Raw genomic sequence first — 67,651 nt, 5'->3', positions numbered from 1 at the left:
TTCTCCAGCTCATTTAACAGATGAGGAACCTGAGCCAAACAGGATTAAATGATTTACCCAAGGTTACAGAGATAGTGTCAGAGGTCAGATTTGAACTCAGGAAGATGACTCCAGGCTCAGCAAGTCATCCATTCTGCTACTTAGCTGCTTAATATAAATGCTTTGATTTTTATTATTAGGGCTAAAGTAGTTTATATTAAGATGATTTAGTTTCCAAGAATAAATAATAAAACTCATTTAATAATTTAAAGAAATCAGACATGGTTTCTATCAGCTTCAGAGACTGTTTTGAGAGCCTGAAGAAGGCATTTGCCTCATTTCATTCCTGTTCCTCAAATATATTTATTGAAGTCCTTCTATATATAACAGGACACTGTTGGACTCTGGGTCAGGAGAGGGAGTGGTTGTTATCAAGCATATAAATTAATCTAAGATATTGCACCTGTCCTCATGGAGCTTACATTCAAGTTGGAGAAGAAACGAAAAAAAAAATTACAGTCGTTTTAAGGTATTAAGAGCACAGTAAGTACCATAAAAAGGAACTGAGAGAAGGAAGCTACAAAAAGAGGAAAGATCTTTAAGAAAAAGATAAATTTGGGGCGGCTAGGTGGCGCAGTGAATAAAGGACTGGCCCTGGAGTCAGGAGTACCTGGGTTCAAATCCGGTCTCAGACACTTAGTAATTACCTAGCTGTGTGGCCTTGGGCAAGCCACTTGACCCCATTTGCCTTGTCAAAAACCCAAAAAACAAATAAATAAATAAATAAATTTGAGTCTGAAAAGTGTATCTCAAGGATGGAAATTAGAATCTCATTTTGACTTCATTAGAAAATAATTCCCAGAGAGAAATAAATAATGGAAAGGCAGAGAGGGTTTTCTTGTAAACTGACCTTGAATCTCAGGCTAAATGTAATGAAGGGACTTTGATGAATTATAAAAATGATCTATTAAAACCTAATGAAAATAAAATCAAATTGAATTCTTCAAATAGAAATTTATGTCTATATTTACATGTAAGAATTAATGAGTGAATATATGTGCAAATATACTTGGATGAAAGGAGAACTTAAACATTCACGTTATTACTACTATGTGGACCTTGAAAAGGTCATTTAACCTGTTCTCCTCAGGTGACTCTCCAAGAATATAAATTACAGAGCAAGGTGTTGTTCTGCATTGATAAATGTCTTCTATGTTAATGAAATCATAGGTCCTGTTCCCTTCTATATCCCATCTCAAAAAATTAAAGTTATCAATTTCAACATATATAAATATTATACTCACATGTACAGATGTATATGTTAGACATATGAAATTTGTACTGCATTGGGAGTCTAAAGACCTCCAGTAAGATATGACTCTGCCACCTATGTGACCTGGTGTCAATAATCATTTGCCTATCAAGAAATATTTATTAAGGAGCAACTAGGTGGTGCAGTGGATAGAGCACCAGTCCTGGATTCAGGAGAACCTGAGTTAAAATCTGGCCTTGGATACTCACTAGCTGTGTGACCTTGTGCAAGTTATTTAGTCCTGATTGCCTCATATCCTAGGCCATCTCCAGTCATCCTGATTCCTTTCGGGTCACTGAACCCAGAAGTCTCCAGTGGAGAAAGTGAGACTGGTGACTTAGCACAACCTCCCCAACACCGCCCCCCCCACTGAAATCTAATTCACATGCATGTCAAGGCATTACTTCCCTGATGTCATGATCTTCTTTGAGAAGGACAAACATCACATCATGTTTTTTGCCAAGAATTAGGCTAAGTATAGAGAATATCAAGGAAAAAAAACAGTCCCTGACATTTCCGAGTTTACGTTCTAATGGGGAGAGAATTATGTAAATAACAAGGTTCATACAAGATGAAGTAATCTGTGAAGGAAAAAGCTGTATCAGCTAGAGGAGGGAGGGAAGGAGGAGGGTGTAGGAGGAGAGACTTAGAAAGACCTCTGCTGAAGGTGACCTTTAAACTGAGTCTTAAAGGATGTTAGGGATTCTAAGCAGCATAGGTGAGGTCAAGGTATTGCTAGTGTAGGGGACAGTCAGGGCAAAGACATGGAGACTGGAGATAGTGAAAAATTAACTTCTCTAATTTTCTCATTTATAAAATGAGGTTAAAAAATTTCTAAGGTTTTCTTCTATCTCTATAATTTTACAACTCTAATTCTCTCATCAAACTTATTTATGAAGCAAAAAGTTCTTTTTCCATGGCAATGGGAAGAGAAAAATCATATGACTAGAGCTAACATTTAATATGATTGTAACATCATAGGCAATTTTAATTTACAAAATTTTTCGTTTTTATTTTTCTTTCCTGATTGAAAAAGCTATTATTCAATTTGAATGTTTTAAGATCAGGCCTATGCTTGGAAGAGCAACCATTAAGATGTCTATGAATTTTATCTGCTTTTATCATATCTTTTCCTAACATTAAGACTGGCACTGAAATGAAATGGATTTTAATCATTACCAACCACTTCAACATTTGAAAATAATTTAGGACACCTATTTCTTTCCTCCCATTTTTTCTATAATACAATAGTCAAACAGTTCTGGGATCTATCTCAGTGGTTGAAAAGTTGCTTCCAAGAATGACTCTTTTCCATAGTCTCCCCTAGGCCAAAGGCAGGGGTTTTGGTCAATTTCTCTTGACATGAAAGGATGAGCACTCTGGCTGGCCACCCTCCATCCCTTACCATTCAGTGATGACATATTTACTCTTGTTCTTCCAGAGTTCCTTATTCTATGTTGCATCTCATTCACAGCTATGGTTCACAAGCATTCACATATGTGGTCATGCTCCTCCATCATCCCTTGGGTGATAACCATTTTCAGTATTTCAAAGATGATTGTATTTTATATCATGGTCCAAAGAAACCTTAATAGGATGTCAGTATTAAAAAAAGAACAGACTTTGCCTTCATGGGAATTTTTTTTGGGGGGGCAGTTAAACACCCTTGTTTGTCCACTCTCTCCTGTTAAAGTCTGGTCCACAACTAGTTGTTCATCTGTTAAGTATTATCTGTCAAAATAAATATATATTGGGCAGAGTTCTATAGGATGTCCACTGAAATTTATGATACAACTGGGTACTGAACATTTTTCTTTCTTTTTTATTTTAAAGGATGCATTAATTTATTCCTTGACAAGCACTTTTTTTAAAGCTTTTGCAAGGCAATGGGGTTAAGTGATTTGCCCAAGGTCACACAGGTAAGTGTCTGAGGCTGGATTTGAACTCAGGTCTTCCTTATTCCAGGGCCAGGCCTCTATTCACTGTGCCACCTAGCTGCCCCATACTGGACATTTTTCAAGCTCTCAGTCTTTCTTGTGTGGGTAGGTGATGCATCCAGAACCATCTCTAGTCATCCTGATCCATATCTTGCCACTGGACCTAGATGATTCCAGAGGAGAGAGTGAAGCTGGTGACTTTACATCTCCCCTCTGCCCCACTTAAATCCAATTCACTTGCAAGTCATATATCACCTTCCTGATGAGATGGTCCTCTTCAAAAATGAAGGACAAAGAAAAACATACAATTAGGACCATCCAGAGAACCTCTCCATCCACAGGGAATCCTGCTCTGGAGATCCTTTAGTTCAGGGATGAACTTTTTGGCAATTGCACATTTATTTCCTTGTTCTGTGCTTGTCTAATGTTTGTGAGCAGAGGGTCATTGAATAGAGTCACTTTTAGTTTTATGTGTTTGAAGTAATCGAATGATTTTAAAATGTAATTTAAATGAGATTGATGTGTGAATGGGAGATTATCTCATAACTTTTTTCATTATCAAAAACCATAAATTCGGTGGGATTCAATATTCTCATCATTATTCAGAAAATTGGGAAATTTTGAGACTACATGATATGAAAGGCCTTTTCTTGAATTATCACACATTGATTTTCTATATATATTTATACATGTTGACCCAACTAGAATGTAAGCTCTTTGAGAACAGGCAGTTTCACTTTTGGTATTTTACATCAAGTAATAAATCAGAATTTGTAAAGTATGTATAATGTATCAGAAACTGTGCAAAGCCCAGTGGATATAAGTTCACACACATACACACACACACACACAATCTCTCTCTCTCTCTCTCTCCTAGCCCTCTAGGAGCTTATATCCCAGTGGAGACTTTAATAACATGTACATCAGAGACACACCAACTAGATGGAAGATAATCATAAAGGAATAAGATCTAGTATCTGTGGGAGGGCTTTGGGGAGTTTTCCTGTAGAAGTTGGCTTTCTAAGAGGTAAAGTGAGCACATATGCAAAGGCCTGGAGATGGGAGAACTGTGATGTGTGTGGGCTGGAGCCAGTTCCAACCTGTTCCCTAGAACCAACTTTTAAATTTCAGCACGAGCAAGCACACCCCAAGAATCAGCAAAGGCTACAAATCAGTGCTTTAATTATTGTTTTGTTGATGTTCAGCCTTAAAAAAAAAAGTGATGTGGAGGAAATGTTAATGATACAGATTAAAGTATGTTCTCTTTTCTGGAGAGTCAGATCTCAAACATTTACCAGAACACTCCTTGCAAGGAGGCCAGTATGGTTGGACGGAGGAATGCATGCAAAGATGAGAGTAGAAGACTGGGAAGGTAGGAAGGAGACTTGGTTGCGAAGAGCTTTAGAAGTGCAGCAAGGGAGTTGACACATCATAGGGTGTCACTGGGAATTATTCAGTAAAATCATTTTTCAGGATGGGGGATGTATTGGAGTGCAAGACGCTCAAAGACTAATTATGATAGTGGAATCATCCAGGAAAGAGATGACAAGAACATGAAGTGGGGTTAAGTGGAGAGAAGGGGACATATGGGAGAAATATCTGGTAGAAACAAGATCTGCAACGGATTAAAGTCCAAAGTTGGTGATGTTGAGATTTTGAGGTTAGATGTCTGAAAAGAGCTGAGCCCTTAGGTTTAGAGGTTTTAGAGGAAACATCTGGATTGTTTTGGCAATGTCCCATTAGAGATATCCTGGGAAAATCCAATCCAAAATACCCAATGTGCTGTTGATGTGGAAATGGAATTGAGAGGGACTTGAAGATTCTACCTTTAAAATATCTCACAACCATTCCCTTAAATCACATTTCTTTTGTCATCGTCCAGGAAGTGATGTTCTCTACCTTATTTTTCCCTCCTCCAATCCATCCCCAACAGTTACCAAACTTAATATCCCTAAAGTTCTGCTCTAAGTGTGTTATTCCCTTACTCAAGAAAGGATTAAAACTCAAGAAACAAATGGAAATTCCTGTTTAGGGTATTTACAACCAGGCACCCAAATTACCTTCCAGACTTATTCTTACATTATTCCCCCAACAAGAACTCTTTGGTCCAAACTGCCCTTCATTCGATAGTCCATTTTGTGCTATCTTTTCAGATTGCCCTGTCAAGCCTGATATGCACTACTGCGGGTTGCTACCTCTTAAAAAATCCCATTGTCTGCCTTGATATCTGATTCCCTGGGTTGCTAGCCCTTGCCTCCCACATCCCTCAAGATTATTCTATACTCATCTTGCATGTATGCATGGTCCCTCCAGAAGAATTTTAGCTTTTTAGAACAAGGGACCATATCATTTTTGTCTTTATATTCCCAGTGCTTAGTCCAGTTCTGCTAACTGGAAGTGAACATACAGGAAACATGAAGTGAAATAAAAAATAATTTAGCCCCAAGATACTATTCTTCTTGTAAGCTAATTATATGCTGATTTCAAGGAAAATTCATTGGGAGTTTCTTTAATGACATCTGATCAAAGTGAAACAAGACTAAAATACAGTCCAGATTTTTACAGAAAATCCTTCTCACCTTTTATAATTCCTGTTCATTTGGTTAAGCCTGAAAGCACTACTTCAGCTCCTATTTCAATCAATAAAGGATTCCACTTCATCCCTCTGTTGGAAATTACAGATAACACTTTTTAAAAGTTAGCCAATCTATAAACACTCCAGATTGCTCTGATAAGAATTTCCTTTTTCTTTGGCTGTAATCCCCTACCTGCCAAAGATCATAGTTAATAAGTGGCAGAGAGAAGCCTAAACTTCCTACTTTTTAGTGTTCAATCAAGTATATTTGATTTTATAAATTGGATCCTTGAGTTCACTTTTTTATCTTCTTTGGTAATAACTGCATCTAGCCACGATCTGCTCCTGATGGGTACAAGAGATAATTGAAACAGAATTTGTCCAAGCAGTTAACTCCTGAAGGGAACTATTGCTAAAACCAACCACATCTTCACAAGGAGCTTAAAGAACTCACACATAACAAACACTGGCTAGGCCAAGTGAGCACAAAAGTTGGATATAATCCATATTATAACAAAGAATATCTGAAGTTTCTGTTTAAAGATCCCATGGCCCTGGAGAAAATTGAGTACACCAAATTCTTTTAATACAGGTTTTCAAAGCCTGTTACAATGAATTCCATTACAGTGAAAATCTTCATACAGTGAGAAATATTTCCAAACCTACTCAACCACTTTATTTTGAGGTGTATTATATACAACCAAGTGCATACAATGAAATAATGTGGTTATCCCCTTGAAATTTGTTACAACTAAAAATTAGAAAACGAGATGCTGATAATCTCAAACTAATTTTGTATTGTGGACTGGCATCTTCAGCTAGAATACAGAATACAGTGGGCGGGGGAAGAGAGAAGAGAAATAGGAGGGAAGGTATGTTTCCATAGATGAAGACAAGTGAGTGAAAGGGAGACACATTCTATATGGGGAAAGCATTTAAACAATTTTAAAAGCACACTGTACATGTATTACTACTACACACTTTCCATCTTATTCCTTACATCTATTCCAAAGATTGCAAGAACAGTAATGTTTCTTTTAATCTAAACTGCATAATACAAAGCATTTTATCATCTAATAACTAGACATTTAAATGAGGTCATTTAACAAAAGCATCAAGTTGAGGGCATTTATTTTTAATGGGGACAAACCAATCAAAATCACAATTTTCATTTAACCAAACATGCATAAACTGCTTACTATAAAATGCAGAAGGTGGGTATATTACACGTGTAAATACAAAGGGAACAATTTTTTTTAACAGATATGAAATGACCAATTTGTACACCAATTTAACAGTCAATTTAGTCAAGAAGACACTGTAAACAGAAAATACTTTTTTGAAGCCAACTGTCGGTACTGAAAGCATGAAAAAAATTTGCTATGGAATGGTTTGACTCAAAACAAAATTAAGGCACCTGCTTCAAATTTAGAGCAAAATTTTGCATTTTTAAAGTTATAGTATAGTAGAATCTGTTAACCAAGACATTTATCTTTAATGACAAACAGGGACCTGGTTATGATAACTCGAGTGGCAAAAATACAACGAGGGAGCTAGAACCCTACTTCCCTTAGCTAAATGCCAGTACTAGCAGCTTTTGCATTCTTTTATAATTTACAGGAGTAGTTTACTTACCTCTATTAAACCTTCGCTACCAGTGCCATTGCTACTTTAACAGTCTCTGGTTAAACAGATTGGAAGCTAGTTAAGAGAATCCTGTCAACTGTTTTTCATGATGTTATCAAAACGAGGGTGTGGGAAGCAGTAAAAGTCACTTCCCTATTTACCACATAGACCATTTTCATTAGTACACAAACCAAGCTTTGTCCACTGCCTGCCTGTAAGTACAGTCAAGGAGAAAAAGCCATTAGTGGCCAGCTGGGTTGTTTTCCAACAGTTTCTTAAACTCAAAACCTAGCTCTCTCTTCTATCCTCACTATAACAAGAAATGTTAGCTGATAGCAACTTAAAAGTCAAATATCACACCCCCTAACTTTTAAGGTTTACTTTGTAACCAGATGTCAATACAACTTCACATAAAAGTTATCTTCACAGGGGAAATTCTCATCCTCAATCTAAAAAGAGTAGAATTAAAGTTGACCTTAATTTAGCCGGTGTGCCTTTTTTCTTTTTTTGGTATTGAAAGTGCTATCAACATGCTTTGAGGTCTAAGGCACAGCTGGACTCAACAGCATGTCACAACCTGATAAATGAGTAGTGGAATTTCTAGAATACCTATTTTCTAAGCCATGCTATATAGTGAACTCTGTATGGGCTAACTTGCAAATGTTAACCTGTGGCCAATACCCTTGATATTTGACACAAACGACTCAGGTGACATTTATAGTACATGTATTAGCAATTGTCAACAAGTTCTACCCTATCCTCATCTCAAAGAAACTGCAGTAACTAAAGGAGGTGACAGAATGTTTCGTCAGCTTTTGTTTTATGGCCTCTTAGTTTATTCAACCATGTGAAATGCAAGGTAGAGTTATAATCTTATTAAAATAAATTTTCTGGATCTAAGAATCTCCCTCTATAGTAGTATTTTGAAAGCCTTTTCATTTTCAGGTGCCAAAGGCTGCAGGGGGAAATTAGGCTAACTACATCTAGGTGTTCCTTTAATAAGCACCATAATACAGCACTGCTAAGTTTACCTAATGAAGTGTGCTTTTGATTCACAAGACAGCAATAAAGTGCCTAGCTGCTATATAAAAATCAGTTTCCAAATTTTAAATTAAGACTAACTGCGTTTATACATTAAAGGGCAAACGAGAATCAAAGACTTTTTGTCTATACAGATTTAGTCTAGGTATCTATACCGCATACAGTTTACAGAATCACATCAAATGAGAATTTATACTCGACTGAATAAGTCGGGTCCACCATCGTAGATAGATCAACAATCAAATTTTATTGCTTTATACATGTGGTGCTTTTCAAGGCACTGTGGTATGAACTAGAAAAATTGGAATGACTTGTGAAGAAACCTTGGAATGACACATGAAGGATGACATGAAGAGTCATTCTGAGGCAGGATGCTTTACTGAACTGTTTTTAAACCAAGGTATCAAACATCAGGAATGAGTTCAAGTGATAATTCACAGGAGAATGAAAACATCTTTAAGGTCAGTCCTTCACATGCCCATCCTGATACTCTGAATAATCTGGAAGATGGCTGTAAGGAGAAGAGGCAGACGTTAAAATGACGCTTTCAAACTGGTGTGCGTTCGAGGCCACCTAATTTCTCCCAAAGCGCCCCGATTTCATTTACAGAATGCAAAGCTGGGTGCATTTTGATGGCACTCTTTCACTCGAGCAAGGGGTCTGGGTGTCTGTAAGGAGGAGCCCCGGGGCCCTCTGGCCCGGCGTCCGCACCCGAGCGGGGCCGAGTCGGAGCTCGGGCGGAGCGGGCGCGGCGGGCACGGGGGGCACAGCGGGCACGGGGGGCGCGGCGGGCACGGGGGCGACACTTACCCGAGCCGCAGACCACGAAGATGAAGAGCGCCAGCAGCCAGGGCCCCACGGACGCCTTCTCCTCGGGGGCGTTCCTCTGGGGGGACAAGCTCGGCGTTAGGGGCGCCCCGGCCCCCGCCGCCCCCCGCCCGCCGCCCCCGGCCCGCCCGCCCGCCCGCCTCACCGACGTCTTGGCCACGTTGCCGCGCTGGGTGATGTTCTTGCTGTGCTTCTCGTTGGCCATCCGGATGCGCTGCTTGGCCACCATCTTGCAGGCCGGGGCCGCCGCGCTCGCCGGCCGGGGCCCCGGGTCTGCGCCTGCGCGCCGCCTGTCCCCGCGAGGCCCGCGCCTTGGCCGAGGAGGCCGCCGAGCTCCGGAGCGGGCGGACGGGGAGAGCCGGGGGCCGAAAGGGGAAGCCGGGAGCCACGGGCGGAATTTGTAGCGTCGGCGCCGCGCCGCTCCGCCGCGTCCGGCTGCCAACGTCAGCACCCGGGGAGCCCCGCCCCCCGGAAGTGCGCCCCTCCCCTGGCCTATCAGGGGCCGCCCCGCCCCCTCGCGCCGGAAGGACCACGTCGTCGCCTCCGCGGCAGCGAGGACGTGTAGCTCCCGCAGGGGCCGGCCCGGCGCGCTGAACTCTGACCCGGCCCGCCGGACGACGGGGATCTCCTTCCGGGACAAGATGGCGCCCTCCGCCCCGCTGCTGGCAGGTGGGTCTGGGGCGGCGGCGGCGCCCTCCGGGGTCCCCCCGCCCGCGTGGGCGCCGCCGCCGGGGCTCGGAAGCGAAGCTGCGGGGGGCGCCGCCGCCGGGGCCGGAGCCGGGCGGAGCGGGGAGGGAGGGCCGCGGGGACACGTGGCCGCCCGGGACCCAGACACGGGGGAGGGGCGGGGAGACCCGGAGTCCGGGGGACCCGAGTTCAAGTGCGGCCTTGGGCGAGCCTTGCAAAAAGTCAAAAAAGAGAGATTTGCATTCTACTCTACGTCCCCTTCCCCGTTCCTAGTGTCCCCCTGTTTACACATGAGTCGCAAGCCCGGGGCCAGACGAGACGCCTTCTGTACGGCATGCCACAGCCCTGGCCCCGGGCTGCCCGGAGTGGGGGTGCCACCCCCAGCCCCTGGAAGTTCCCGGAAGGGCACCCCCATGTCGCAGCTTCGTTTTCATCCGGTGTGAAACGAGAGGAACGGCGCCAGCCTGCTGTGAGACCCGCGTGAGGTGCCGCAGGGCGGTGTGCAGTTGTTAATGTAGGACGTTCACGCCGTGTTGGGGGAGCCCAGAGCAGAAAACAGTGAGCGCGGGTGAGCCTGGGGGTGTAGAGGCAGAATTTGTGGCCTTCGGAGACCAGAACAGGGGCCAGAACCAAAGGGGCCACCTTCTTCCCATATTTGCTCAGGGTCACCCGGCTGTCTGGTCCCTGAGGTCTTGGACTCCTGATCATTCTACTGACTCTGGATCACGAACTCTTTTTAGACTGAACATTTTAAGGGGTTGCAGAATGTTTATAATGCTGCCCTGCTTTAACTTGGAGGCCCGTGGGTCTAGGACTCGGTCTAAGGGCCCTTTGTTCATCCCCAGTGCCCGACTGGAAAGTTAAGAATTAAAAGATGGATCTGTGATTGTATCAGTATTGAGGAAACTCCATCTGCTGATGACTGTAGCATATGGTAGTGAGTTGTCTGAGACATTGGCCTCAAACTCAAGTACAATAGCTCCCTGCAGCCCTAAGCTGACTTAGAAGATCACAAATTAACCTGATATTGTTCTGGATATTCATTTTGTGAAACACTTCCCAGTTAGAATTCATCTGGTAGGGGGAGATCACTGCTTTCATTGGGTCCCTCTGATCTAGAACACTTGAGAGGGAGACTTTGCTCAAGGTTCTGAGGCTTCACCCAGGTCCCCCCGGCTTCCAGACCAGCTTTCAAGACTCGCTGTGGCACTCTGCCTCCAGAGATGCCACCTGCTCAGTATGCAGTAAAGGTTCGTTTTTAGAAAATAAATTCCTCTAATTTTTTTTTTTAAGTGAGAGAGTGTTTGTCAACTCTTAACTGGGTTGGGGGCCTCGTTAGCATACAAATAGTAAGTAAATGGGCATTTGGATGTATTTTCCTGAAGGGAGGCCTGCAGAAGGCAAAGAAATAAGATTTAGAAGGAAATAAGTGGAGACCCTCAGAAATGGGGTCAGGACTATTGATCATGAAGAAGCAAAAGTCAACAAACACCACCTGGAACACAGTCCTCTTAAAGGAGGTTACCTTTTCTCACTGCCATTTCAGTACTCAATGTTGTACTTTAAGGTCCAGAATGGTCTAAGGAACTCGGAGTTATATGTGACCTGGCTTTGAATCCTGCTTCAAAAATTCACCACCAGCATGACCATAGAGAAGTCAGAACCTCTCTATGCCTCAATTTTATTATCTGTAAAATGAGAATAATATACTTGTTCAAAGGGTTGTTATAGGGAATAAACAAGATAAAGTTATTTGCAGGCTTTCAAGCAGCAACATAAATATCAACAACAAAAGTTAAGCTGGAGTGTTTATTCACTAACAAGTCTGTTAGAAAAAATAAAGGGATTTTTGTAAGATGATGTATGTGTTTATAAAATGCCATGGAAGCACCCACTAATGTGGGGGAAGGCACAGGGACAGTTTAGATGAATCTGAGGACTCAAATTTGTGTTCTAGCTCTACAGGCCACTTAAGCTCATTATTTACTTCTCTAAAATTCATTTTCTTGATTAAAAAGAAAATAATGTTTGTTCCCAGTGAAGGTTGTCTTCATCAAAGGGGAGCGCACACACACACACACACACACACACTCTTTACCTTTAGTTAGTTTCTCCCCCAGAAATGATCCTTCCCTCTTTACAAGTAAGATCACAGGATGCAGTTCCTATCTCTATCCATATATATGGATAAAATCTTGACAGACCCATTGTGAGCTATTATCATGGAGAAGGTGTTTAAGTTTGACCTTTAAATTGAGAGATATTTGGCAAGATTTTGACAGGTGGAAAAGCAAAGCAGTACAGATAATCCAATATGTGCAAAAAGCAAGAAAACCAAAGAATAAATCATCTAAATTAGTAGAATTTAGAGTACTTGAAAGGAGAATAGTTGAAGATAATAGCCTTGAATACCAGGGGAAAAATTTTGGACTTTATTCTGTATTTAATGGGGAGCCAGTGGAGGTTTGGGTAATGTGACCAGAACCAAATTGTAGAGGATAACTTGGAATTGGAGAAACTGGAGCACTCATTAGGAGCCACTTTAATTAGTTTAGATTGACAAGTAGTGGAAACCAGAATTATGTTAGTAGGAATAAAAAGGCAACAACAGTTGTGCCAGTTGGACATGACCAATGGATGTAAGGATGACGGTGTCTTATGATCTAAAATCGTCATTCATATCTCAAGCAGTTGAGTGATGTGCTTAATATCTGTTATTGATTTGAGAGAACAAAGTTGACAGACACTCCAGTTTTCAGTTTCAAGCCTTAGTAAACGATAGACCAAGGAAAGCCATTAAAAATGAGAAAGAAGACCATAGGTCATTTGGGGGGGGACGACTAAGTTTTTTAATATTTTATTTGCTTTTCCAACTACGTGCAGTGGTAGTTTTTACCAATCTCCGCCCCCCCCCCCATAGTTTTACGTTTTAGTTTTCCTCCCTCTCCCTGACAGAAAGCAATCTAATATAGGCTCTACATTTATAACCATGCTGAAAACATAGATATTGAACATATTGTGAAAGCAGAGTCAGATCCAAATGGAAGAACTAAAACCTTAGAGAGAGAAAAATGACCTAATAATAAGAAATCTTTTAAAAATTGAAGTTCATAAGCTTTGGTCTTCTTCATTTAAACTCCACAGTTCCTTCTCTGGATGTGAACACTATTTTCCATCACAAGTCTTTTAAAAATTGTCTTTGATTCTTGTACTGCTGAAATGAAAAAGTCCACCATGATTGATCATCACCCCATATTTTTAACGTGTATAATGTTCTGATTTTGCTCATTTCACTCAGCATCAGTACAGAGCTTTTTAAATTTTAAAATGTTCAGGTGGGCATGACTAGTAGGTCCTATTGAAGTCGAGAATACAAAAAGATAGAGAATTTAGCAAAGGAAGCAGAGGCAAAGAACATAGATGCCTTTTTCTTTTGCAAAGCAAATGGGGTTAAGTGGCTTGCCCAAGGCCACACAGCTAGGTAATTATTAAGTGTCAGATTTGAACTCACATGCTCCAGACTCCAGGGCCAGCGAGTTATCCATTGTGCCATAGATGCCTCTTAAATTTGGTGGCCTTCTGGTTCTAGTCTCCCTCTCACTTTCATACATTTGCCATATTCATTTTTGTTCACACTGTGAGTCCTCACCAGCCTTAAGTGGTTCTTTATGGCCCAAAGGATACAATTAAAAAACCTCTTGGTCTGGCCCTGTTCTATTTTTCCAGTCTTGTATTTCACTGCCTCCTTTTCTGTATTCTCCTTCCTTTTCTGCGAGCTCTTGCCTTCTTCATCTTAGAACAACACACTCCTGTCTCATATCTACTTACTGAAATCCTTTCTTCAAGACTCACTTCAGGTACTAAGGTACATTGCCTTCTCTACTCTGACTCTTCAGATTTTCCTAGAGCATTTTATCTGGATCTTTTCTTACCACATTATTTTAACCCTGTTTCATGGATAGAAAAACTGAGACACTGAATTTGGTTAGTGACTTTAATACTTTTAGAAACTTGGGATACAGGGACTAGAAAATCTGGTCTTGAAATGAGTAGGTGGCCAAAGTAAACCTGATCTGCCCCCAGCCAGAAAGGAAGTGGAAGCTTATATATTGTTGCCAGCATTGAATAGAAAATAAATATGGGGGAAGCTTGTTTTGTTTAGCAACTTGTTTGAATATAGTAGTTGCCTATTTTTAGGACAGGTTGAAATAATTTCCTATATAAAACAGAGGTACTCCACAGCTGCAGTATATAATGTAATAATTGTGTGAGAATTGTGAATTCTGTTTTATAAAACATAATAAATCTACACTAATGTATCACTTGCTGATACAATTAAAAATACTTTGTGTATTTTGGAATCTTTCTCATCTCTAAAATGATATTAAATGTGCATGTTTATTTTTGTCTAAGGAAAATGCCTCCTAAATCTTTGAAAACATAGTTAGCTAATCATATGGAATAAGCATTATGCAAATAAGTTTCAGTTACATCTAGTCCAGCTGGATGTATTAGCAACATAAACATATGTTAATATGTTAATACATATGTTAATACATATGTTAATATGTATTGCTATTAAAGTTGCTTTTGAAATAGATTTTTTTCTGTTTCTGTCAACATAAAATAAGATTTTTATTAAAACTATCTTAATAAAAACAAATATGGATTCTCTTGCATCATGTGGGAAATGGTCAATGTGTTTTAGAAACTGATTAGGAATCACTCAAGTTTTAGATAATCTCGAATAGAAATTAGGTCGTATTCAGACGACATTGTGAAAGCATGTTCTTATAATGAGCTTTTATTTAGAGAGGTACAGAACAAAATAATTACTTTTAATAGTATAAATGTGGGGGGAACTGATGAATTCCTTAACTCCGGGTTCTAGCTATATGTTTTGGTTTCTGGAGAAAAAGAACCTTATAAGGTACAATAATAAACCAGCAGTTTATTAACCTTCAAAATATTCTTGTACAGTTTTTCTCATCTGAATAATAAAGAACTAATGATTGGCATGGTCCTTCCAGCACTTTTTTCTGTGACACTACTTTGATTTCTTAGAGGAAACCCTTGGGGGAAAAAAAAGTTCTGTCCTTCTGACTTCATACCAGTTGCAAGTTTGAGAGTTACCTTATGCCTTTCCTGTAGTATTTTCTAGGTAAAACTAGACCTATGAAACTATAGAAAATATAATTGTTAACTTGCTATTTCCAAAAACAAGAATTGTAGTGGGGGTTTTTTTAGGGTTTTTTTTTTTTTTGCAAGGCAAATGGGGTTAAGTGGCTTGCCCAAGGCCACACAGCTAGGTAATTATTAAGTGTCTGAGACTGGATTTGAACCCAGGTACTCCTGACTCCAAGGCCGGTGCTTTATCCACTACACCACCTAGCCGCCCCAGAATTGTAGTTTTGATGAAAAAATCTGTACCTTTGCCTGGGTTTAGATGGAAACAATACTATATCTCCATGTTGAACAAGTGTCACTGTATATTTTAAAGATTTGAGTTCATACTTGTGGACCAAAAAGTAATTTTACTAGAAATAGGAAATAGAATCAGAGTCTGGTCTTGAACCTTTGAACTTCAGCCTAGTAGGAAGGGAAATCCTCACCCAGGTTGTTTCTTCCATAGGTTGAGAGCTAGGATTTCTGGGCAATTCCTGCCCCCACAATGAATGGTATGAGAGATCAGGAGCAAAAGTTGTTTTTCCATTTATCTCTTAATTCACACATATTCTCTTGGTGGGGTTATACTTCTATACCCAATAATTTTGTCTGCTTTTTTCCATTTGTTTCCTGGGACACAGCAAGGAATATACATAAGCAACAGCTAGATAAATGAATTATAGAGCTTGGAGGACCAAGCTGGTTGTATTCATGGGTATCAGAAGCAATAGTAATAATATTCACATTTTATTAATACTTTGAGGTTGGTAAAGTGTTTTTCTCAGGAAAAAAAAGCAACTCTAAAAATTTTTATTTTTATTTCAATTATATTTAAAGATAGATTTCAGCATTCATTTCTGTAAAGTTTCTCCCTCCCCCCCTTGCAAGTAATCTGATATAGGTTATGTATATTTCCATGTTTGTCATGCTGTGAAAGAAAAATCAGAATAAAGGCGGGGCAACTATGAGAATGAAAAAAGCAAAAACAAATTTTAAAAAGTGAAAATAGTATGCTTTGGTTTGCATTCAGATTCCATAGTTCTTTCTCTGGTTGTGGATGACATTTTCCATCACAGGTCTTCTAGAATTGTCTTTGATTGCTTTGTCTTGATTGATGATTGATGATCACACAGTATTGCTGTTAAGGTGTACACTGTTCTGGAAAAACAACTTCCTTGAGAAATAATGCAACCCCATTTTGTAGATGAGAAAATTGAGACTCAGAAACAAATTATAGTTACTCACACTCTCACAGCTAATAAGTGTCAGAGTCAGGACTCAGTGGCAGGTTTCCTGATTCCCAAGATAGTGTTATTTCCACTGTAACAAATTGTTTCTGAAAAAAAAGTGAAACTGGACAAAGGCTATTTTTATCTATTATTATACCCTACCTACACTGAGAAAGTAGGTTAGTATTTTAGAATATAACTTTATTGTGTTATTAGGATTCAATCTTCTCTTTCCTTGTAATTTGAAAATATTGTTATGTTCATATAATAGTCATTTTAAATTTCCTGTTATGTAGAAACCTATAATCTGATTCATTCTCTGCTCTGGCATGACCCTTACTACCTTTCTGTTTCCCCTTTTTAAAATTTTATTTGATTTTTCATTAATGGAATAAAACAAGCATTTGTAACAGTGCAATGAAAAGATGATTTTGAAACTGCAGGGTTACTATGTAAACTTGCTGTTCCTTTCAAATATACAACAAAATTATGTAAATTTCTTTTTTTTCCTGTTTTTTTGCTCTCCCCTCCTTCCCCCCCCCCATGGCTACCATCAGACACAAATAGGTGTATACATACATAGTATATGCATATATATATTATATATATAAAATTATCTTATGTAGCTTTTTATCTGTTCTTTCTCTGGGTATAGACAGAAGATGGAATGCCTATTATGTTATTATGCCCCCTATGGACCAACCTACTTGGTATTCTTACCACGTGGCACTCCATCTCCTTTCTACATGCCTTTGTGATGACTTATTCTCCTCTCTTCCCCCTCCCTAACCCCCCCCCCCCCCCCCATTTAGACTACTCTTTCTCTGACCTTCAGCTCTAAAATTCTTGGCTTTCATTAGGACTTAGTGCTTCCTTCTATAAAAGCTTCCATCTCCCCCTCAGTCCTTCACCTCTAAAGTTACTGTATCTTCTCTATATGTATAAGTATCTGTTTATACATTTTTCTCATTAGAATGTAACAGCAAGTTTCTGAGCATCAGTATCCGATGAAACAAAATAAGGTGATGTGTTTTTTTCCAAGGGTATTAGCTGTCATTGTTGAGGAGGTATTTCTCATTGATGGAACCATATTTTCTACATGTAGAAATATTTGCAGATAAGATTGTACTTCTATATAAAACTATTCTAACTATCACGGCAGAAAAGCCTGATGAGGACATTGAACAGACCACTTGTAGTGCTTTTCTACTAGCATGTCTTGGGCAGACACCACACATGGGCAGTGAATTGGACTCAATTGAACAGAGGGAGGAAAGGTTGCTGAACTGCTCAGGGAAATTATCACCTTAAGGACCCTAAGTTTGGCTTGAAACAAAGTCTCATCTTTTTAATAGCTTTGTTCTCAGTATTGCTAATTTACCTTTAATTCCTAGAAAACAAGCATCTCTCTAGGGTTGAAACAGATGAGTTACACAAAGGGTCATGGAGAACTACCTGGTGAATGTGAACCGACCTCTTGCAGCAGTGTTACTAGCCCGGGGTTATGAGTAGAAAAGCAAGTCCAAAGATAATGTGTGGCAAGAGGCATCATCAGTAGACCATCTATGAGCTGCATTATTGTTGCTGAGCAGTCAAAAGAAGTGAGAGGATCTTCCCAGCGTAGCGTGTTGGATAACTGGTGGTTAATTTTGATATGATATAGACAAGTATTTATTGTACTCAAGGGGGCAGGTATTAATATGTTGCTCTTTTGCATCTTTGTAAGAAATAAGGGTTATTTGATGATCTATTTGAGTACAGCTTTAGAAAACTTGATTAGCTCTTATCTCAAATATAAAACTGTTCATATTGTATTAAGATATTTGTGATTAAAACATTTTTATTGCATATTTGCTGATAAAGTGATACAGATAATAGTGATTTAAACTGAATTTCTTTTTTAAATGTTTTATTAATATAGCCAGGTCCCAATTAACCCAATAATGCAATCTCATATATTTGACTTTAGACTATTCAAAGTTGCAATTATATAACATGGTCATTGGTTCCCATTTAGAGGAATATGTAATATGAATTTGAATATTGAAAATACTTTAAGGTTTGTTATTTACATTTATCAGAACTTAGTTGTATCATTATTACTTCCTATTAATATCCTCTTCCCAGAATCTTACTTTTGAAATGTTAACATTTCCACAGCCAATCAAAACCAGTATACCTATTGGTCAATTTTAACTGTGTGCCCTGTTCCAGACTTGTAGTCAGTCCATGACCTCTAGCAGACTTCACCATTGGTCCTCTGAAGTATTGATCAAATTCTCAAGTTTTTATATTATTTTCCATTACCTTTTTGTTTATCCTAGGATTCTCATCAGTTTCTTTTCTTTTCATTTTTTTGGTACTGCTGACATTTAGGACAGGGATTGTTCCATTTTTGTTTTTGTATCTCTTTTGAAAGTCCCCTTTTAGAGTAAGGGCTGGTAGAAAAATCTGTGGGTAGTCACTTTATACTTGAAAAGTAGAAAAATGTTTACTTTAGGGCCCTTAACTACAGTTAACTGAATGCCTTTAAGGTTTGAGGAATTAGAACATGGTTTCTTAACCCAGGGTCCAGAATCTCTTTAAAAATGATTTGATAACTGTATTCCAATGTAACTTCCTTTATATTCCTCCATATTTTATATGTTTAAAAAATTTATGAGAAGGGGTTAATTAACTTCCAACTGCTGAAAATAGTGTATGAAAATAAAGTGGGAAAAGCATGGATGAAGTGTGTAGAAATACTTGTGCAAATTCCAAATGTCCTTTGTTATTTTCAACTTAACATGTAGAAATATTAATGTGAAATATCTATTAGAGTAATCAATATGGTGTCACATTATGCATAAGTATAAAGATAGATTTAGTCAAGTGTTTTATCATTTCATTAATAATAGTTAATATTTCTTAGCACTTTAAAGTGCCTTTTTTGAACCTCAAAATTCTATTCATGTTATTTGATTCTATCTTCACAATAACTCCAGGAGGTTAAGTTACCTTACTAGTTTTATATCAGTGAGGAAACCGAGGCTGTGAGAGATGACATGATCAGATACTGGTTCTAGGGCAGCCTTTTTGACTTTGACTTGGTCCTATAAATTGTTCAAACATAATAGAATAACCATCTTTTCTTTTTTCTTTAGTTCGAGGATCCGAGGGGCTCTACATGGTGAATGGGCCTCCTAATTTTACAGAAAATACTGTATTTCTAAGGTATGAGTTATATTCTTGAAAATCTGTGTTATTTAGGGGGCAATGTTATGTATATTTATTGTTTTCAGTTTTAAAATTCAGTATTGTATTTTGTTTAGTTTTTTTAGTTTTTTTTTTGCAAGGCAAATGGGGTTAAGTGGCTTACCCAAGGCCACACAGCTAAGTAATTATTAAGTGTCTGAGACCAGATTTGAACCCAGGTACTCCTGACTCCAGGGCCGGTGCTTTATCCACTGCACCTAAAATTCAGTATTTTATTTGAGAAAATGAAGACAGCTGTTTGTGTAGTGGAAATAGAGCTAAAGTCAGGAAGAGACCTGGATTTGAATTCTGATTCTGACCCATAGTAGGCTATGTAACCCTAGGTAGGTCACATGGCCTTTCAGGGCTCTTGGCAGTTCTCTTAAGCTGTAAGTACAGAGAAAGAGCCAGCCTGCATTAATAGAGAGAATTTCTTCATCTAGGAATTAACGGTGAAATTACAAGTCTCTGTTCACTTGTAAGAAAATAGAAATCCATATTTCTTGATAAAATAATTTTAAAACCTACATGTGTCTGGTTTGCCCAATCGCCACTTTGAGAAATAATGAATTTTCCTGGAAACATGCAACCAAAATATTTATTGAGTAACATGAACTATAATACATTTTATTAAAGGGCTTTTAAAGCAGTGGTTAGAGCAGAAAGAACACCAAGGAAGTAATATACTCAGAGGCCTAAGGTCAATGAAACATCAAAGCAGAAGGAAGGCAGAGTCAGTCAACAATTGCCTTTACCAAAGAGGAGGCATCTTCAGACTGGAAAATGTAAGATATAAACATGGTTAAGAAGGAGCTAGATTCCAAGATAGGTGAAGAAAAAGAAAAAGCCCAGCAATTTAATTGAGTGCAAGTTTCCAGGTCCAGATGAATGATATCAGAGCATCAAAAAAACTTATAGAACTACTTTTTGGAAATCCTTGAGAAATCATGGAACTTGGAAAAGATTCCTGAGTATTGTATACATATAAATACAGGAGAAAAAATCTTGGCTCTGGAGACCACAGATAATAAGTTTGTCATCAGTCCTAGGAAAATATTTCTAATGGTTTGTTAAGTAGAAAGTTTTAAAAGATCTACTTAGGGAGCAGTAATCCCCAAGAGACAGAATCAAAAATAATGAGGGAAAGACAACAGGCATATCTAAAGGTGTGTGCAGAATAATTGAAAAGTATTAACAAGGTAGTATGGGAGGGGATCAGGGCATGCTTCCTATCAGTGGTACTTGAGCTGTGTCATGAAAGAAGTGGAGAGTGATTTGTGGAGGCAGAGGAAGGGAAGGAGTGAATTTCAGACTTGGAAGATGGCCATTCCAAAGACATTGAGCTGGGAAGAGAGAACAGGGGGAGAAAGTGACAGTCTATAAACCTAGAAAGATGGGTGGGAGGGCAGCCTCAGAGAAGAGGCAGTAGGGAGCCACTGGAGATGATTGAGTAGAGCCGAGTGAAATGATAGAATTTGAATTGAATCAAAGTTGCTTTGGAAGCAGAATGGAGGGTCAACTAGAGAAGCAGAGGAGTTCAAGTAGGAGAATTGGTGAAGGCCTCAACTAAGATGATCGCTGGGAGGGGTCAGATATGAAAGACGTTGGCGAGGTAGGAATGGAAAGATTTGGCAACTGGAATGGATATGGAGCAATGAGGGAAGGAGTGTAGAAAGGTGGAGCCAGTGCCAAGGTTACAGACCTGGAGAAGGTCAGAAGAAGGGCAGGTATGAAGGGAGAGAGGAATCCAGTTTGAATTTGTTAAGTTTGAGGCATGCAACAGGACCTAAATGAGGCTGAAACTGGAAAGGGAGCCTAAGCCCAGGTGGGTCAATCTCTGAACCCTCTGCACAGAAAAATGGGAGTAAGGGGTGCAGTGGGGGGGGGGGGGATTAGTCAAGCCACAGGCATTTACTAAACACCTAGGATATGTGAGTGAAAGGCAGAAACAGGTTCCCTGATCTCCCAGCACACATCTTCTAAGGAAGGAGCCACAGGCAGAGAACTGTATGCATGGAGAGACCCATGGAGAAGTGAAGGTTGCGGAACTGAAAGGGTTGTGGTGTGGAGGGCTCTGTGTGTCTTGTGTCTGTACGTGTGTACATACATACAGATAGTTGTGTGTATGTGAGGTAGAGAATAGGAACTATGGGAATAGCCATTCTAAGGTGATGACCACCAAAATGAAGTAGAGAGATGCAATCTCTAAAAAGTAAGTACTTCCATTTGTCTCTGTAAGTCACAATCACCCACTCAGATAAACACACACACGTCTGTCTGTAAGTTGTGATTTCTACATTGACTAAGGAGAGTCACATGAAAGATCATGCAGAAAGAGTCCAGGCTCTTTACTCTTCTCCTGGCTGATAGAGACCAGCTGGGTGGCTTTGGGCTAGTCTTTCATTCTTTCTAGTTCTGTTTCTTCATTTGTAAATTAGTAGTCCTGTGCTTTTATAATTCTGAATTGTACTTAAAATATAGACCTTTTAATTCCTATATGATGTAGCACCCAATAGTTTTCAAAAGTTTAATAAATCGTTTGGGTATTCAATTAGCTTGGATTAACTTTTCATTAAGATTGTTTATTATAAAGGATGACTCCTTATTACCTACTAACTTTGTGTTGATTTTCTCTTCAGGGAATCAGGGAAAAATTGCAAAGTCTATGCCTTTAGCAAAGATGGAAGCCTGTTTGCTTGGTGTAATGGAGAAAAGTAAGTGCATGTTGTAGTTAATGTTTTCATCTTCCTGTTTGTTGTGAATATGAGATGTTAACTTCTTTGTGTTTCAGGTATTTTTTGGACAGTGGTAATCTGTAAAGAAGTTGGAGCAGTCATTGGGGGAAAGAATCCATTCTAAAGCCTTCCTACAAGACTTCAAAGCTATTGTAGTCATTGTATTTATTTTTATGCTTTTAAAAAAGTTAACAGTTCAAATATTGAATTAATAGTGTAGGGAGGGCTCTTAGATAAATTATTTTCCTGTAAAGAAATTGAGAAAAAAATTGTCTTAAATTAAGTTACTGCTTTCTATTTATAAAAAGATACACACTGGAACATAAAACCTTTACTTTTTCTTTTTATATGCCTTGATTTTATACCTAATGATTTAAATTAATTTTTTTAATATGTCATTATTATTGTCAGTTATATAATTTGTAATGGTGTACTTTCTAAATTTGTTTTTAAGTGATTTTTGAGGATAGTATTAAAGTATTATTACATAAAATAGGGTCTTAAGAAACTGATATGGCATCAGAAATGTTTTTGTTAGAAAAAAGACTGCACCTCAATTCATTTTAATAATTCTCCCTTTAAGAAAATCAATACTCATTTTCTGAGTTATGTTGTCTTTCACTTCCCAGACCCCAGGATAGATTCTTATTGTTTATTTTTAACTTTGCTGCACTTCACTGCCTCTGCCATTGTCACAGTCTTGCCCTTTATCATGCAGCTCCCCACTTTCTTCAGTTTATGTTGCATTTCACAGTGCCTGATTGATTAAAGTAGCCATCCTAAGGTCAGAGACCATAGAGGGCTACAGATGGGGTATGCTGGGCATTCACATCCTGAAGTTGGGGGAAGAATTTGATCCACTAGAATCGATGGGTTGGTGTTTACAGAAGTTAGAGGAGAGAGTGGCATTAAATGGACTTATTATTTCTAGTAAAATTAATAGTTCTAGTGCCTAAAGTTCACAAAATATAATTTGCTCCTTACAGCTACCCTGGAAGCTAGGAACTTTTACAGATAAGGACACTGAGGCACAGAAAATTGATTTGCCAGAGTTCCACAGCCTCTCTGGGTCTGAGGCAGAATTCTAACTCAAGTCTTCCTCATTCCAAGTGCAAGGTTCTGTCCATTGTGCCAGCCAACATCCTGGATGACTGTGATCTCTTGGTGTGCAGTTAAAGGCAAAAGATATGAGGCTTGTGATATTTTCTCTGTGTGTGTGTGTGTGTGTGTGTGTGTGTGTGTGTGTGTGTGCGCGCGCGTGTGCTCATGCATATGCAGTTAGGAAAATAGAAGTGTCTCTATTTTGGCCATATGGAAATTTGAATTTATTCTAGGATGCAGTTGCCATCTATTCTGTCTGAGATGCTGTTTCTTCTTGACCCTTCCAGGAATCTGTATCTCATCAGTGTTTGATAATTTGATAATATTCAGGGGGGAAATTCAAACAAATTTCTAAAACTAATGTAACATGTAAAAAAAAAATCTGGCATGAAATTATAATTTGAGTGTATTTTCTTTCATCTGTTCCATTTTACTTAATGGTTTCAGTCTTGTTCTTTATAATTCTGTAAGGACTTGTGTTTTTTATCCTCTTTAGTCACATCACTGGGTAAGGAATCTGCTACCACCCCATTGCCTCTAACTAGTCTTTGTTCTTTTCTCTCTGCCCAGCTCACCTTCACCCTGATGTCAGGCTGATAATGTTCCTCCTGCACACATATCTCTTGAGCGTATTTCTGTTTCTCCTCCATATACCTTGTGCTTCACCCACAATGAACTATATTTCCTCTCTCACACAGACAGTTTGTTCCCAATGTCTTTGTCCCTATCACCTGCCATTAAAAACCCAACTCAGCTGCTCCCACTCTCTGAGCTTTCCTGCTCTGATCCTCTCTTCCTGTCATTCCCTTTTAAGCCTACATGTAGGCCCTTGTACCCCTCTTATATTCAGAGTATTATTTCGCATTAGATTATAAAGAACCATTATAGCAACTGGAAAGTACTTTAGATTCATTTTGTCCACACAAGGTCACACAAGTAGTGAATGGCTGAATCAGGATTCAAAGTAGAAGAAATCAACCCAGACATAATACCTTAAGAACATTTGAAGAGGAAAAATAGTATTTTTGGAGAACCAAAGAAGGCAGAATGGATAAGAATTCTTAGTAGCTGAGAAGAGGAGGATTCATTCTAGGTGTGGAGACCTAAAAGCCAAGAGGTGGGAAATGACTGGAATTTGAAGTAAGGAACCCATTCTAATTGCAGCAGAAGATTGAATGAACAGAAGTAAAATGAAAAAAAAAATTCAAGAAGATTTTGGAAGTCCTTAAATATGAACTAGACTGGGGAATTGGTATTTTTATCTCAAAGAAAGAAAGGCATAGTAAGAGTTCTTGAGCAGAGACCTCTGCCTTAGGAAACCAACTTTTGACATTTGTGTAAAGATGAATAGAAGAAATGAGAGACAGAGAGATCAATTACGAGACTATTTTAATAATCCAAGTGAATAAGGCATGAACTAGAGTGATGTCATTTTAAGGAAGAGAAGAAGATAGATATGAGAAATACTCTGGAGTTAAAATCTATTTGACTTACTAAATGATAGGCTATAGGGGCTATGACAAAAAAGAAAATGTTTAAGTTGGTCTAGGTTTTTTTATTTTATTTTTTCAATTATATGTTCTGAAAGTTTTTCAACCTTCATCCATATGCATATTTATAAGTTACCCAATTTTCTTCCACCCTACCTTCCCACCCCGCTTCCCTCAGCAGCGAGCAGTCTAGTAAACGATGTTCTTTCCATGCTTCTCTAGAGTCAGACTATGGATGGGTTTCTTATAGAACAATGTAGAACTCCATTACATTCGTATGCCATAACTTGTTCAGTCATTCCCTAATTGATAGGCATCTCTTCAATTTCCGATTCTTTTTTTTTTGGTTTGTTTTTTGCAAGACAATAGGGTTAAGTGACTTGCCCAAGGTCACAGCTAATTAATTATTAAATGTCTGAGGCTGGATTTGAACCTCAGGTCCTCCTGACTCTACAATCGGTGCTCTCTCCACTGTGCTACCTAGCTGCCCCAATTTCCAATTCTTTATGGCTGACAGTCTTAACTTGAGAATATTAGAGAGAATGTTATTGGTACCCTCAACAGAAATACAGGTTTATAGCAGGTACAGATTAAAAGGTAAAGTTAGGTTTTGGACATATTGAATTTAAGGTCCTTTGCTTAGTTTCCACAGACTGCTTCCCTTTCAGGTTGGACCCTTGCTGGTGCTAAACAAAAAGTTATCTATATTCTTTTCTTAGACAGAATTCCGGTTTTAAGGACATTTTTTAGATTGCAATTTTAAGTGCACATTTTTAAGATTATAGATTGTTAACAAAGTTATGAAGATTATTGTTTTAATGAACCATTAGCACTTATCTGCTTGTGCAATATGTCATATTTTTTTATAGTGTTGGCTATTCTAAAGTTCTTATAATGGTTTCTTTTACTACCTAGGGTAAATCTTGTGAATGTTGCTGACAATGAATTGCTGCATTCCTTCAATCTTCCAAAAGCAGTTTGCCTTGAATTTTCACCAAAAAATAATGTCCTAGCAATATGGCAGCCTTATGTAGGTAAGTATTTGTAAAAAATATTTTGATAGGGGGCAGCTAGGTGGCATAGTGGATAATTTGGGAGTCAGGAGGATTTGAATTCAATCCAGCTTCAGACACTTGATACTTACTAACTTTATGAACTTGGACAAGTCACTTAACCAACCATTGCCCCAGAAAAGCAATATTCTTATGACAAGATCAGTGAACTTGTGATTTTAAAACCTTGAAGCTTGTATGCTGTTGAATTATCTAAAACCTTGGAATAATGAAGATATGTATTATAGTAGAATATATATAATGCCTAAGCAGAAATGAAGTAGATATAAAAATCTGAGGACTCAACTTAGGTAGAAGTGAATCCTAGAAACACTGGGAGGAGGTTTTCAGTCACATTTATAGATGTTCAGTGATGCTAATGCACAATGTGAAAGAGCAGGGGTTTTGTTTTCACTAAATAATAAAGTATTAGGGGCTGAGAACAGAAATCTATAAAAAATACTATTTCACTTCAATGTAATATGGTGTTGACCAATTTTTATTTCACTAGTCTATTATTAGACTAAAAGTATCTTGAAAAGGGGATGACTAGGAAAGCACATATGAGATTGTTTGAGGAAGGCAGAACTTCCTTCCTGACCTAAATACCCATCTTTTTAATACTGGTATTCTCCCAGTGAAGTTCTTTTGAACTAAAGAATACTAGGTGCATGTTGACTTGTATTGTTTTATAGGACACACACCACCCCCCCCGAAAGGAATGTGCTTTTATAATCTCCACTCTACAGTTGAAGATATTTTGTGACTTGTCCAGGGTCAGAAAGCTAGGAATTAACTGAGGCAGAATTTGAATTCAAGTCTTCCTAACTCCCAAACCATTGCTGTGATCCATTGTGCTACATAACTAACTGCCCAGTGTCCCACAGTTGTCAAAGAATCAAAGATATTTGATGCAACAGTAAGACATCCTCAGGGAAATGTGAGTCAAGAATTTGTAGGCAGGACTTATGGGAGAACATAGATTGAAAAATTGCACAGGTTGAAAAGATGTGGAGGGGTCATGATTTGCATCCAAGTAGCATCCAGGCCAGTGTGATCTGAGCCATTATAAAGTTTTGAAGAAGGTGAAAGGAAAATTTTAAACTGATTACAATCAAAGAAGTGCAAACTCGTTTTTCTGTGGTTGTAAAATTAAGCTTTCCCAATAAAGAGATGAGAGGTGAGTAGGTGGCAGAGTGGATAGAGCACTGAGCTTGGAGTCAAGAGGACCCAAATTCAAATCCGGCCTCAGACACTTAATAATTACCTAGCTGGGATGTCACTTAATCCCACTGCCTTGCAAAAAATAAACAACCAAAAAGAAAAATATGTGAAAAGATTTCAGGTTGCCTCCTCTTCCTGGGCCTCAGTTTCCTCATCAGTTAAAAAAAGAGTTAAACTTATTAATCCAGAAAATTTTTGTAATATTCCTATCAAAGTATGAAAACAGGACCCACTAGCTCAGAAGTATTTGTCACACCCAAAAGGAGGGAGGGTTTTATAATAACTTTAGTAGTGGACAGCTAATTCCAGGGTTAGATAAAAGCTAAGAGATAAGAGGAAGAATTGAATTCCTTTAGATCAACTTTTTTAATTCATCTGAACAGTAGTAATCAAAGTAAACCTCTTTATAAATTCATTTTGGAACTGGGGTAATAAATTGAGGGAGGGTCATAATTCTCATGACTGAAGTTCATTGTTTTGAAAATATTTTTATTCCAGCTTCTAAAGATGGCACATCAGGAGTCCCTAATCTACAACTTCATGATGTAAAAACTGGAAAATGTTTAAAGTCTTTCATCCAGAAGAAGATGCAGAACTGGTAAAAAAAAAAAAAAGTCTTAATTATTTACAAAGGAATGTGCAAAATGTTATGTTCTTTTTAAATCATATTAACATTATGGTATCTTATGTTATTGACTTCCAAAATAATTCACATATTGCCAAAAGGTAAATTTTTGGAAATTTAGGTTTTGGGAATTGTTTAGTTTATTCAGTCTCATACTTTCTATTACAGTGATTGAATTGAATAGTAACGTAATGTCTACCAAGTAACCATCAATAATAACTGGCTTTTTTTTTGACAAGACAATGTGGGGTTAAGTGACTTGCTCAAGATCACACAGCTAGGCAATTATTAAGTGTCTGAGGCCAAATCTGAACTCAGGTCCTCTTGACTCCAGGGCCCAATGCTCTATTCACTGTGCCACCTAGCTGTCCCAGTACCTGGCTTTTGTTAATTATATCTGTACTTTTTCATTTGCTGAATGTTAAAAAAAAATGTCATTGAAATGTTGTATTTTTTCATATTCTTTTGTTTTGACTTTTATTATTTCTTTTAAATTTAGGTGTCCATCTTGGGCAGATGATGAAAGCATTTGTGCCAGGAATGTTAACAACGAAGTTCACTTCTTTGAAAACAACAACTTCAGTATGGAAAGATTAAATATTTACAATGTGTAATGTGCTTAAAGCTGTTTTCTGTTGCCATATCACTGAAGTCCTCATGAACATAAAATTTTACCATGTCATTCTCTTTATATAAATCATTTTATTATTTAGAATTTTAAATTCAGCAGTTTGAAAGACTACCTTTTGAAAACTGTGCATGAAATATATCAAGGCCTCCAGAAATAGAATCAGGCAGAAATGATTGCACATGTGTGATCTTGTACATGTTTCCTTCCTGCAGTCCCTACTCCCCTCTCCTTCTGAATTAGTCTGGTATTTCAGGGGCACAAATAGGACTCTTCAGTAAAGGTGTAGTTGTGTAATTCTTTGACCATCTTCATGTTAACATGGATGGCAAGCCTTCTTTAGCTTTCCCTTTCTGCCTGGGTTATGGTAAAATACCTGTTTTAGTATTTCAGTGAAGTTAGGGATGGACCTGGGGCCACTTTATTTCTGTTCCCTCTCACACAAAGTGTTGGACTTTATGTAACAGTAGATAGGCTAGTATTGTGCTGATTTGGAATTATGAAGTTAAAAAAAGCCTTTTGATTTTTTTTTTAATTAAAATCTGGAAAAAGCCTGCAATTGTCAGTGCTATGACATGTTCAATTCTTGGTAAGAATTCATTTTAGAAGCATGAAGTAAAGAGCTTTTATATAAGTAGCATTAGCTTTTATAAGGCAGTAATATTTTATTTAAAACTGAGGGTTTGAAGAGTTCATTTTGTCTTTTGTCATTAACCTACTCCCAATTGTGATTTTTCAGGTACAATTGCAAACAAACTCCATTTACAAAAAATTAGTGATTTTGTGTTATCACCAGGACCCCAACCATGCAAGGTGCCTACTCTATTAACAAATACAACTTTCCAATGCCTACTGGTCTATCTGTTGTAAGTTTTAGAATCTAAAACTTAGTCCTTTGTTGACTCAGGTGGCTGTCTATGTTCCTGGCAGCAAGGGAGCACCATCATTTGTGAGGCTGTACCAGTACCCCAGTTTTAGTGGGATTCATGCTGCTCTGGCAAACAAAAGCTTCTTTAAGGCGGATAAGGTGACAATGCTGTGGAATAAAAAAGGTATATCAACATGTTCCATCTCTTCTCATTTGTCAAGCAGTTTTTTTTGTTATCAATTTATCAAATCTGTCAGTTTCTTTTCATTGATCTGTGCTTTCCTAATGCAAAATGAGATATGATCTCTTAACATTGGTTAAGGTTTTACTAATTGCTCCAGATTGGTTTGCATTTTTAAATTTTAATTTCTTAATTTTATAGCCACTGCTGTATTAGTAATTGCTAGTACAGATGTTGACAAGACAGGAGCTTCTTATTATGGAGAACAAACTCTTCACTACATTGCAGCCAATGGAGAAAGTGCTATAGTGCAATTACGTAAGTACTTCATTCATGGCCCTTTGATAGAATGCCATCTACTGGATGTAATTGGAAATTTTTGACTTAATAATGAGAAATTAAATATTTTCCATGGTTTTTTTCTTTTAGGTTTTTGTAAGGCAAATGGGGTTAATTGGCTTGCCCAAGGCCACACAGCTAATGTTTTCCATGTTTTAAGATAGATTCCAATGGTCCACAGCTGCATATTCTCATGTTACCAAAGTAAAGTTCAGTTTGTTGAAGGTCAGCTTAGCTAAGCCTGGAGTTGTTGCTCACCACCACCACCACCACCCCACACCCCACACCCCGCATTGGCTGCAGGGTCTGGCCTCTGTTGGTCTCAGGGCAGCTGACCAAGTTGTTTATAGATGGTTGCCATCTGTTTCAGTGAGGGAGGACCCACACCAATGAAGTCAGGGGTCCTTAAAGTATTGAAGAAATAAACAAAAATTTTAATATTCTTTCATTTAAACAATGGAAAGTTAATCCCCAAGCATTATTTATGTTGGTGTCAGAAATTTGGAACCAAGCTATCCCAACTCTTTGCTAGGGGATCCAAAACTTGTAAGTGATCATTATTTTGCTGCTAAATAAAATAATTATTTGTAGTATGTTACAAAGGCAAGTTAGCCTAGTGAGACTAGAACAACATGGAAAAGTGAATTTTAGGCATTTGCAACATATCCAGCACTGTGCCCAGTTCTGGAAATACAAATAGAAGACAGATATTCCCTGCTCTTCAAGAACTCACATTCTAATTGGAAGAGATAACATGCAGGAAGGGTTGTGGGGCATGGTGTGAGGCATTGGGATCCTTAGTGGGTTTCATTGGAAAGAGAGGATCTGCATTAGCTCAGGGCCTTTGCTTGTCCAGTGGATTTTATTCTTTAGAGCCTAGTGGCAGTTTCAGTGTAGATGCGAATCTGGATGAGCAAAAAGACCAAACTTAACAACCAACCTTCGATACACTGCCATCTTTCATTATGAATAATAATGGTAACTAATAAGGATTTAAGATTTAAAAAAGTACTTTACCTACATTTTCTCACTTGATCCTCAAAACATTAGAGTAGGTAATTAGATTGTTGTTTTGATATACTTCCACTCTGTAGACTTAAATAGAATCTGATTGTATTTTAAATTTGACCAAAAAAACCCAGTTTATCATTCGGCCACCTATTTCAAATTATTTGTGCAAATAGCAAAAGTAACTTTGTATACCAGCTTCTGTGGACCATATTACTAAGAGCTTGAAACTGGCACTTTCTGTCATCTATCCTGGTGCACTGGCCTGCCTACCGTTGTGCTGCTAGAACATATAAGAAATGAGACAGACTGAAGCCCAGTCTCCTGATTCTCAGTCCTGTTCACTAGCTATGCCATTGCATCACCTCTTATTGCTAACAATGTCCATCAGCAATTACAGACTTGAAGTTTGATACAGTTTTGCTCTGAAAAACACTCTGTTGGCACATTCAGTCAGTTAGCTTTACCAACTGACATGTTCTTGAACTTGCTCTTTTGAGTTTTCTATTAATGTTTTCTTTTTATTAATAATATGGGTTTTGCATTCTTCTTTTAGCAAAAAATGGTCCCATATATGATGTAGTATGGAATTCCAGTTCCACTGAGTTTTGTGCCGTTTATGGGTTTATGCCAGCCAAAGCTACAATTTTCAATTTGAAGTGCGATCCCGTGTTTGATTTTGGAACTGGTCCTCGAAATGCAGCCTACTACAGCCCGCATGGACATATATTAGTACTTGCTGGGTTTGGAAATCTCCGGGGACAGATGGAAGTGTGGGACGTTAAAAACTACAAACTTATTTCCAAACCAGTGGCTTCAGATTCAACATACTTTGCCTGGTGCCCAGACGGAGAACATATTGTAACTGCTACATGTGCTCCAAGGTTACGTGTTAGTAATGGATACAAGATTTGGCATTACACTGGTTCAATTCTACACAAGTATGATGTGCCATCAAATGCAGAAATATGGCAGGTGTCTTGGCAGCCCTTTTTGGATGGAGTATTCCCAGCAAAAGCAGTAACTTACCAAGCAGTCCCAAGTGAAGTGCCGGAGGTGGAGTCTAAGGTTGCAAAGGCTTACATACCCCCAGCCTTAAGAAACAAACCCGTAACTAGCTCCAAGCTGGTAAGTTGAGAGATTTGTGTGCTTCATAATGCTTCTTGACTTGATTTGATTAGCTCCAAGAGGCAGAGCTGAAAACAGTATGGAAAAATGACCAAGAAATGACTTTGGGTTTACTAACAATTGAGATGAGCTGCCGTAGAGAAATGAGGGGTTCTCTTGGAAACAGCACTTAGATGACAACTTGTCAGGTGTATCTGAATGCTGATTTCCTTCATGAATAGTTTGGGTTAAAGCCCTTCAAGTATTTCAATTCTAATTTTTTTTCCTGTATCTTTTGCTGTTCAGTTTAAAATATTTTTATTTCCATAAGCCCCCAACCTCGGTAACAGTGGCTGACTATTTAGAGATACTGTTTCCCACTTATCAAATAACTGGTCAGTAACTTAATTGACCTTTTGAACTTCCTGACTTCTTGTAAACAAAGGTAAGACAAAATGTATTATTTTCCTGGGGTGCTGTTGAGTCTAAGAAAGAGCAGATTCTATCTTAGGAGTTGCTGTGTGATAGCATCATCTTTGTTGACATTATTCTCTTGCCTGTGGGGAAAAGCAGAAGCATCAGCAGCCCTATCTTCTGAATCTTGAAGACTCATATGAGGTTGTGAAGGGTAGAAAGTCTTACAGGGGCCTGGTTCCTTGTTTGACCTCTTGTACACAGAAGATAATTAACAAACAGGATGAGCTTGAAGCTCCCTTGGTAACCCTTCCAGAGCAAAGCTCACAGAGCTCTCACTCCAGTTAATCTCTCCTGCTTCTCAGTATGTACTCTCCTAGTCTTCTTTCATTTGGAAGTGTGCTACATTTTTTTGGTGAATGGATCCTGTTTCTCTATTAAATTTTCTGGAGAAGAGGGACATTCTTTTGTATTTTCCATCTCCAGTACCCAGCACCAACAACTTATCCATAGAAGATGTGAAATGAATGATGATTGAATTAATGAAGTCAAGTTGGTAGACTTTTCCCCCCTAGATCATATTTTTTTAAGTATTTAAAAGGCTGAAAATTCAAGCCTTTTCCTTAACTTTGTAATGGGTCTGTCATTTTGAGAGGAGACTTTCCTTGATGGGTGGGAGTTGGCTCAGATCTGCCCCAGTTCAAAGGTGCACTTGTGGTCACCATCTCAGGACCCCAGGCTGCATTACAGGGCTTTACATCAGTCAATTTTTTTTTCCTAAGTTGAAAAATTTTAAATAACTCAGCTAATTGTCAAAAAGTATTATGGAAAGATTCTATAATCTTTTATTATGCAGAAAATTCTCAAGTAATCAAGTATTTAGAACAATGCTCAATGTCCTTGGTATATATATACAAAAGAAATGAAAGAAATAGTCTGTTCCTGCATTATGTAAATCTCATCTATAATTTAACATTCAAGTAATAAATATTTTTTCACATGCTTAAAGAGAGGTATACTCTCAGTTTTGTGCCAGATAGCATTCTGATGACCTGAAAGAGTTAATTAAATCTTACCAAATTTTACCTTCTATAAATAACTTTTTTAATGACTGCTGTTATTCTGACCCCATTCTCAGATTTTTCAACATTCAGCATTTTCTTTCTGAGTTTTATTTGGACTAGAACTGGATTTGCAGAAGCAGCAGAATCAAGTGAATGTAAGGACCTGGAGCCAGGAATTCTGAATTCAGCGCACCCCCCCCCCCCCCCCGACCATTTACTTGCTGGAATCATAAGCCAAATTTTAGTTCCTTCATCTGTGAAATTAGCATAAGAATTCTAACACTTATTTGCCTCACAAAATTATTATGAATAAAGTTCTTTTCAAACCCTGAAAGCAATCTATAAACATGCAAAGTGATTATTATTGTTGTTGCTGAATGTAGTATGAGATAAAAGAAGCTTAAATCTGAACAGACTTGAACTGTGTCAACACTACTCTGGTTGACTAATCCTTAGGATAGGAATAAAAGGGGCTATGGTTATATGTGTAAGAGACTGTGGCATATCTGTGGTGGGAAATCATGGGAAGAAAGGAGAGCATTTTATTGTAGCCACTTCTGACTTAGGTTGCTTATCATATAAGAGACTGTTCCATGACCAGAATGTAGTTGTTCATTGTAGGAATGTAGCATGTATGGTTTGGTGGTAGAAGTGGTCACTTTTCTAGTTTTGTATTGTTGATGTTCAGTCATTTTTCAGTTGTGTCCAACTCTTCATAATGCCATTTGAGGTTTTTCTTAGCAAAGATACTGGAGTAGTTTGCCATTTCCTTTTCCGGCTCATTTTACAGATGAGGAAACTGAGGCAAACAGGGTTAAGTGACTTGCTGAAAGTCACACAATTACCAATAGTGTCTAAGGCCAGATTTGAACTCATTAAGATGATTCTTCCTGACTCTAGGTCTGGTGCTTTATCTTCTATGCCATTCTGGCTGCCCAGTTATCCCAGATTAGAACACATGACTTGGTTTTTAGCTTCATGAAGGAAAGGAAGTATCTCTGCATTTCAGACAACAGTGAATATATTCCATTGAATTAAATCCAGATTAGCAAGTGAGCCTCTGCTTTTACTCCTCCCCTCAGTATGGCTTTATAGCTTTTATTGATAATCCTCTTGCCTCATATTTTAGAAAGAAGGTTCTAATAAATTAACTAACCGTTTATGCAAAGAAAATAAGTGTGCTTTGGATTATGTTTGTCAAAGGTCTTAGCAGAAAAGGCCTCCCAGAAGTTATTTCCATTGTCTGATTTCATAAGAGTTAGATATCAACAGAATTACTAAGAAAAGATCCATTGTTTCACAGAAGGAAGTAGATTCTGCCAACTCTCATATAGCTGAGAGCTATCATATGTTAGCTTGGATGAAAAGCCTAATTAAATCCAGTCTAACATTTGAAATATTTTATTTACCGATAAAAGTTTTTAAATGTTTACTAGTACTTACTGCTTCAGAAAGACCTGGGGCTTTGTCACTGTCAATATATTTTGTATCTGAGATGATTACTTTGACATAGCTCATTCAATTCGAGACGTGGTTTCTGGCCAAGAAAATGACCCCTTGATGGCCAGCCCTGGTGGTACATGAGTCCCTGGAGCCCTTGCCGGACCCTTGCTCGGAGCTTCTCCAAGATGGGAGACCTGCCAGAGTTTTGCTGTTATGGTCTCAGAGGACCTGGGTTGGCTCCAGGGCCACATCACAATTAATAGATGAGCTCTTTTGCAGAGGTCTTTGTATTCTAAGAAATGTGAATACATTTCTTATGGACTGTGTGGAAACATGTAGACTTGGCTGTTCTCTAGGACTGACAGCATGGAGGACCCTTTTCATAATGGTGGTTTTCTGTTTTTTGTAGCATGAGGAGGAACTGCCTCAGAACATGAAGCTACTCTCTAAAACAGCTCTGAAAAATCAAAGAAAACATGAGGCAAAGAAAGCTGCAAAACAGGTACTGGGGTGGGTTACTGCTGCTGCTGCTGCTACTACTGCTATTGCTACTGAGCTCACTCTGATTGGGTTTTTAATTGTTATTTTACCTGAGATGATGTGACATTGAATGTGTTTTTTAATTGAGAAAAAAAATAATGATGCCAATAATAGCATATTCATAAAACACGGGTTTTTCTGTTAAGAAGATAGAAAAAAATATTTTCCAAGTGAAACCATAAAGTGGAAGACACAAGGTCTATTTTAAAGAATATAACTGAAATAAAACCCAGTTTCCCCTGCTTGGGTGAAGAGATATTGATGAATTGGCTCTGAATTATCACAACATCCTATTGTTGCAAGGATTCACATTATCTAGGCTAACCTACTTTTGTCCTCATGAAGCCCCTCACATTTTCTTTAGGAATGCACCTTTTGGCCCACATTGATGAGATGGCTTGCTGAAGTTCATTTTATTTGTAGCCATGAAGTAAAGCAAGGTTGACTCTGACCCCAGAGCAGGCTTGGCCACATGGCCTTGGTTTCATTAACTTACCAGATGTGTTTAGTCTCAGAGCAGCTGCCAACTGACAAGATAAGGAGTCACTTGTTTAATCAGTGCCAGTTTTACAAATACAATCAGTTTGAGTAAGAGGTTTGACCAAAAAGATTTCTTTTTATTAGGCATAGATCTTCCCCAAGTAATTGTCAGATCAGGAACAATGAGATGTAGTTGTTGGCATATGAGCTAATTTACTTACCTTGGTTACTTTAGGATTGAAAATCAAAACATTTACTTAAGTTTAAAGTCACAAAGTATTTTACTATTACTGAATTCTTTATACCTATAGAAGAAAAGTAGCTCCTACTTTTACCAGCCATTTGGAGATTTAAATTACACTCTTCTTCTTTGTCATAGGAAGTTAGACCTCATTTCAATTTTTTTCTCTAAAGCAGTCTTTTACAATTTTGTGATTTCACTTTGAAAAAATACCAAATACTACACCTACTCCACTTTAGACTTTTGCACAAAGGACACCAGCCAACCAGATGTCTTTTATCACCACAGCGGTAGAAAGAACCATGTTATTCGGATTAGTCACTAGAGGAAAGCAGTTATTTCCCAAGAACTTCCTTTTGATGTGCTTGTTATTTATATGACTATGAGCATATAGCTACCCCTGCTGATAATATTTTAACTTTACTCATTCTTCCAGTTCAGACCTTATTTTATATCTGACAGTGTATGAACAATAAAATCACATTTTGATTTCTGCATTTTCTACATTTGGGCTATGGTGGTTGAAAAATTTAGTGTTTCTGTTTCCTTGAAAAATTGTATTTAACAAATAAATTCCTACAGGAAGCAAAAAGTGAAGGCAGTCAAGATTTGGATCTTAACCCAGCTCCACAGCAGAACACTCCACGAAATGTTGTCTCTCTGCCAACATCAGGAGACCCTGAAGTAGACAAAAAAATCAAGAATCTGAGAAAGGTAACAGACCTCTCACTAAAAGATAAGCAGAAACTGAGTAGAAGGAATAGTTGGGAGAATCATCAGTAGATGTAATTTTCCTACAAGCAAACTGACAGAGAAGTAGCTTGTAAGAAGCTTTCAGTTTGCTCATTCTCCCCTCCCATGTTGTGAAATTGTAAGAGAAGAAGGCCCTGGTTCTGGTCTTCTCCCCAGGGACTGACCAGCAATTCCATCTTAGATCAAGTATGTCTGCCTTATGCAACAGTTTTACCTGAGGCACATTGACGCTGGGAGATTGTGAAAGCAGTACTTGGCTCCATTTGAGGATGAGAAAGTGGAAACTGGGAGTTTGGTGATTTGCCCAGGTTGATGCTGAATCTATAAACCAGTTCATTGTGCCTTAGTTCTCCATTGTATTATTTGGAGAATTCACTTGGAGTTCTTTGGTGCTTGGTTTAGTTGGGAAATTGGGTGATGCCGTGAGGCTTGAACTGATGAGGAAAGGTTTGTGAGCAGCATTTCTCAGTCACTGAGTCTATCCAACCCCTCCATGCCTGTAACTCATTACACAGCAGCTGCTCTGCAGTGGATGTGGAGAAGAAAAGGAGGAGTGAGCCATGGGAAAAAAGGCAGTGATTTTGTCTTCCCTTTCTAGTTGTCAGTCTGTTCTCCACTACACATTGTCCTTTGACTTTCTAAATTTATTATAATTAATTATCTTAAAGCTCTTAAGATTTGGGCTAACATTTTAATATAAATTGTCTTTATAGAAATATTTCTAACTAATATTTACTTAAGTCCTTTTATTAAAAGTGTCTGAAAGCTGCTGAAAGTGTTTCCCCATTGATTTTTTCTTTTTTATTTTTGTACAAATGATGAAATATTACTAAAATATTCTTGTTTAAGAGTAAACATAACACCCCTTCCCCCAAAAAAGTATAAACCCTCATGAGAAATAAAGGAAAGAGAAAAAAATTGTGCTTCAGTCTGTGTTCCAACACCACCAGCTCTTATCTTGGATGGATCACATTCTTTAGGATAAGTCCATCACAAAAGTTACTTCCATATTTTTTCCACCATTGCTGTTGCTGATCACAGCTCCCTCCATTCATACCTTCCCACTACCATATACTATATTTTCTCTCTCCTTTCCCTCTGTCCCTCTTCTTAAAATGTGCTGTAGGGTAGTTGACTGGCACAGCAGACTGATCATCGGCCCTGGGTTCAAGAGGCCCCGAGCCCACATGCCACTCCTAAGGCCCAGCAACCACCCAACCCAGTGGTCCCAGACAGGCCACCCAATCCCAACCACTTGTGAGAAGTCAAAAAGAAAATGTGTTATATCTGACCACTCTCCCCCACAATCCATCCTCTCCTCCATCACTCACTTCCCCCCTTCCCCCTGTCCCACTTCTCTCCTTCTTACTCTAGATGTCTATACCCCATTGAGTATACAATGCTGTTTCCTCTCCTAGCCACCTCTGATGAGAGCAAAGGTTCCCTCATTCCCCTTCACCTCCTCCCCTTCCATATCATTGCAATAGCTCATTGTAATAAAAAAAATCTTATTATATGAAATATCTTAGCCTATTCCACCTCTCCTTTCTCTTACTCTCATTACATTTCCCTTTTATCCATTGACTTCATTTTTACAATATATTATATCTTCAAATTCAGCTCTCTCCTGTGCTTCATCTAAAAAGGCTGTTTCTACCTGCTCTATTAAATGAATATTATCAGTATCATTTTTCTATGCAGGAATACATGCAGTTCATCATCATTAAGTCCCTCATATTTTGCCCCTCTCCTCCAATCTCTATGCTTCATCTGAGTCCTGTATTTGAAGGTCAAACTTTCTGTTCAGCTCTGGTTGTTTCAGCAGGAACAATTGAAATTCCCCTGGTTCTTTGAAAGTCCATCTTTTTCCCTGGAAGAGGATGTTCAGTTTTGCTGGGTAGTTGATTCTTGGTTGTATTCCAAGCTCTTTTGCCTTCTGGAATATTATATTCCAAGCCCTACAAGCTTTTAATGTAGTTCCTGCTAAGTCCTGTATGATCCTCACTGCAGCTCCATGGTATTTGAATTGTGTGTGCTTGTAATATTTTCTCTTTGACTTAGGAGTTCTGGAACTTGACTATAATATTCCTGGGTTTTTTTGGTGGGGGGGGATCTCTTTCTGGGGGAGATCGGTGGATTCTTTCAGTTTCTATTTTGCCCTCTGCATCTAGATATCTGGGCAATTTTCCTGTTAGAAATTCTTTAAAAATGAGGTTAAGGCTCTTTTCTTGATTATGACTTTCAGGTATCCCAATGATTTTTTTTTTAGTTTTTTTTTTGCAAGGCAATGGGGTTAAGTGGCATGCCCAAGGCCATACAGCTAAGTAATTATTAAGTGTCTGAAGCCAGATTTGAACACAGGTACTCTGGATTCCAGGGCCGGTGCTCTATCCACTGTACCACCTAGCTGCCCCATATCCCAGTAATTTTTAAATTATCTTTCCTGAATTTGTTTTCCAGATGAGTTGTTTTTTCAATGAGATGTTTCACATTTTCTTCTAATTTTTCATTCTTTTGATGTTGAAGTATTGTGTCTTGACTTCTCACAAAGTCATCTGCTTCCTTTAGTTCCATTCTATATCTGAAGGATTTGTTTTCCTCAGAGAACTTTCTTATCTCTTTTTCCATCTGGCCAATTCTGCTTTTTTTTTTTTTTAGGTTTTTGCAAGGGAATGGGGCTAAGTGACTTGCCCAAGGCCACACAGCTAGGTAATTATTAAGTGTCTGAGGCCGGATTTGAACTCAGGTACTCCTGACTCCAGGGCCGGTGCTCTAGCCACCTCTCAATTCTGCTTTTTTTAAAGCATTCTTCTCCTCAATAACTTTTTGAACTGTCTTATCCATTTGACCTAGGCTGGTTTTTTAACATGTTATTTTCTTCAGTATTTTTTTTTTTTTGGATCTCTTTGACTAAGCTGCTAACTTCTTTTTCATGTTTTTCCTGCATCTCTCAATTCTTTTCCCAATTTTTCTTGGAGTCTTTAGATGGAGGAGCTTGTACTTCCTCATCTTCAGATTGAGTATTTTGATACTTCTTGGGATCATAGACAAAGTATTTCTCAATGGTGTTCTTCTTTTTTCTCTGTTTACTCATTTCTCTAGCCTGTGCCTGGTTTTGGGGTGCTTCTTGAGTTTTTTGAGTATTATTGGGACCCTCCCCACAAGGATCTTCATGTGTGAAGTTCTGTCTTCCCTCCTGGTCTGTGAATGACCATATTCACTCCCCTCTGTCACAGGGCTGAGGTGGGGGGGGGGGCCTGTTCTGTGGTGCCCTAGACTGCAATCAGGATCTGAATGTGGTCAGAGCCCCAGAGTCCTGTTCCAGGGACAAAGGACAGACCTCTGAAGTCTCTCTCCACCTTTGGTGGGCTGAGCTCCCATTGAGGTGTTTTTTTGTTGTTGTTTTTTTTTTTTTTAGATTTTTACAAGGCAAATGGGGTTAAGTGGCTTGCCCAAGGCCACACAGCTAGGTAATTATTAAGTGTCTGAGGTCGGATTTGAACCCAGGTACTCCTGACTCCAAGGCCGGTGCTTTATCCACTACGACACCTAGCCGCCCCTCCCATTGAGTTTTAATCTTTCCAGTTATTTTTAAGTTCATGGGCTCTTTATTTCTCTTTTAACAAAAAATCAGTATCCATTGTATTTAATGTTATTGTTGATGTACTATCCTTACCCCCTGCATTGCTTGAGTGATACTTGGGTGTCCAGGTCAGCTGCAGGTGTGTCCCTGGCAGCCTTCACCAGTGCACTGTGATTCATAGCATGCTTTGCCCCATAGACTTAGTTGGCTCTATGTAGCCAAGAAAGAGACATTCGGTTTATGGTTTTTAAAAACTTACTTTTCCTCACTCAAATTTCAGTAGCTTCTTTAAAACTTTGTAAATAGTATGCTACAGGGGCGGCTAGGTGGCGTAGTGGATAAAGCACCGGCCCTGGAGTCAGGAGTACCTGGGTTCAAATCCGGTCTCAGACACTTAATAATTACCTAGCTGTGTGGCCTTGGGCAAGCCACTTAACCCTGTTTGCCTTAAAAACCTAAGGGAAAAAAAATAGTATGCTACATTTTTTAACATTGCCAATGATACCTAACATTTTTAAAAATGAACTCCATCCTGTTACATCTGCTACAGTATTTTGATTTAATAGGATTTGATTTAAATAGGATGATTGAATTGGCCTTATTCCAATTTCACATCTTTTTAAAAAAATCAGTTTGTATGTAATGACTAAGTCTTCTAAAATTCTATTTTCTTATTTTCCCCCTTAATCAGATTATTTTCTTTTAACAGAAACTGAAAGCAATTGAACAATTGAAAGAACAAGCAGCTAGTGGTAAACAACTGGAGAAAAATCAGGTAATTACCTTCTGTCTTCTTTTGGGGTCATAGTTCCTTTTTAGGCTATTTTTCTGACATAATTATCAGATAAGGCAGCATATAAATTCTTAAAAGTCTTTTTTATTTTAAAATAAATGTATCATTCTAAAATAATTTTACAAGTCAAGTTTCCCTGGAAGTCTTTTTTTAATGCCTTGTGATCTGGAGGTGACCCTGAACAAAACAATTAGTGAATGATCAAGTCTGCCTGACTGTTGAGCTAGAAAGAGTGACAATGTACACATTGCCCCCACAAGCTAGCTGCTGGCAGTAGATTTCTCTCCAGTCCCAAATATACATATAGAGGTAGACATATGTATGCTTATATCCATATAGATATATCATATATCTATATGTATATATGTGAGTGTGTATGAATATACATATGTATTCATTTGTTTAATAAATATACATATAACATATGAGAATTCAGAAAAACCATTTCCTGAAGAAAGTATGGAGAATTTGCCAGAGCCATCAATTCAGGGAGTGATCACACTTAAATCACAGGTTCTTGCTCAATTGCTAGATTTTCACCAAAAAACCAATATAAGATTATATAAATATATGCCACCCTCTGGACAGTCACTGAAAATCATGGCAATTTTCTATTTATTTATTTCACTATTTCCTCTGAACTTGAGGCTCATGGGCTGCCTCCCTTCTTCCACCAATTGCCTTAAGTAGATCCCTGCATAACTGATGCACCCTGGACCTTCTTGTCAACTCTTCTTAGTTGCAGGGTGCAGCCCTGCTCTTATCCCTCCTTTATATAAAGGGCCAAAGAGGAGGCAGATAGGCAGTACCCTTTCTTACTAGTATATTAATAGAATTTGTATGCAAATACTAGTAAGATTAAGTTGGAGTTTTAAAACTTAAGTTTTAGAAATCCCTTTTTCCCAAGAGAATATGGTATCGATCCTTTCTCTTATCATATAGGAAATTCTTTTTCTTTAAATGTGTGGAATTCTTGTTAACAGATTAAAAAGAATTAATGGCTTTCTCTTTCTGTATTTTTTCCACCTTGAATAAGCTCAGTGTAATATTTTAAAATTTTCCAGATGGAGAAGATCCAGAAAGAAACAGCTCTCCTACAGGAACTGGAAGATTTGGAATTGGGTGTTTGAAGTTTTATGAAAAATTAGTTACCTGAAATCAGTGTAAATACATTCTCTGTATTAAACCTACTAGAATAATTAATTTCTTTTATTTCAAATGGCTGAGTCCACACACATGTACATATTTACTGTTCATCTATATTTCTAACCATTTACCTTAAATTTTGTGCATGTCAAAAATTATTTAATAATGTTTATTAAATTTGCTTTTACTAATTTCAAAGATGGGGTAGAAATGCTTATGATACAAATTAGTATTAATAATAATATTAAGTATCAAAATAAGCATGTTAGTTTGGGGGGAAATATAAATCTGATAGCTTGAAGATCCCATGCAAAAAAAAAAAGTTGCAACAGAGCCCAACTGTTCAGTTGTTTTCAGTTTCTACAGAACTATAGAACTTAATAAATAACTTTTTAAATTTAAGAACTTGGGTTTTGTATTAAATCAAAAATAAGAATTCTTTTAATTATTTTACAAAGTATGTCTTAAAGTAATTTTTATAAACACTCAGGATAATTCTTTATAACAAATTATTTTAATATCAGAAATGTAGCTCTCATCTATAATCCTTGCTACTAAGGGAGATCAAGGCTTGTGACTACTTGAATCTAGGAGTTCTGAGCTTGCTGCAGACCTGCAGCAAATCAAGTGCCTTTATTAAATCTGGCATTGTGATGGTAAACCTGCTACTGGATTTAGAGGGTCCCCAGTCTGGTGAAAGGAGGGCTATATAATACCCAGGCCAGAATGAGCAGTGAGACTAGCGCAGTGACTGCACTGCCAGGGCTAGGGAGAGAAGAGTCTCCAAAAGAACATGTAGCACTGTTTCCCATCATTTATACTAAATTCTTCCATGGGGTTAATGTTTACATCTTATCTGAATTCCTTTTTTCTTTCCTCACTTAATCATATTTTATTTTTTCCAAATATATGTGTGTGTGTGTGTGTGTGTGTGTGTGTGTGTGTGTGTGTGTGTAGTTTTCAACATCAATTTTTAAAAGATTTTGAGTTCCAAATTTTTCTCCCTCCCCTTCCCAACATGTTGAGCAATCTGATATAGGTTATATATGTGCAATCACTTAAACATATTTCCATATTAGTCATTATGAAAGAATAGAACAAAAGGGGAGAAAGAAAGAAAATCATGATAATAGTATGCTTTGATCTTCATTTTGACTTCATAGTTCTTTCTCTGGATATGGATGGTATTTTCCATCACAAGTCTTAGAATTGACTCATATTACTGTACTGCTGAGGAGAGCTAAGTCTGTCGTGGTTGATCATCATACAATATTACTTTAATTGTGGACAGTGCTGCTTGCTCACTTCAGTCAGCATCAATTCATTGAAGTCTGTCCAGGCTTTCCTGAAGTCCCTCCTGGTCATGATTTCTTTTAGAACAATAGTATTCCATAACAACCATTCCCCAATTGATGGGCATTCCCTCAATATCCAATCCTTTGCCACTGCAAAAAAAGAACTGCTAGAAATATTTGTGAACATGTGGGTCTTTTTCCCTTTTTATCATCTCTTTGGGACACAGACCCAGTAGTGGTATTGCTGGGTGAAAGAGTCTCCACAGTTCTAATACCCTTGGGGCATAGTTCCAAATTGCTCTCCAGAAAGCTCCACCAACATTGCATCAGGTCCCAGTTTTCCCATATCTTCAGCACTGACCAGTGCTGTCTGTGAGATGTGAGTTGTTTGAATTTGCATTTCTCTAATAAGTGATTCAGAGCATTTTTTCCTATGGTTTTCTTTGAATTTTCAAAACATTTTTTTACCAAGAAACATACTTCTTGTTATCAAGCATCTTTGGTTTCTTCTATGTCACTACTCCCTCCACCAGTGCATATAGACACCTCTTCATAGGGAGAGCTAGAGAAGCTTAGTGGGCAACCTGCAGGTATAACTGAAGTAAATAGACATTCTGTGTTTATAAATAAAAGACAGCATTAAAGAAGAGTCTGTCTTAATCTCAAGTAGTAAATCTGTTGGCTTAAATTATAAAGGATAGATCACTACAAGTAGTACCTTGACCAAATTCTAATTCCTCATGATAGTATAGAGGTGACCCTGCCCCCTTGAAGGTTGTACTGGTGGAGTACGGCTCATATGCATTCTGCCAAGTTGGAAGATTTTATAATATGGATGGGTTCATCCATCAGCTGGGTCTGCTTTTCAAGGATATCTCAAGCTAAATTGAGAGAGAATCATCAAAGTTGTTTTTCTTTTTTCAGCTCCATGATTCATGGAAACAGATCAAAGTACAAAATGGCCTTCAATCTCCTGGACCCCTTCCAACCCCCTTATTAATACTGTTGCTCCAGTAGAAAATGGAAATGAGAATGCTAAGCTTAACCAATTCTTAGATCATCTGTAAACTTGGATGTAGTTGAGACTTATCACCTCTCACCAGGACTCTTGTAAGAACTCTCTTAACTGGTCTTCTGCCTTGACTCTCCCCATTCCAATCCATTTTCTAGGAAGAAAAGTGATTTTCCTAAAGTATAAGTCACCTATTCATCCCCCACCCCTGCACTACCAAACATTAACAGCTTCCTACAATTTCTAAGATCAATGATGAATTCCTTTGCACTTAAAGCTCTTCCCAGTTCACCCTTTCCTACCTTTCGAGTCTTGGGCATTATTTTCCCTCTCACATTGTCCATGCCTTACTGGCTTCTCTGCTGTTCCTCTCACATAGCACCTCATTTGCCATCTGTATGCCTTTCCTTTAATTCCCCCCCCATTATTGAAACTCTGTTCCATCTCTTAGAATGTTTGACTTCCTTCGAGGCTCAGCTCAAAAGCCATCTTCCATAGTACCTATGTTGTTAATATGTTGTCTTTTCTGTTAGAATGTAAGTTCCTTGAGGACAGGGTTTGCTTTTACTTTTTTTTTTTTATCTAGTGTTGAGCACAGTATCTGGCTTACAGGGGATGCTTAATAAATGTTCATTGATTGATACTCTAAATGTGTAGTCTTTGCCTAAAGATAAATTGATACAGTACTGATATTTTGACTGTAATTGAAAGTTAAAAGTTTTGACTGAGTGGCAATGCTAGACCAAAGAACATTCTCAGTTTCATTTTGTTGTAGATATTAAAATGATGCATTAATGTACCTGTTCCCCAGTGATCCTTCTCATCATTTATCAGTTTCCTTGTCACCTTTACCAATCCTGCTAGAACCCCCAAAGCTGCTTCAATATACATTTTTCTTTAAACATTATTTGAAGCATTTTTTCATGTTTTTGTTGCTAGCTTGTATTTCTTCCTTTGTAAAATGGCCTATTTCATATCCTTTTACCTAGGTGAGATCAACGTGTTTTTGAACCTACCAATTAGAAGGTGTTACATGGGAAAGGTGTAGAAAAATAAGAATGAACAAAAATAAAGACTATCTCTAATTCTTAGAAAAGTTTAAATGATGGAAAGTAATATAATAATTATGGAATGTTTATTATGTGCTAGGCACTGCTCTAGTCCCCATTTTACAGATGAGGAAACTGAGGCAAACAAGTTAAATGACTTAAGTAGTAAGTGTCATGAGACCAGATTTGAACGTGAGTTGTCTGGACTCCAGGCCCTGTGCCTGTGACCCACCTCATCTGGTTGCCAAAATCAGGAAAAGTCCAGGAACAATTGAATCTACAAATATTTGATCTTGCTAAGGAGGGAGAAGTGCCAACTTAGTTAACAAAGTGGCGTATAAGTTACCAAATACCAGAGGAGGTGGATGATTTTGAAGAGCATTATCTCACAAAGCAATGGAAGATACATGCTTTATAAGAGGACTTGACACGAGACTCACACAAGCCAGGTTATTCTCCCAATCATTTGTAATAGCTTATATAATGCTTTAAAGTTTGCATGAGGCTTAATCCAAATAGTTGTGAAAAGGAAGAAATATGCCAGCCTCTCTGTGATCTGCTTTTAAAAATCACTGATAGTGGAATTTGTCACACTTGGAATCTCAAGTCAGGAATCAATAAACTAGGCAAACAGCAATAGTAAGTAAGAAAATTATTAGGAAAAAAAAGCCAGAATCAACCAAATAGATTCGAAGGAAATCCATCTTGGAAGTGACACATTTTGAAGGCAGTTGGCAATTGCTTTTCAAATAGGAAGATTACTAAAAAATTTAAAACCATAGATGGTATTATTACTACGGAGAGAGGCCACTTTAAAAAATATCAGAAACTACAGATTCTTATGTTATTTCTCACATTTCTGTTATAGGAGTGATCTCCAAATAGGAATGAAGGTTATACTTGATGAAAGAAGGAAATTGTCCAGCTTCTGTAGGTAGCTTTCTCCAGTAGACCTCATATTCCCTATGATGCAGTTGACTGATATGTAGGGAATAGAAGAACCTATTGGACTTGATAAACTGAGTTTAGCCAACAAAGGTATTTCCTTAAGTGACCACTCAATCATGCTAAGATTATATAAGGGGGGCGGCTAGGTGGCTTAGTGTATAAAACACCGGCCTTGGAGTCAGGAGTACCTGGGTTCAAATCCGGCCTCAGACACTTAATAATTGCCTAGCCGTGTGGCCTTGGGCAAGCCACTTAACCCCATTTGCCTTGCAAAAACCTAAAAAGAAAAATATTATATAAGATCCTAAGACATGCATCCATGGTGATCATTTCTTTCAATGATACACTGAGTATTGACATGAAACAGGAAAATAGTCTTATTGAAAGGGTCCACTAATGTAATGATACATTTTTTTAGGGTTTTTTTTTTTGCAAGGCAATGGGGTTAAATGGCTTGCCCAAGGCCACACATCTAGGCAATTATTAAGTGTCTGAAGCCTGATTTGAACCCAGGTACTCCTGACTCCAGGGCTGGTGCTCTCTCCACTGTGCCACGTAGCTGCCCCAATGATACTTTTTTTTTTTTTTTAGGTTTTTGCAAGGCAAATGGGGTTAAGTGGCTTGCTCAAAGGCCACACGGCTAGGTAATTATTAAGTGTCTGAGGCCGGATTTGAACCCAGGTACTCCTGACTCCAAGGCTGGTGCTTTATCCACCAATGATACATTTCTTGCACAAAACCCAGAAGCAAAATTTCTAGTGATGGAAAGGATTTTTAGATACTCTTATTTGCAGATAACATTGTGCTATATTGTATTTACCCTACAGAAAATTCTCAGTACTTGTTCAAAAGGGATTGACCTAACTATTCATCTTGGGAAAAGTGATGGAAGCAGTGAAGGGAAAATTTATGTTATGTTTCATTGAATAAGAAGCCAATTTAATGAATATATCAGCACATGTATCTAGGATAGAGGCTATGAATGGGTAATGAACAGATCCCCTATTCTCTAGGGATTTACATTCTTTTGGGGGGGTTATGGCATGTACACATATACATCCACATTTATGTACAATATGTATATGCATACATGGACAAATATATGTACATATTATATTCAGAATAAATAGAGCAGTTTCAGTTAGGATCAAGAAAGTTCTCATAAAAAGTGATGTTTGATTTGAGTTGGGGTTTTTTTAGATTTTTCAAGTCAATGGGGTTAAGTGGCTTGCCCAAGGCCACACGGCTAGGTAATTATTAAGTGTCAGACCGAATTTGAACCCAGGTACTCCTGACTCCAAGGCCAGTGCTCTATTCACTGCACCACCTAGCTGCCCCTTGATTTGAGTTTTGAAAGAAATGAGGGACTAATTGAGGCAAAAGTGAGTTCCTTCCACTAGCAGTGGAAAAGCACCAATAGGAGAGATCGGGTTCTGAGGGTGAGGAACAGAGATAAAGACCAGTTTAGCAAGACTGTAGAATACAGGAATGTATAGTGTTCTGAAAGATACATTGCAGTCAAGTTTTAAGATCTTTAAAAATCAAACAAGTTGGTTCTTCATCACTGTAGCTTATGGAGCTGAAGAAAGACAGTCAAACCTGCATTTAAAGAAAATCACTTTGACAGCTATTGAAGGATGAATTAGAAAGGGGAGAGACAAGTCAGGGACACCAATTAAGTCATTTTGATAGTCCAGGTGAGAAAGGGTGAGGATATGACCTCAGTGTGGCTGTAGCAGCAGAGAGAAGGGAACTGATAGGAAAGATATAATCAATTATCTGTCTTTTAATACATGACTACTATGTACAAGCAATGAGTCAAGTACTGGAGATAAAGAATAGCAAAAACAGCAAATCCTCTCAAGGAGTTCACAATCTAATGAGGGAGACATCATACAAACAACTAACAAACAGTGGATTTTATATTTGATCCTGGAAGTAATAAGGGGCTACTAGTGTCTGTTGAATGTAGATGGGGTGTTCTATGGTCACACTTGAATTTTGGGAAGATCAATTGGATAGCAAAGTAGAAGATAGTTTGGAAATGGAGAGGGAGAGATTTGAAGCAGGAAAACAACCAACAAACTATTATTGTAATAGTCCTGATGTGAGGTGATGAGGGACTTGTACCAGAGTAGGTTTAGTGTCAGAGGAGAGAAGGGGTAGATATAAAAGGTATTAAGAAATAACAAGACTTGATTGAATAGGGTGAGGGGATGGGACAAATGAGAAAGAAGAGCCAATGGTGACCCCTTAATCTGTGAGCTTGGATGACTGGAATGATGATGGTAGCCTTAAAAGTAAAAAAAAGTTAGAATGGATAATTTTGAGGGAAAGGTAATGCTTTGGGTTTTGGATATGTTGAGTTTATGACATCTATTGGTAATCCAGTTCAAGATGGCTAGGCAATACTGGAGGTCAGAAGAGAAGTTAGGACTAAACCAATGAATGCAGAGATAGAAATAACATTTGAACACTGACTGGATAAGGGATGAGGGAGAGTAAATAGTATCTCTATCTATCTCTATCTCTACATCTCTATCTCTATCTATATCATCTTTATCTCTCTATATATATATCTAGATATATATATATCTAGATATATATATATCTAGGTATATATATATCTAGGTATATATATATATATATATATATATATACTGATCTTTATAAACCTGGGAGCCTGTAAGAATGGTAGTACCTTTAAAATTAATTGGGAATTTTAGAAAAGGAGTGGATTTGGGAGAAAAGACATTCAATTTTGAACATGTTTAGTTTGAGATATGTATAGGACATCAATCTTGAAAATTTCAACAGATGATAGGTGATTCAGGAGTGAAATTTAAGAGAACAACTACAAACAACCATGTAACTGAGTCAATTGGATAAAGTTGACAAATGCTTGAGAACTTATGAAGTCATCAAATGAGCATAAAGAAATAGAGTGTGTTTGGTCCATTTGGTTCAATTCAGCAAATATAAAAAAAAAACAGGTTCAGAAACATGAAGTTTCTCTCTCATGGTCACATAAATGATAAATATCAGAGGCAAGATCCCACTCCAAAGTCCCTGTGACTCTAAATTCAGGGCTCTTTGCATAAAACTGCCTTCTCATTCTCAATACATGACTAAACCCTTTGTGTTTCAGTTTCCTTATCAGTAAAATATTTCACATTGTATTTCATAGAGTTGTTATGAAGAAAGCACTTTGAAAACTTTGAACTGATAGCGAAGTTGAATTATGATCACTATTGTAAACAGTATCTTGTTGGATCATGTGTTTAGTGTATTTATAAAATGTCTCTCCCATGCAAGGCACTAGGGATGGAAAAAAAATTTTCTCTGCTCTAGAGAAATTTGTAGTCTTCCATGACCCTCTTTATTTTATAGGGCAATTCAGTCTGTTTACATTGCTATAATTGGTGATATTTGATTTATCCTTTGCCAGTATTATCAAAATATTCTTTTTTTCCAGTAAAGAATAAAAAGATAATATACTTTACTATAGGTTACTAGGGTTTACATTGTAAGAATGTGAATTAGACAGGTATATGTCTCACAAATAAGCAAAAAAATTTGTATTATGATAAGAATAACTTCTGAAGAAATGAATTTAATAGAATGATAAAAATAAGTCAAGTGAGAACAATTAATGATAAATGGATTTAGTTATTTTAAAGATTAAAAACAACCACAAAAATTAAATCCTACATTTTATACTATTAGGTCTAAATTTTAGAGCAGAGTCCATTAAGATTATATTCTGTGCCCTCTTTACTTCTTTAGTTTTCCCATGACTTCAATGATCATGTCTATGTACTTAGCATATATATAAAATAAAGTAATTAATAAATGCATATGACAACTTCTGTGTGCATGATGCCTATATCTATAATTTCAAACCTAATCTCACCTTGGGTAAAAAATTTCCAACTTCCTCCTATAGACCTCCATTAGATGTCCTACAAGCACAAATTCAATATGCCCCAAACTAGCTTTAATTCTCCTCAGATCTCTTCCTAGCACTATAATTGTCTCAGTCATCTTGCTTTAAAACATCAGTCACTGGGTGGCTAGGTGGTGCAGTGGATAAAGCACCGGCCTTGGAGTCAGGAGTATATCTGGGTTCAAATTGGTCTCAGACACTTAATAATTACCTAGCTGTGTGGCCTTGGGCAAGCCACTTAACCCCATTTGCCTGGCAAAAACCTAAAAAAAAAATAAAAAATAAAAATAAAATAAAACATCAGTCACCTATGACCATTTCTTCTCCCTTATCCTCTACATCTAATCAACTGCTAAATGCAATAAATTCTACAACCTCTAAAATTCTTGTATTCATTCCCTGCCACTCACACTGATACTACCCTAATCCAATCCTTTATTTTCTTACAACTATACTGTAGTAATAGACTCCTAATTAGTCTGCCTTTCTTCAGGGTCTTAACATTTGATGTTTTAGATCTGGTATACTGTTTGCTATAGGTTGCTGAGGTTTCAAACCTCAGATTCTCTATATCTTCTTATCCTGTGCACACTGGGAAAGTAAAAAAAAAAATAAGATACTTGAAATTAAGATGAAGAAGAGAAACTTTGAAGGGTAGGCAATGGGAGATGATGTGGTTAATTTTTTTTTAGGGATTGTAGAATGGAAGAAATAATAGAGTTGTTTAATTTGATCATGGAGGAAATAAAGCCTTTCCTGGTTCTTGTCCTTTGTTATAAATGCAAAATGGAAAAAAGGCAGATTTGGGTTTGTTGTAAAGGAAATTTTCTAACAATTAAAATTGTCTAAGAGTGGAAAGGGCTAGCTCTGGAAAGGGCTTAGCTCATCTAAAATTTTCAAGGAGAGAATGAATGTTTGTGGTAAGGTTTCTTTGTTTAGGCATGAATTGAACTTTATGGCCTTGGAAATTTCTTCGAATTCTGAGGTTCTAGGACACTGTAGAGTATAAAGGGAGCATAATGAGAGATAAGGTTAAAAAAAAATCTGTAACCAGATTAGGAAGGATAATGGAATGCATTTTGTTCATAGGTCAATTAGGAACCACTGAAGGAATTATGTGGAAAGTACTAAAAAAAACATTATGTTTCATTCTGTGTTATAAAAGATTCAGAAGGAAAAAGGTCAAAAATGTTTAAGTTTATTATGGAGCTGAGAGTTACTAGAATAGTTAAATATACCTTAGGCATTCTACATAAAGTAAGTTCTACCCAAACTGATATCTTTGAAGAGGAATGGAGAGACCCTAGCTGTGTGACCCTGGGCAAGTCACTTAACCCTGTTTGCCTCAGTTTCTTCATCTGTAAAATAAGTTGGAGAAGGAAATGGAAAACCATTCCAGTATCTTTGCCAAGAAAATCTCAATTGGGATCATGAAGTCAGACATGATTGAAAAACAAAAAGAAGAAAAGACTACTAGGCAAAGTGTGTGTGTGTGTGTGTGTGTGTGTGTCCATTTACAAGCTGTCTGCCAGAATCATCTGCTTTTTTTTTTTGTGGGGCAATGCAGAGAATCATCTGCTCTTAATCAGAAAGGCATTAACTGTGATTTTATGTACTTCCTGGAAAATTAGCAAGATTGGTTTTTCTCTGGTTTGTTATAGTTCTAATTGTGAAGAAAGAAAGAAGTTGTAAGTTTCCTCAGAGAGCAGAAGTTATGTGAAAGAAAGTTCTGCTAAACCAAAGAGATTAGTTGGAGAGGGCTGAAAACCAGTTAGCAAGAGTCTGGACCTGTGGATTGCTGCTAAATATTCAACAAACCTCTTCTCTGGGGAAGTAGAATTATACTGTGGAAGTATAATCCACATGAACATTTTCTCCATCACTTTCTTAAGTCTAGACAATCCACAAAATGATAAATCAAGCCCTGTTTTGAATGTTTGCTAATTTCTAGGATGGAAAATATTCACAATGAAAATGCCACATTTGGCTCGTGGGGTTCTTTGAGCCGGTTCCAGAACACCCCTACTTGGACCACAAAAAACATCAAGCTGATGCCTAAAGCACTATCTAGAAGTCAATGGTAAGTGGGAGTTGGTCCCAGAGAAAAAGTTCTGGGAATTGGGAGAGGGAACCAGAAAAGGTGGGCTTTAAATCATATCTTGAAGGGAAGCCAGGGAAGTAAGGGGATGGAGGAAGAGAGGATTCCAAGCATGGGAGAGAGAGCTAGTGAAAATGCACTATCAGGAAACAGAATGACTTGAGCAAAGAACAGCAAGAGTGCTGTTAAATTAGAGAAAATATCCTTTAGCCAGTCCTCCTTCAGCCCTATACTCAAAGACCTTCATCAACCTGGTTTGCTTTCCTCTGAACAAACCAATTAATCATTGCCCTTCCAGGACTGCTGCCCAGAACTGAACACCAGGCTCCAAACTGGTGTCACCAGGGCAGGTGTTTGCCTCCTTGTTCCTTGGAGTGATAATTACTCAATACAAACTAAGATTGCATTTGTTTTTTAGTTCTTCTCAAAGTTCAGGACAAGTCCAACTTATAAAAAAGCCTTTCATGATCTCTAGACTTTCCTCAACCTTGAAATTGGAATAAACATTTTCTTTTCTATGTACATTTTTTCTTAATTAGATGCAAGTTCTGTGATTTATTTTCTCTCTATTAAATTTTTCTCTTTATCCCCAGCATCTAAAAGGGTGTCTGACACATAGTAGGTGACATATATACATATATATATATATATATATATGTATATTTAAATCAAGTGTAAGATTTTATGTTTATCTCAATAGATTCAGTCCAAAGTAGCATGTTAATATGTTTTGGATACTGAATGCAATACAGTGTGTTAGCTATCCCTCTCAGCTTTTTGTCACCCGAAAACATCTTTGTCATTGATAAAAATAGGAAATAGGAGAGCTAAAAAAAAAACCCAAACCACAACTTCTCAGGTCACTCCCTGGAGACCTTATCCATTCTGTCACTCTGAGTTTAGTTTCAAAACCACAGAACTGAAATATCATCTTACTCTTATCTCTTTCTTTTCCACAAGAATAAATGGAACACTTTATTGGATGCTTTGCTATAATCTAGAGCAATCATAGCTGTAACATTCCAGTTCTATCAGTTTAGTTCCCTTGCTCAAAAAAGAAACCATGACCTATTGTTGACTTAAGCCACACTCATTTATTTTCCTTTTCTTTTTAACGTTGTTTTTCAGTTCTGTCCAATCCTTTATTACCCCATCTGGGGATGCCTTGGCAAAGATGCTGAAGTGGTTTACCATATTCTTCTTCAGGCCATTTTACAGATGAGCAAACAGAGGCAACCAGAGTTAAGTGACTTGTTGGGTCACATAGCTAGTAAGTATCTGATAGCAAATTTGAATTCAGGAAAAGGAATTCTATCTACTGAATCACCTAGCTTTTCTACTTATTTTCATATACACTCACTAATCATATCTTTAATAATTTCTCATTGAATTTTGCTAGAAATTTCTGTGGTTTCTGTTCAAGCCATGACCAACACCTAGAATTTACTCCTCTATCTCTATCATTACTGTTACTTTACTCCCTAATCTTTGTATGTTGAAATTCTACCCACAAGGTCTAAGGAGATTTCCAGCCAACAAATGTGCTGCTTGAATGGAGGCAGGCAGCCCATATCCTACAGCCCTAATACTAAAAAACATAAATATCCTCCCAGGCTAATTAGTGCCCAAGGAATCTAATAAGCAATCAATAAAAGTAAGCAGACTCTAAGTGGTTTCTATGCCAGAAATGTGCAGAAAAATCAGTTCAAAGTCAATGGGCACTAGGAGAGGAGTTTAGCCAGAAAAGTTAGCATCAGCATAAACAGAAACAAACTTACCAGTGTGATCAGAGACTAACACTGTGACTGCAGGGTATCTTCAACAAAGCTCCAAGGGTAATTGTAAGAGCCACAATGGAAATCTTGGAAATGCCAGCAACCAAAGTAGTATGTGCAAAAAAAGAGCACTTAATACAGAGACATCCCAGGCCCAGGGAATTTGAGGTCCCCACTACTTTATCCTGAAGAAACAGCACTTTGAATCTCAAAGATTTAGGGGAAACCAATTCAAAAAAGTAGAAGTCAACCAGGTGACCCAGACAGCTCAAGAAGGGCCCCCACCCCACATAAAAGTGTAATAGCAAGCCGAGCCTGGCCTTGATACAAAACCCCTGTTCAGGAACTAGGGCTGGAGAGATGAGTAAACAGAAGAAACAGATCACTATAAAGAATTATAATAGACCCAGGGATGCTAAAAGATCCAGTCTAGGAGAGAATGACATCACAACAATTTAAAGGAAAGACTCAAAGGAAAAAGAGATTATTTGCAAGGACTACATGAAGAAATGAAACATATTTTTAAAAATTTTTTTAAATTTATTTATTTTATTTAATATTAATTCTCATTTTGTACAAGTAATGTTTTTTTACATTAATAAAATATTCTTGTTTAAGAGTAAATGAAATACCCCCTCCCCCCATAAATATAGACTTGCTTGAGCGATAAAGTAAAGGGGAGAGAAAAAAATAAAATTAAAAAAAATAATAGTAATAATTGTAGGTATGGCCAGGTGGCGCAATGGACGAAGCACCAGCCCTGGAGCCACGAGCACCTGAGCCCACATCCAGCCCCGTACACCCAACAATCACCCAGCCGTGTGACATGCAAGCCACCCGAACCCCACTGCCTGCAAAAACCAAAAAAAAGAAAAAAAAGACCCAAAATAAAATAAAATAGTAATAATAGTCTGGGTGGCAGACAAAGCATTGGCCCTTCAGCCAGGAGCACCCGGGTCCAAATCTGGCCTCAGACACCCAACGATCACCCTGCTATGCGGCCCCAGGCAGGCCACCAAGCCCCATTTGCCCTGCACCCCCCCCAAAATAATAATAATAAAAAAAATGTGCTTCAGTCTTTGTTCCAACACCAACAACTCTGTCATGGGTGGATCACATTCTTTATGATAAGTCCATGGCAAAAGTTACTTCCATATTTTTCTACCATTGCCATTGCTGATCGCAACTCCCTCCTTTCTTATTTCTCCACTACCTTGTACTATATTTTCTCTCTCCTTTCACTCTGACTCTGCTGTAGGGTCACTGAGTGGCGCAGTAGACAGATCCCTGGTCCTGGGGCCAAGAAGCCCTGAGCCCCCATACCACCCCTTAGGCCCAGAATCCACCTGGCCTTATGGTCCTGGACAGGCCTTCCAATCCCAGCCCCTTGCAAGAAGTAAAAAAGAAAATGTGTTATATCTGACCATTCTCCCCCCATGGTCCATCCTCTCCTCCTTCATTCACATCCCCACTCCTTCCCCCTGCTCCCCCCTCCCTTCTTACTCCAGATGTCTATACCCCATTGAGTATATATGCTGTTTCCTCTCCTAACCACCTCTGATGAGAGTGAAGATTCCCTCATTCCCCCTTGCCTTCCCTCTTCCATATCATTGCAATAGCTCATTGTAATAAAGAAAAATCTTATTATATGAAATATGTTGGCCTATTCCCCCTCTCCTTTTTCTTTCTCCCATCACATTTCCCTTTTTTTCTATTGACTCCATTTTTACACCATATTTTATCTTCGAATTCAGCTTTCTCCTGTGCTTCAACTATAAAAGCTCCCTCTACTTGCTCTATTAACTAAGTAGGTTCATATGAGTATTATCAATGTCATTTTTCTATGCAGGAATACATGCAGTTCATCCTCATTAAGTCCCTCATATTTCCCCCCTCTCCTCCATCTCCATGCTTCACCTGAGTCCTGTATCTGAAGATCAAACCTTCTGTTCAGCTCTGGCCATTCCAACAGGAACATTTGAAATTCCCCTGGTTCATTGAAAGTCCATCTTTTTCCCTGGAAGAGGGCATTCAGCCTTGCTGGGTAGTTCATTCTTGGCTGCATTCTAAGCTCTTTTGCCTTCCGGTATATTATATCCCAAGCCCTAAGAGCTTCCAATGTAGTTGCTGCTAAGTCCCGTGTGATCCTGACTGCAGCTCCATGATATTTGAACTGTGTCCTTCTGGCTGCTTGTAATATTTTCTCTTTGACTTGGGAGTTCTGGAACTTGGCTATAATATTCCTAGGGGTTGGTTTTTTGGGATCTCTTTCTTGGGGGGATCAGTGGATTCTCTCCATTTCTGTTTTGCCCTCTGCTTCTAGAATATCAGGGCAATTTTCCTGTAGTAATTCTTTGAAAATGATGTCAAGGCTCTTTTCCTGATCATGACTTTCAGGTATTCCAATAATTTTTAAATTATCTTTCCTAAATCTGTTTTCCATATCAGTTGTTTTTTCTAATTTTTCATTTTTTTGGTTTTGAAGTATTGATTCCTGATTTCTGTTAAATTCATCAATCTCCCTGAATTCTATTCTTTGTCTGAAGGATTTGTTCTCCTCAGAGAGTTTTCTTATCTCTTTTTCCATCTGGCCAATTTTGCTTTTTAAAGCATTCTTCTCCTCAATAACTTTTTGAACTGTTTTATCCCTTTGACCTAAGCTGGTTTTTAGCATGCTATTTTCTTCAGCATTTTTTTGGATTTCCTTGACTAAGCTGCTGACTTCATTTTCATGTTTTTCCTGCATCTCTCTCCTTTCTTTTCCCAGTTTTTCTTCCAACTTCCTCATTTGATTTTCAAAGTCTTTTTTGAGCTCTGTCATAGCCTGAGCCCAATTTCTGTTTTTCTTGGAGTCTTTAGATGCAGGAGCTTGTGCTTCCTCATCTTCAGACTGAGTATTTTGATCCTTCTTGAGCTCATTTGCAAAATATTTCTCAATGGTGTTCCTCTTATTTCTCTGCTTGCTCATTTTCCCAGCCTTAGCCTGTTTTGGGGGTGCTTCCTGAGCTTTTGGGACACTCCCACAAGGGTCTCAGTGTGTGAGGCTCTGTCCTCCCTCCTGGTCTGTGAATGACCATATGCGCCCCCTTCTGCCATGGGGCTGAGGTGGGGGGGCCCTGCTGTTCTATGGGGGGGCCTAGACTGCGATCAGTATCTGAATGTGGGCAGAGCCCCAGAGTCCAGTTCCAGGGGTAGAGCCCTGCAGTCTCTCTTCACTCCCCTCCCTAGGATCAATGGGCTCATGCCCTGGGGCTCCTGCTTACTGGCTCTGCCTGCTTCTGTTTCCGGCTCTGGGCTGCTGGCTGTGTGCCCTGAGGGCTGGGCTCCACATGCTTGCTCTGGCAGAGGTCCCCCGCTGTTCCCCTACTTTGTGCCGGTGCTCCCTGGGGTGCAGCTCAGGAGACTCCCCCGCTGCTGTGAGCTGGGGCTGCCTCCGGGAGGCTGAAGTTCTTTCACTCTGGCAGGCTTCCCCTCTGACCCCGGGGAGCAGAGCCTTTCTGCTCTTTTCCAGGTTACCTTGAGTAGGAGAACTGCCTCACTGGGTCCCTCTGTGGGTTCTGTCTCTCAAAAGTTTAGTTAGAGTCCTTAGCTTATGAGTTTTATCTGAGAGCGCCTAAGATGCGATCCTTTCTTGTCATCATCTTGGCTCCACCCCAGAAATGAAACATTAAAAAAAATAAAATAAATATAAGCTCTAGAGAGGAAAACTGGAAGACTGAATGGCTTAGAATAAAAGATGGTAATTACTCAACTAATGGACTCCCTGGAAATTAGAATAGACCAAACAGATATCAATGATTCCATGGGATAATAAGAAGAGGAGCCTAAAATCAAGATTGAAAAAAAAGTAGCTGCTACTAGGGAAAAAACTAACAGAAAAAAAGATCAAGGAGAAAGAATTTGATAATCACTAGATTCCTTCAAAATTATAATTTAAAAAATCAAATCAATGAATATTTAATAAGTGCTTACTATGAGCCAGGTATGTGGAAAGAAATCCATCCCTGCTGTCAAAGAATTCATAGAATTCATAGAATCTAATTAGGGAGTCAATATGCAGACAACTATATACATGTAACTTCAAAGACAGCATTAAGGGGGAACTTAAGGCTTGCAAAAGTCTTCTTGAACAAAATAAAGTTTTAACTGAGAATTAAAGGAAGCCAAAGAAACCAGGAGATGGAGAGAATGAGAAAGTGTGGGAATCCTATGAAGCATGACCTGATGCAGAGTGCAGCAAGTAAGATGAGAAGAATTTTATTCAATGAAAACAGAAAGAAAAAGAAAGGAAAGAAGGAAGCAAGGAAGAAAGCAAACAAGAAAGAGAGAAAAAGACAGGAGAAAGAAAGAAAGAAAGAAAGAAAGAAAGGAAGGAAGAAAAAGAAAGAAAGAAAGAAAGAAAGAAAGAAAGAAAGAAAGAAAGAAAGAAAGAAAGAAAAAGAAGAAAGAAAGAAAGAGAAAGAAAGGAAGAAAGAAAGAAAGAAAAAGAGAAAGAAAGAAAGAAAGAAAGAAAAAGAAAGAAGGAAAAAAGGCAGGCAGAAAGAAACAAAAAGAAAAAGAAAGAAAGGCAGGAAGGCAGAAAGAGAAGAGAGGAAGAAAAGAAAGAGGAAGGAAGGAAGGAAGGAAAGAGAGAAGGAAGGAGGTAGTACTTTAATCAAAGCATTGGTCAGTCATATCTCCAGAGGACTTTCAAGTTCCAACTTAGATGATTTCCCTTGACCCTCATCTGGAACTAATAAGCCACTCCTTGAATATCTTTTATCCCAGAGGTATCTTGGTTATCCTATAGGAAAGTACCTAACAAATTATGTTTTCCATTTTATCTCCTATATTAGATTGTGAACTTTCTGAGGACAAAAACTTGATTTTAATTCATCTTTGTATTTTTTTGAATAGAAAGTTATTAATAAATGTCTGTTACTGGCTTTTTGCCCCACAGTAGTCAATTCTAAGGGAAATTTTGCTGAGCTGCCAGCCATTTGGGACAGGAAAGACTCAGCACAAGTTTACTAAGTGAGAATTCCAGTTGTACCTTTCCCTATCTCCCATAATTCAGAAATCCATGACATTAGGAGCTGATGATAATGCGTTCTACAATTTGAGGCAGGGGCACATTAGAGATAGAGGTCCAAGTGAAGAAAACGGAATGGTGGTGTAATGTAAGCATCTTTTCTATTAATCACTCATCCACCTTGGCCGGTTCATGACCCAGACTCCTTTTGCCCTATTGCCCCAGTAACCCTACAGTACTTCTCACGGACATGACAAAAAGCCTTTGAGGAACTTATAGCCTGTTTACATTAGGAGGGGAGCAAAGGAGTTGTGGAAGCAGGGAACTACTTTGGTTTCTCAGGCTTCCAGAAGCATTCCAGATCTAGTTCTTGTCTCCTAGTCATGAGTTGGCAGATTTCAGGCCCCTGTCTCTACCTGCACCCATAATCTCTTAATGCTCCATGTTCCCTCACCCTCAAGTAAAAGGGGGAAAAAAAGCTATGACATCCCTAGCTACCTAGCATGATTGTATGCAGGAACCAGCCCATTCCAAAGTATTGGTAAGGGTAAGTAAGGTTCTCCACTGTTCCACAATGCTCTGGAACCCCAGTTCAAGGTTCAGTATTTCTCCTAATGTCCCATTCTCACAAAACTCAAAATTTACCCTTTCCTATTCGAAAGACCATAATTTTATACTTGGCTAGAGGAAATTATAATGAATCACAACTGCTTCTCTACAGCCCTGTCCTGCCCATTTTCTTTCAGACTCCATTATCTTCAGAGTGACTGATCCATGTGGAATGGACAATTTGGAATGGGGTCTTGGATGCAATACTTTTTGGAAGGTAGTTTCTTTTCTCAGCTATGGCCAAAAGGAGGGAATTATCAGCATATGGATCAGAGAGGAAGTATGTATTTTGGGGTTTTTTTGGTTTTTTGTTTTTGCAAGGCAAACAGGGTTAAGTGGCTTGCCCAAGACCACACGGCTAGGTAATTATTAAGTGTCTGAGACCAGATTTGAACCCAGGTATTCCTGACTCCAGGGCCGGTGCTTTATCCACTATGCCACCTAGCTGCCCTGGAAGTATGTATTTCACAGGGAAGCAGGGTTATTTTGTGTTTTTTAAAGGTTTGTTCCCATCATGTTCTATTGGATGCTCCACTCTGATCATAAAACACTCTTTTACTGCAACAAATCAATCAATCAATCAATAAACAAACAAATAAATGGATGAATAAATAAATAAACAAACAAATAAATGTCTGTTAAAATGCATAAGCATAAATAGAAGATATTTCTAAATGTTTAATTAGGAAAGGGGGGAAAAAAGTTTGTTATGGACTAGAAGAAATTAACCAGAAGGACAGATTCAGTTTACAAATAGGTTAGAAGTTCTTCATTCTTTTCATAAATGAAACAAATCCTAAGGCAAAAAAAAAAGAAAGAAATTCTTAAGTTAATGTTATAAACAAATGCTATTGGTTCAAATTCTTTATAACCTGAAACAAATGGAGAGAAGGAATTATTTTAAGTAATGGCATCTCTCTTGAAATGCAGCAAATCTTAGCAATTCCCTATTTTTTCCCCTGCGTATTTTATTATTGATGTATCAAGAACAGAGACAATGAGAGTGACTATTGTTTCCCTGAAGAGAAAACAATGAATTCTTTAGTTTAGAGGATAGTCTGTTTCTGAGTTATCTTTTTTTCAATCAAGATTGCAGTAACACATAAAATTACACATTGAAGACTTTTTTTTTCCTTTTAAAGGAAATTGTTTCTTAGCATGTGAGGTAGAAATAAATAACTATTCTCCTGAGAAAATAACATTTTACATGAACTAGGAAGAATAGATTTTTAAACTTTCCATTTCATTCACATATTTTAAATATTTTTAAATGACTGAGTGTACAGTAGAAAGAGCATGGACTGTGGAATTTTGTGATTTAAGTTCAAATCCCATCTCTCATGCTTTCTATCCATGTGACTAGTAAAGTGGGGTGGAGGTGGATTGGTCAGCCTCTGGAGTCCTTTCCAAATCTAGATCTGTGATAGACCAGCATTTTAAAAGGTGCAGCTTTATGTCAGACACCCATTCATCAAATGCCTACTAAAGTTCCTAACTCATGCCTCATTGTAGTATGGAAGTTCACAAAACCCAGGCAAATCCTACCTGCCAAGCCATGCAGGAGGTTAAAACTAATTGACCTAAAGAAGGTGATCATCAAGTGACTCACTGGTTTTTCCATGAATTTCTGTAGCCATAGAAACTCTTTAAATTAGTTAATCCTATATGATTTCTCTCTCATCACACCCAATTTGGATCAAGGTACAACATGGAAACAAAGTAAAGACTGACGGAGTGCTATCTGTGGGGTGGGGTGGGGGGAGGGAAGCAAGATTGGGGGAAAACTGTAAAACTCAATATCTTTAATAAAAATTTTTTAAAAAATTAGTTAATCCTAAATTATTACTAAATATCTACCACTAAATTCTCTATTAAAGTGTAGGATTATTATTTTTGTCAGTAGGTAGGAATATTGAAGGTTTTGAGGTCATTCAGTCATTTTCAGTTGACTCTGACTTCATTGGGCATCTCCTAGGCAAATGGGTTCAAATGACTTGCACAGGGTCACCCAGTTGGTAAGTCTGAGTTCAGACGTGTATTTAGGAAGATGAGGCTTCTTGATTCCAGATCTGGCACTGTCCACTATACCACCTAGCTGCCTTGATCTTCATGAATTTAAATCTGGCCCCAGACACTTACTGGCTATATGACCCTGGTTAAGTCACTTAACCTGGCTTGCTTCAATTATCTTATCTATAAAATAAGCTGGAGAAGAAAATGGCAAACCAATCCTGCATCTTTGCCAAGAAAACCACTAAAGGGGATCAAAAGAGTCAGACATGACTGAAACTAATTGACCACTGTCATAGGTAAATTTAACCAAAAGCAGAACTCCTTTATAGGACCAGGAGAGGGCACCAAAGATTGTAATACAAAGAAATTAAGGTGGAAATTGGAAATTCCTGGGATTTGTAAAGTACCCAGTGATCCAGATAAAAAGTGATCCTTTCTCTATTTCCTTTCAAAGATGAGTTGACTTTCTTTGCCACCTATGTTCTGTTTAATCTTTTATACGCTGGCTTCTGCCTCATCCATCCACTAAAATATACTTCGTCTATGGTCACCAATAGCTTCTTTCCAATGATTAATTAAAAGGAGTTATAAATGGATTAAATTAATTATGATTAAATTCTCAAATTAACCCACAAAAGGTTATTTAATCCATGATGTAATAGTTAAATCAACAAATATTAAGCAATTACTATATGCTAGGAACCACCCTAAAGCACTTGAGATAGAAAGGTAAGAAAACAGTCTCTGTTCTCATAGCTCACAGTCTAATGGGAGAAACAAGATGAAGACAACTGTGTACAAACAAGAAATATACAGAATAAATTGGAAATAATCTCAGAGAAAAGATACAAAGACTGAGAAAGCATTCTTGTAGAATATCGAACTTTAGGTGAGACTCGAAGGAAACTGGGGAAGCCAGGACGTAGAGATGAGGAGTGAGGTATACTGCTGCCAGACAGTATAAAGGTACGATGTTGGGAAATAATCTGTCTTGGGGAAGGAACAGCCAGAATGCCAGTGTTAGTGGATCACAGAGTATGTGGAGTTGAGAAAGTTGTATGGAAACTGAAAATGGAGAGAGGGGCCAGATTTATGAAGGGCTTTAAATACAAATAGAGGATTTTAGATTTGACATTAGAGGGAATAGGGAACACTGGAGTTTATTGAATAGTGAGGTGACTAATAACACTGTCACTCCTGAAAGATCTAATTGTTAGCTATGTGAAGTAGAGACTTGAGAAAAGGAAACCCATTATCAACTACTGAAATAGTATAGGTGTGAGATGATGAGGACTTGCACTGGGGTGATAGCAGTTTCATGGAAAAGAAGGATGGCATATTTTAGAGATGGTGCAATGGCAGAATTTATGGGACTTGGCAATACATTGTAATTAAGTAGTGACAGAGAGTGAAGAGGTGAGGATAATACTGAAGTTGTGAACCTGGGTTACTGGAATGATAGTGCTATCATCCACAATAATGGTAGGAAGAGAGAAGGATTAGGGGGAAAGATAAGTTCAGTTTTGGACATGATGCCTTCAGAAAAGCTTCCAATATCTGGTTGGAGATGCCAAACTGAAGGTTAGGAGAGAGGTTAGAGCTGGACAAATAGAATTAGCATACTCTGTATAGAGATGATTATTGAATTCACCAGATCTGAAGAGATCACCAGGCATTACATAGAAAGAGAAGAGAAAAGGACCTAGAATAGAACACTGACAGACACCCATGGTTAGCAGGAAAGACCTAGTTGAAGATCCAGCATAGAAAACTGAAAAGGAACAGTTAGGTAGAGGTAGAAGTCAATTTTTTTTTACATTGCTGTTTATTTATTTATTTTTCCAATTATATGTAAAGATAGTTTTCAACATTCATTTTTGTGAAATTTTCTCCTTCTCTTCTTCCCTTCCCTCCCCTCCCCCAAGAAAGCAAGCAATCCAACATAGGTTATACATGCACAATCATGGCAAACATATTTCCATATTAGTCATGTTAAAAATCATGAGAAAGAAAAAACTAAAACAATGTTTTTTAAAACCAAATTTTAAAAGTGAAAATAGTACGTTTTGATTGGCATTCAGACTCCATAGTTCTTTCTTTGGATGTGGATGACATTTTCCATCACAAGTTCTTTAGAATTGTCTTTGATTGCTATGTTGCTGAGAACTAATTCTATCATAGTTGATGGAGAAGTCAATCTTAATTCATTTTTAGAAAGAGTAGTGCAACAAAACCAAAAAGGGAAGGGAGTCCTAAAAGAGTGCTCAATTGTGCCAGGAGGTAGAGGTCAAAAAAGGAGAGGACTGAGAAAAGGCTATTAGCCTGGGTTATTAGTGAGCCATTGGTTACTTTGGAGAGAGCAGTTTTACTAGAATGATGATGCTGAAAGCCAGGCTGTGGGGATCTAATAAGAGAGAGGAAAGGAAGTAGAGGCATAATTATGGAAGGTTTATCTCAAGGAGTTAGGCACTCAGAAAGGAAAGATTTAGGCAAGGGTGTGCTAGAGGACTTGAACCTACTTGAGAGAAAATTTTTAAATTTGCAATTTGAACATTTACTGAAAATTGATACATGCTAAAAATTAAGCTAGATTTATTTCTTTCTTGATTTTTTTTTTTAGGTTTTTGCAAGGCAAATGGGGTTAAGTGGCTTGCCCAAGGCCACACAGCTAGGTAATTATGAAGTGTCTGAGACCAGATTTGAACCCAAGTACTCCTGACTCCAGGGCCGGTGCTTTATCCACTGCGTCACCTAGCCGCCCCAGATGATTTTTTCTTTATCAATTTCCATTTTCCCTCCTCCTCCTTTTTTTTTCTTTTTAAAACATTGATAATTTTTTGAATGGGTTAAATTACAATATTATTATAATCAAATTCTTTGTCTTAACCTTATCTTTTCTTCTAATTTAGTGGACTCGGCTGAGAGGTGTCTGTAGTTTAGACCAGAAAAAGATAGTTAAAATGAAACTATAAGAAAACCACCGGATCTGACATATTATGCAACACTTCACACTATATCCCACTTCCTTTCTAAAAATAAAACCCCAAACCTCCATTAACGACTTTTTAAAATTGTGGTCATCTTTAGAAATTTATCTCCCCTCTCCCCTGAAATTTCTCTTATCAAACCACAGTAGGTAAGGGCAGTCCTCCACTGCATGCTGAATCTAAAACAAGACTTTGGATTAGTAGAGAAAACACTTTTAAAAAAATTTATGTAGCACAGTATAATTTTTTCCATATTCATAGCACAACACAAGAAGAAGATTCAATATAAGACTATGAATCTCCATTTCACACTGCTTACTTTTTTTTAAAAAAAAAGCTGTGTATTAGATTACTATATATTGTTTTCAAAAGCACCTCACTTTTCTGTGTAACTCTTTAGAATTTTTTTGTTTTCTCCTGTGCAGTCTTTATTTCCCTCTCTACCCCATACCAAAGAAGGCCACCAATTAGCCACACACACATATGTATGTATGTATGTATGTAAAACTATATTATACATATTTCTGTTTATCAGTTCTTTCTCTGGAGGTACAAAGTATTTTTCATCATGGAACCTTTTTAGTGGATTTGGGTATTTATAATATTCAAAATAATTTCACTGTTCAGAGGTGCTCTTTGAACAATATTGCTACAATGTTTTCTTAATTCTGCTCATATCATTCTTTATTATTTCATGAAGATATTTCCATGTTTTTCTAAAATGAACCAGTACTGTTTCATCACAATCATATACCACAACTTGTTTAATCATTCTCTAATTGATGAGCATCCCCTATATTTCCAGTTTTTTTGCAACCATATAGAGCTGCTATAAATATTTTAGAAAGGTTCTTTTTTCTTTTCCCCTGATTACTAGTGATATTGATAGGTAAAATGGTATAAATCAGTTTTATAACTCTTTGGACATAATTCCAGATTGCTCTTCAAAATGGTTACATCTATCTACAATTCTGCCAATGGTATATCAGTATATCCCAATTTTTCCATATTGCCTGTGACATTTATCATTTTCCCATTCTATCATTTTAAGCAATCTGACAGGTATGAAATGATATCTCAAAGATATTTTAATTTGCATTTCTCAAATCAATAATGATTTAGAGCATTTTTATATGACCATATATAGTTTTAATTTCTTCATTTAGAAAATGCCTATTCATGTCCTTTGACTATCAATTGAGGAATGATTTATATTTTTATAAATTTGACAAAATTTGAGATATGAGACTTTTGAGAAACAGAATATGTCTATTCTGTTCCACTGGTCTACCTTTCTATTTCTTAGGCAGTACCAGATAATTTTTATAATTACCATTTTATAAGATAGTTTAAGATCTGGTACTACTAAAATTCTTTCCTTTACTTTTTCCCCATTAATTCCTTTTGTATTCTTGACCTTTTGTTATTATTTTTCTATCAAAAATCAAATAATTGTTGATAATTTAATTAGTTTGGCAGTTAATAAGCGGAAGAATTTAGGTAGAATTATTTTTATTATATTGATTCTTCCCACTCATAAAGAATATTTCTCCAAGTGTTTAAATTTCCAGTTTCTTCTATTGTTTATATAAAAAGTGTTTTATAGTTATGTTCATATAGTTACTGGGTTTGTTTTCAAAGATATACTCTCAGTTATTTTATACTATCTAGAGTTATTTTATTTTTTTTTAGGTTTTGGCTAGGCAATGGGGCTAAGTGGTTTGCCCAAGGCCACACAGCTAGGTAATTATTAAGTATCTGAGGCCTTATTTGAACTCAGGTACTCCTCACTCCAGGGCCGGTGCTCTATCCACTGTACCACCTAGCCGCCCTCTATAGTTATTTTAAATGAGGTATCTCTTACTATCTCTTCTTATGGGGTTTTATTGGTGATATATAGAAATGTTTGGTGATCTATAAAGATTTATTTTATATTTTACTACTTTGGTAAAGTTAGTAATTTTTTCAACTTTTTAGTTGAATCTTTAGGATTTTCAAGTATAACATCATATAGTCTGAAAAAAGAGATCTTTTATTACCTCATTACCCATTCTGATACTTTCAATTTCTTTTTCTTCTCTTATTGCTATTGTTAGCATTTCTAATACAATATTGAATAATGTTGGTGATAATAGACGTCCTTATTTTATTCATGAACCTACTATGAAAACTTCTAGCTTATTCTCATCGCTTCTTGATAGATTAAGTAGATGCTTCTTATCATTTTAAGAAAAAGTTCATTTATATTTATGCTTTCAGGTGATTAAATGTTGTGTTTCATCAAAAGCTTTTTCTGCATCTATTGATATAATCACATAATTTTTGTTTCTTTTATGATACAGAGAGAACCTTTAGTGAGGCTGCAGACCCACATGAAGGACCAGAATTGACTCCATACAGTCTTGGGGACTGGCAACTGTTGTTACAGACATTCTTGAGAATGAACTCCAAAGGAGAGAAAGACAAAGACTTTGGAAAT

The 67,651-nt window shown here is 37.7% G+C and overlaps 2 protein-coding genes across 4 annotated transcripts; one reads left to right on the top strand and one right to left on the bottom strand.

Moving 5' to 3' along the window:
* Window positions 1-6,917: 6,917 nt before the first annotated feature.
* Window positions 6,918-9,608, bottom strand: SERP1 (stress associated endoplasmic reticulum protein 1). The gene is made up of 3 exons (XM_074191077.1): window positions 9,444-9,608; window positions 9,281-9,356; window positions 6,918-8,981 (listed from the first exon to the last, which is right to left on the bottom strand). The coding sequence occupies exons 1-3, from the start codon at window positions 9,525-9,527 to the stop codon at window positions 8,941-8,943; spliced, it is 201 nt and encodes a 66-aa protein (XP_074047178.1). The 5' UTR covers window positions 9,528-9,608; the 3' UTR covers window positions 6,918-8,940.
* A 226-nt stretch (window positions 9,609-9,834) lies between these two features.
* On the top strand, window positions 9,835-60,925 carry EIF2A (eukaryotic translation initiation factor 2A). 3 transcript variants are annotated; one of them, XR_012469343.1, is made up of 16 exons: window positions 9,835-9,967; window positions 19,524-19,593; window positions 22,254-22,328; window positions 25,856-25,974; window positions 27,715-27,814; window positions 28,341-28,423; window positions 29,209-29,282; window positions 29,377-29,521; window positions 29,720-29,836; window positions 31,422-31,993; window positions 35,303-35,395; window positions 36,737-36,868; window positions 41,200-41,265; window positions 52,631-52,759; window positions 53,906-54,047; window positions 60,310-60,925. XR_012469343.1 is itself a non-coding variant. In XM_074191076.1 (15 exons), exons 1-14 carry the CDS (start codon window positions 9,940-9,942, stop codon window positions 42,411-42,413), a joined length of 1,740 nt encoding a protein of 579 aa, XP_074047177.1. In that variant the 5' UTR covers window positions 9,860-9,939; the 3' UTR covers window positions 42,414-42,446; window positions 44,649-46,877. The 3 variants fall into 3 exon arrangements, 2 of the variants coding, with proteins under 2 accessions (XP_074047177.1, XP_074047176.1); XM_074191076.1 differs by lacking the exons at window positions 52,631-52,759; window positions 53,906-54,047; window positions 60,310-60,925 and adding exons at window positions 42,348-42,446; window positions 44,649-46,877 and having other exon boundaries at window positions 9,860-9,967; XM_074191075.1 differs by lacking the exons at window positions 52,631-52,759; window positions 53,906-54,047; window positions 60,310-60,925 and adding an exon at window positions 42,348-42,834 and having other exon boundaries at window positions 9,860-9,967.
* The last annotated feature ends 6,726 nt before the right edge of the window (window positions 60,926-67,651 follow it).

The sequence above is a fragment of the Macrotis lagotis genome, chromosome 6 (assembly GCF_037893015.1).
Source record: "Macrotis lagotis isolate mMagLag1 chromosome 6, bilby.v1.9.chrom.fasta, whole genome shotgun sequence".
NCBI classification, from domain to species: Eukaryota; Metazoa; Chordata; class Mammalia; order Peramelemorphia; family Peramelidae; genus Macrotis; species Macrotis lagotis.
This window is presented reverse-complemented; position numbering and strand designations above follow the sequence as displayed.

Coding starts and splice junctions, on each gene's coding strand:
- EIF2A (XM_074191076.1), top strand. CDS start 9,940: ATGGCGCCCTCCGCCCCGCTGCTGGCAG. Junction 25,975..27,714: donor AATATGGCAGCCTTATGTAG/GTAAGTATTTGT, acceptor TTTTTATTCCAG/CTTCTAAAGATGGCACATCA. Junction 31,994..35,302: donor CCGTAACTAGCTCCAAGCTG/GTAAGTTGAGAG, acceptor TGTTTTTTGTAG/CATGAGGAGGAACTGCCTCA.
- SERP1 (XM_074191077.1), bottom strand. CDS start 9,527: ATGGTGGCCAAGCAGCGCATCCGGATGGCCAACGAGAAGCACAGCAAG. Junction 9,357..9,443: donor GCAACGTGGCCAAGACGTCG/GTGAGGCGGGCG, acceptor TTGTCCCCCCAG/AGGAACGCCCCCGAGGAGAA. Junction 8,982..9,280: donor CTTCGTGGTCTGCGGCTCGG/GTAAGTGTCGCC, acceptor TTCTCCTTACAG/CCATCTTCCAGATTATTCAG.